A 72,089-nucleotide genomic window follows, 5' to 3' on the forward strand; every position below is an offset into this window, starting at 1 on the left:
TCGAATATACTCCATTCAATAAATATCTTTCAAATATAATTCTTTTAAATAAATCTCTTTAAAATATAATTCCTTTCAATAAATATCTTCAAATATAATTCTTTCAAATAAATCTCTTTCAAATATAATTCCTTCAAATAAATATCTTTCGAATAAAAGTCACCCTGTGAGGCTGTGACACAGCATTTCAAAATCATAAACTACGGGTCTCAGCCCACTTTCATATTTCCATGGCACCTCATGCTAATTTCTCTATCACAACCGCACGGACAACTCACGTGCCAATATCATCATCATTTACTCACGGCACCTCGCGCCCACATTTCATATCACAACTGCACGGACAATTCACGTGTCAATATCATCATTATTTACTCACGGTACCTCGTGCCCACATTTTATTTCATAATCCGCCTGGCAATAGCCACAGACTCCCAATTTCAACATAAATCAGACTATTATCAATTTACCAACAACAAGACAAATTGCACAAGATATAAAAATAAACACAAGGAAAATCACAACACCACATGAAAATTATCAATACAATAACTCGACACCATCACATATCATCCCTGACAATAGCCATCATTATCTCTCCTATAGCCACCCTTATCACTCCTATAATAGCCTCCATTATCCATCCGCCCTTACAATATCAATAGCCACCATTATCGCTCATATAGCCACCCTTATCACTCCTATAATAGCCTCATTTATCCCTCCACCCTGACAATATCAATAGCCACCCTTATCGTTCCTATAGCCACTATTATCTCTCCTATAGCCACCCTTATCTCTCCTATAGACACATTTATCGCTCCGCCCAGACAATATCCCAACACACATAACAACAGTGAAATGCCACCCTTATACCCACATAATATCAACAGTGAAATGCCACCCTTATATCTTCAAAATAATAACTCAAATAACATAATAATTTAAACAGAATATTATCACAGCAACATAACAAAATCAATTCATATCACAATTTGCCCAATGGCCACAACCAATTACAAAATATAACAAAATTAATTAAATCACAACGAATAACCCAAGACTCCACACAATGTGTATAAAACCTCAAAACAATAACAGAGATGGAAAATACTCAGTATAGGGCAATACCTTCATTAATAAAAATTTTTGATAATTATATTAACGCCTCAGATTAAACTTATTTCATTAATTATTTGCAGATGGAAAATCCATAATATAATTATTTCCAGGAAATATCAAATCACCAAACTCACGGAATTCATATAAATATACAAGTAATAATCACATCAAATTGTCATATAAAAATAAATTCAACAAACGCAAATTGAGGCATGGCAAATAGATGATTTAATAAATGCCAATAATTATCCAATTGTAACGACTCGGTCAGTCATTTTGAGTATTATAACCTTGTTCCCCATTTACTGCTTAATTTATGCTTTACAATTATTTTATGGCTTACCGGGTTAGTTGGTTCGGGGCCGGAAAGAATTCGGAGTGAAACGAGACAATTAGTCTCATAAGTGAAAATTTAAGTTAGAATAGTTGTCCGAATATGGGCTTATGTGTAAACGACCTCGGATTCGAATTCTGATAATTCCAATAGCTCCATATGGTGATTTTGGACTTAGGAGCATGTCCGGAAATTTTTTGGAGGTCCGTAGTGGAATTAAGCTTGAAATTGCGAAAGTTGAATTTTTGGGAAGTTTGACCGGGGGGTTGACTTTTTGATATCGGGTTCAAAATCCGATTCTGAAAATTTTAATAGGTCCGTTATGTCATTTGTAACTTTTGTCGGGTAAGTAACAGTTATAAATCTGGTCCTAAGGGTATGAAACCCCGAATTTTTGTGCCATGTGATTATTTTGGAGGTGACGGGCGTGTAGGCGTGCACTGAGGGGATTGTGACTTGGTCCATCCCGTGAAACTGTAAAGTTAAAAACTTGTCGTTAGCTATATGCTCTATATGTGTTGAAGAAATTTGACTATAAATCATGTTAGAAATCATGCTTAGGCTATGTGATAGTATTGTTGGGACCCACAGAGGTCGCGTACTTTTTGAATTATTTGCTAATTATTGTCTTGTACCCAGTCATGATTTTACTTGCGTATCATACCTCAGCCTTTCTTGATATTTGTTGATACACTATGTTATCTTTGTTTGGGCTGATCTTTGTAATTTCTAAGCACCCGAGAGACTAGAGAGGTTGAGGACTGAGTAAGGCCGAGGGCCTGTCGGTGAGGTAAAGATATTATAGCACGTGAGTTATCCGTGCAAGATATTATAGCACGTGAGTTATCCGTGCGGATTATGGTGCTTGGGCTGTAGGTGCCCCTCCGGAGTTTGTACACCCCCAGTGAGTGCGGGTACCCATTGAGGGTGAGTACTGAGGGCTAAGAGCCGAGTGGTTGAGTTGTTGTGACGAGTGGAGTGATTGTTGCCCTGAGAGGCTATACTTGCTTTTCATTTGTTGTTGCACTTAGTTTCTATTTGTCGTTGTTGTGAAATTCTCGGGAGATCCTAAGAAAATAGAGGCAGTTCAGAGTTGGCCCAGGCCATCTTCAGTCACTAAGATTCGGAGTTTTCTCGGCTTGGCCGGTTATTATTATCGCTTCGTGGAGAGTTTTTCGTCTATTGCATCGCCTATGACTAAATTGACCCAGAAAGGTGTTCCGTTCAGGTGGTCGGATGAGTGTGAAGAGAGCTTTCAAAAGCTCAAAACAACTTTGACTACAGCTCCAGTATTAGTGGTTCTTACAGATTCAGAGTCTTATACTGTGTATTGTGACGCGTCGCGTATTGGTCTCGGCGCAGTGCTTATGCAAGACGGTAGGGTGATAGCCTATGCGTCCAGATAGTTAAAGGTACATGAGAAACATTATCCAGTCCACGATCTTGAGTTAGCAGCTATTGTTCATGCCTTGAAATTTTGGTGGCATTACTTGTACGGTGTCTAATGTGAGGTATATACTGACCATCGATGTCTACAACATTTGTTTAAGCAGAAGGATCTTAATTTGCGGCAGCGTAGGTGGTTAGAGTTGCTTAAAGATTATGATATCGCCATTCTCTATCATCTCGGAAAGGCCAATATGGTGGCCGATGCCTTGAGTCGTAAGGCGGAGAATTTGGGCAGCTTAGCATACTTACCGGTAGCAGAGAGGCCTATAGCCTTGGATGTTCAGGCCTTGGCTAACCAGTTTGTTAGATTGGATATTTTCGAGCCGAATCGAGTTTTGGCTTGTGTGGTTTCTCGGTCTTCTTTATATGATCGCATCCGAGAGCGCCAGTATGATGATCCATATCTGCTTGTCCTTAAGGACACGGTTCAGCACGGTGATGCCAAGAAAATCACTATTGGAGATGACGGTGTATTACGGATGCAGGGCAGGCTATGTGTGCCTAATGTAAATGGTTTGAGCGAGTTGATTCTCCAGGAAGCTCACAGTTCGAGGTACTCCATTCATCCAGGTGTCGCGAAGATGTATCAGGATTTGAGGCAGCACTATTGGTGGAGGCGAATAAAGAAAGATATAGTTGAGCTTGTAGCTCGGTGTCTAAATTGTCAACAGGTAAAGTACGAGCATCAGAGACTGGGCGGATTACTATAGAGACTTGAATATCCGGAATGGAAATGGGAGCGTATTACCATGGATTTCGTAGTTGGGCTCCCGCGGACTTTGAGAAAGTTTGGTGTTGTTTGGGTGATTGTAGATCGGTTGACTAAGTCCACGCATTTTATGTCAATTGGTACTAATTATTCTTCGGAGCGGTTGTCTGAGATTTATATCCGCGAGATTGTTCGCCTACACGGTGTGATAGTGTCAATCATATCAGATCGGGGCACGCAGTTTACATCACATTTTTGGAGAGCAGTGCAGCAAGAATTGGGCACACAGGTTCAGTTGAGTACAACATTTCACCCTCAGATGGACGGATAGTCTGAACGCACTATTCAGATATTAGAGGATATGATACGCGCTTGTGTCATTGATTTTGGGGGTTCTTGGGATCAATTTTTGCCACTCACGGAGTTTGCTTACAATAACAGCTAGTAGACGAGTATTCAGATGGCTCCATATGAGGATTTGTAAGGGAGACGGTGGGTTGGTTTGAGCCGGATGAGGCTAGGATATTGGGTATTGACTTAGTTCAGGATGCTTTAAAGAAGGTCAAAGTGATTCAGGAACGGCTTCGCACAGCACAATCCATATATAAGAGTTATACCAACAGGAAGGTTCGTGATGTTGTTCACATGGTTGGGGAGAAAGTTCTACTCAAGATTTCACCCATGAGGTTTGGGAAGAAGGGCAAATTAAGCCCTCGGTATATTGGTCCTTTTGAGATACTTAAGAAGATTGGAGAAGTGGCTTATGAACTTGCTTTACCACCTAGTCTATCAGGTGTTCATTCAGTGTTCCATGTGTCCATGCTCCGAAAGTATGTCGGAGATCCGTCTCATATTTTGGATTTCAGCACAGTACAATTGGACGGTAGTTTGACTTATGATGTGGAGACGGTGGCTATTTTAGACCGAAAGGTTCGAAAGCTGAGGTCAAAGAACATAGCATCAGTGAAGGTACAGTGGAGAGGCCAGCCAGTAGGAGAAGCTACTTGGGAGATTGAGCAGGAGATGCGGAGCAAGTATCCACACTTATTTGAGAATCCAGGTATTATTCTAAACTCGTTCGAGGACAAACGTTTGTTTAAGAGAGGAAGAATGTAACGACCCGACCGGTCGTTTTGAGTATTATTATCTCATTCCCCCATTTACTGATCCATTTATGCTTTACAGTTGTTTTATGACTTACCGGGTTAGTTGGTTCGGGGCTGGAAAGAATTCGGAGTGAAACGAGATACTTAGTCTCATAATTGAAAATTTAAGTTAGAAAAGTTGTCCAGATATGGGCTTATGTGTAAACGACCTCGAATTCGAATTCTGATAATTCCAATAGCTCTGTATGGTGATTTTGGACTTAGAAGTGTGTCCGAAAAATTTTTTGGAGGTCCATAGTGGAATTAAGCTTGAAATGGCGAAAGTTGAATTTTGGGAAAGTTTGACGGGGGTTGATTTTTTTATATCTGGGTCGAAATCCGATTCTAAAAATTTTAATTGGTCCGTTATGTCATTTATAACTTTTGTCGGGTTCCAAGACGTGGGCCCCACGGGCGATTTTCGAGCTAAATTTTGGATTTTTATGGAAAACTTGCATTTTCTTATGGAATTAATTCCAATAAATTTTATTGACTGAATCGAATTATTTATGGCTAGATTCAAGGAGTTTGGAGGCCAATTCACGAGGAAAAGACATTGCAGAATAAGAATTTCATGGCTTGAGGTAAGTAACAGTTATAAATCTAGTCCTGAGGGTATGAAACCCTGGAATTTTATGCCATGTGATTACTTTGGAGGTGACGCACATGCTAGGTGACGGGCGTGTGGGCGTGCACCGAGGGGATTGTTACTTGGTCCGTCCCGTGAAACTGTAAAGTTAAATAACTTGTCGTTAGCTATATGCTCTCTATGTATTGAAGAAATTTGACTATAAATCATGTTAGAAATCATGCTTAGGCTATGTGATAGTACTGTTGGGACCCACAGAGGTCGCGTACTTGTTGAATTATTTGCTAATTATTGTCTTGTACTTAGTCATGATTTTACTTGCGTATCATACTCCAATTATTCTTGATATTTGTTGATACACTATGTTATCTTTGTTTGGGTTAATCTTTGTGATTTCCGAGAGCCCAATAGACTAGAGAGGTTGAGGACTGAGTACGACCGAGGGCTTGTCTGTAAGGTAAGGATATTATGGCACGTGAGTTATCCGTGCAGGATATTATAGCATGTGAGTTATCCGTACAGCACGTGAGTTGTCCGTGCGGATTATGGCGCTTGGGTTGTAGGAGCCCCTCCGGAGTCTGTACACCCCCAGTGATCGCGAATACCCATTGAGTGTGAGTGCTGAGGGCTGAGAGCCGAGTGGTTGAGTTATTGTGACAAGTGGAGTGATTGTTGCCCTGAGAGGTTGTACTTGCTTTTCATTTATTGTTGCACTTAGTTGCTATTTGTCATTGCTGTAAAATTCTCTGAAAGATTTTTATATCCGGATTACATGAACTTGAACTGTATAAATTGATTTTGACTTAAACTAGTGGATTTGAAAGCATGTCTATTCTCTGTTGTAATTACTGAAAATGAATTATAACTGTGTAGCTCGTCACTATCTTCAATTCCTTATTTATTATTGTTACTTGCTTAGTTGGTTGTACTCATACTACACCTTGCACTTCGTGTGCAGATCTAGGTATTTTCGGACAGAGCGGGTGTTGATTCTCTCTCACAGTCGATTTTTCGGAGATTCAGAGGTAGTTGCCGTGTTTCGCAGACCCTATCTCTCCTTCCCTATCTCTTTGTTTACTGTATTTGGTCTTAGACTATTATAGACCGTATTTTTCCAGACTTGAATTCATATTAGATGCTCATGTACTCACTGACACTAGGTTTTGGGAGTATTTATATTTGTACTTGTGAGATTTCTTCTGTTGAATTTAATCATTATATTTTCAAATTTAAAAGATATGTGACTTATTGAAATTGTCGACTGGCCTAGTAGTGAGATAGGCGTCATCACGACGGGTGAGATTTTGGGTCGTGACACCAATTTACTACACAGTATGCCTAAGACTTTAACCCAATAAATTTTGCACATATAAGCCCGAGTACGTACTCATCACCTCGCGCACGGCTTTTCACATTTCACAAATTGCACATAAGACTCATTGCCTAAGGGGTAATTTTCTCACTCAAGGTTAGGCAAGATACTTACCTCGACGAAACTAAGCCGATACTTTAAATGATCTTCGCGAGTGAAACCACCTCCGGACGGCTCAAATATAAAATTCGCCCTTTCATAATACTACGATGGTCCACCACACTAAACAAATTTCAATCTACAATAATGCAACACAATTGCGCCAATATTAGCAAGATTTCTATACTTTAAGTCATTTAAACATTTTATCAAACATCTAATGTGCATATTTTTCTACAACCTCTTTCAATGGAATTTCTTCACCTAACAAACACTTTTCACACAAATGATTGATCTCACAATCGTCTCTTGGTCATCCTTAGTACATGCATGTCCAACAATTCACTCCCAACCCACAAATCTTATCAATTAATTTATTTTACAATCTCTACAATACCAACACATCTAGGTTGGGCACTTGTTACTTCCAATCACCATCCCATAAGTCCTAACACATATTTCGTACATAATTAATCACCATGAATTAGTTAGAGGTTTTAGACAAACCTATTGTAGACCAAATCTTGAAAGACAACTTTTGGGGTGTTCTTGAGATTTTAAAAAAATCCGATCAAAAACTTGTTGTAACTAGTGATTGAGAAGTGAAATCATCATAAAAACACACTTAAAAACTCACCTTAGGTATGTATTGGAAGCCTTGGCCGGATGGGTGATGGAGAGAAAGCCCTAGTCTTGAAGAAATGACTTAGCCCCTCTCTACCCGTCCTTGGGGTTATTTAATGGACTCCTACGTGCGCGGCTGTGCACCTGGGCAAGTGGTCGTGCACCTGAGGCAGAAACTCTCAAATATGCGTGGTCGCATATCTGGGCGCGCATACGACACAGGTCCAGTAAAATGTCCATCACTTTCTGTATACATATCCAAATGATGAACGGTTTGATGCGTTGGAAACTAGACTTAAAGGGAGTTAATTTGATAGGTAGATCACCTCCTAAGTCTTTATAGTTTGTTAGCAGAATGTGTTTTAAGTAGGATATTGTGCGAATTGGGACATCCTTTCCACTTAATGTTTGTTCCACACAAGTTCTTGCAATTCACAAAATATAAATGATCAAATTGATAAATTTCCTGCATGAAAGTTTACATGTGCTTTGTCATATAATGGGCTTAGCTCGAGGCGTATTCAAGATTTCAAGAATACGGGTTATGAGAATTGAGTTCATTATTTATATTTAACATGTTCAACCTTTAAATTCTTGCCATGAATTCATCATACTTTTAAAATTTTAGATTCTATACTCTGTATCGAAAATATTGGGATCAATTGGACTCATTGATTATATATTGCATCTTTCATCGCTCTAAATTTTAATATAGATATTCAATTTAATTATACAAAAGTAAAGTGTGATAGCTGGAGGGGAACAATAACTTCAACATAGCAAAACTTGGGAATTTTGTAAGAATAAACCAAATAAAGAAAGAAAGAAAGAAAGAAAAATAAAAAGTACTTAATTAGAACGCAAGTATGTGATATGATACATGTTTGTCTCCTATAGTCGGGAGAAATTTAAAAATAGTCAGATTTATAAGTGATAATTGAAAAATAGCCACAATTTCAAGAGTAATTGAAATTTAGCCACTTTTCATGTATAGATAAATTTGAACGAAAATACTGTTCAAAATTCGGAAAATATTCCAGCATAATATACTGGAGTTCCAGTATAATATACCGGTCCAGCATAATATGCAGGAAGTTCATACACATATGCCCTAATCTCCAGTATATTATGCTGGAACTTTCCGCTTGTTGGAGTTCTAGCATAATATGCTGGAAGTTCATATACAGGTACACCAATCTCCAGTATAATATGCTGGACCGGTTCGTGTTGCAGCAAAATAGTGGCTATTTTTCAATGACTTTGTAAACGCTGGCTATTTTTAAATTACCAGTCCGAAAACTGGTTAGCCCATGTTATTTTTACCCTATAGTCCTATATATGGGCATGATTCTTGAAAAGAAAAAAAAAAACAAGATAGACGTGAGATTTAAACCTCTCAACTCAATTCTAGAAAAAAGAAAGGAAAAAATAATACGATATATGTGAAATTGAAACCTGACTTCACTTTTAAAGGTCCACCAAATAATCATTGCATCATAAGTCTCTTTAAGTTTTAGTGCACATATATATATTCAAGTAATCATAAAGAGATATAGCATTGTTATACATGGTACGGGGAAAGGAGCATGAGTTCATATGAACCCATATCATTAACCTTAGATATGCCCCTAGGCTTAGCCCCTACAATTATAAACACACTAATAAATTATCTGCGATTCGCACGATTTTTACAAAAAGGAAAAAAAGAGAGCTGATATCTTTCATTTAGTATATACTTCTTTAGGCATTTCTACTACTAATAATAACAAAAATCAACACGACCCATGAACTACTGTCATAGACAAAAGTAAAATTAGAAACTTATAAATAGAAATGTAGAAGAAAAATCAACTAATAAGTTCCATTACCATCTAATTTAAGAATACACCATAAATTCGTAGCAAAATTTGCATAGAATAGCATGGCTCGATCGAAAAATACGTACCTACACCAGTTATTAAAGGAGTAAGATTTTAACTTGGTTATAATTTATGAAATCACTTGGTAAGCAGTACTTCTCATGTAACTATATATCATATATTAACTTGTCTCATTTTGCGTCTTAAGAAAAGATGAATAATGCAAATAAATAACTCCTGCAAAAGAAAAGTTAAATAAAAAACTCAAAACTAAAATTTAGAAATTATACTCTTCACTGCACGAAGGTAATTAGACATATTTTTTATAGTAAATATATGATAATAACGATAATCATTCTCATTGTCATAAATGGTCGCAATATATTTTTTTGAAATTGAGTTGAAAAGACAGTTTATGCATGAAAATCTTTGTGGCAATATCTTTTCCAATTGACCCATCCCTAAGTCTTGGGTAATCACAGACCAAGTTAAGTCAATTATGCTAACTAATATTACGAAATTTAATTTCTTCGAATTTGTATTCTGCCAAAACTATTTGTTTTGTCATGAAGATGCTTTTACAAATCACAACACTATGAAATCGATCAACTAACATAAGTCAAATAGAAGATGGTCAAAGTTTATTTATAGTTTCATTTCACATATTATTATAGACTAATATTTTCGCTCTTTCCCCTTTCAATCTTTTTGTTCTTTAATCTAGGACGTCTGATTTGTTTAAATGTAGATTTTAACCTACCCTGATTTGGTCATTCTCATTTCATTACAAAAGATATTTTAAAAAAAATAGAAAAATGCATTTTTCTTTTAATATTTGTACCATTTAGAAATCTTAAGTTTTGACAAATAATACACATATTGAGTAACTTCTATTTTTATTTAGTTAGTGTAAGAAAGATATTTAGTTAAGTTTTCTTATTTTATAGCTAGTAGGTATTTTATTTCTATTTAGATAAAAAGATTTAAGAAAGGAGAAAAATGGAAAAAACTAGTCATAGCGTCATCCTTTTGATTTAATTTTTTGCAACTTTTTCCGTTGTTTCCTTTTGTCTCTAAGCCGTTACTGTTTCTTCTTCTGCAAAAAAATGCCTGCGTTCTTCGCTCATACTCCCATATCCCATCCAAAATCGCCAAATCCCCCTATTTTTATTTTTTCTTGAAATAGTTTCTCCAAATTTTTCAAACATCATCACACTCCATCATAAATTATCACATAGAACAGACAAAGAAAAGCTAAAGGTCGAGATGGTCATAGATTTATAGAGCAGTAAAGGTATCTAGCAACAATAAAGAATCCAAACTACTACTACTTTATCCATAGAAAGAAAAACAAAATAGTATACATTAGACGCAGAAATAATATAAAAAAGGCAATAATTGGATTATTACATCTGATTAATAAATGAACAATAAAATAAATAATGTAAATTGGAGATAAATAAATAAACCTTTGAATTCGTTGTTGCTTCATGCTACAAAATTAAAGGAGAAAGTCAGAGCGGGAAAAGAAATTAAGAGAAGAATAAATATGACATGTGCATGGTAAAAGAAAACATACTTTGTCGTAGCCATCTTCCACTACCCTTCCTCCAGCCATGTTCTCTTTACCCTACTCAACCCCAAACACTCTTAAATCATTGAGTTTTTATTTCATCTCTGCGCTATTCTTATATCTACCCGACAACACAAAACTGATGAGTCTCTTGGTGTTTCTTATTAATAGGAAACGTACGGTTGTGACTTTTGGTAACGCATGGGAACCATTTAATTAGGTTGTGACTTTTGGATTTCTAAAGATAAATTGAAATCGTATATAAAGAATGAGGGGAAAATGGCAAAAAAATGAGATAAAAGATAAATATATTTCTTGATTTATGAGATGTGCCAAGTCATCTTCTCTATCCCCTCAATTATATATATGTTGATATCTCCTGCATCAACTTATTTTCTTGCGTCGTCTATATTATGTTTATAGCTTCTTGGTATGTCCTTATGCAATGCTTCAAGGAGCTCTTTATAGTTTAGCCGACATATGAATGTTTTATGGTAAGCTTTTCGTTTAGTTTTTATCCTTGCTGATTTTGAAGTTGAAATGTCTTATTTAATCATGAACAGCCTATCTAGTAATAACTAACTCTAATACTTTTTCTATTGTCTTTGTTACCATAGATATGTTTTTTATGAAGAATATTGTTATATGTGAATACTGTTGAGCAATCATTATTGTCGATTAAAACATTTTCATGTTGGTATCGATCATGTCATTCATTTATTGTCCTTCAATATATATGAAATATTCTATACTAGATCGCATTTGGTAGCTTGTGCATAATCTTATATTTGAATTTACTAGTAGGTGTTCACATGGCAGTGCCTACTAAATAAACTTTAATTGACATCATAAATTGTGATTTTGTTACAAATGATACAAAATAATTTATGTTACTAACAAGGGCATAATCAGATACCGAATAATATATATTATTATTAAAGTGAAACACCCAAACTAAAAATTTAAAACCTAAAGAAATTAAGTATAATGTAAGCTTATACTATATGGCATTTGGTAGCTTGTGCATGATCTTATATTTGAATTTACTGGTAGATGATCACATGCTAGTGCCTACTAAATAAACTTTGATTGGCATCATAAATTGTGATTTTGTTACAAATGATACAAAATAATATATTGTCACGACCCAAACCCAAAGAGGCGTGGCCGGCACCCGGTGCCATACTCGACCCGAGCATACCACTCTGTAACTGTGAACTCTGGAGGGGTAGTCCTCAACTTAGGTCGATGAGGCCATATTCTGAATCATCTGGAAATAACGTCTCTCTCATCTGAGGGGTAAACATTGTTAGACTACACACAACTGAGATGAGACCCAAATGGACTCTACAACCTAAAACATAACAGATATCTTTAGCCGTGTATATGAGTTCATGTATAACTAGAATACTGTGAGGAGTTATCTGTAGACAGTGTTGTGAGTGATTTATGGTAACACTGAAACCTAGAGTTACAATTGGAATAGTCTACGTAGCTAAACCTATGCTTGAAGGAGTCCTTCATGAAGTTGTATAAATATCCCATGTATGATGTACGTTCTAATCAAGCCAAGAGGTAACAACACGAGCCTATTCTTTTTATGTACTTCTTCATGGTATCAGAAGCTTAGGCTCTATTAAAATTAATATCCTAAAACTCATTCCTTTACCTAGTCATGTCTGCAAATCAAACCACCTCGCTTGCACTCTCACCTTCCTCCGTTCATCAACTCATTGTCATTTGTCCCATAAAACTTAAGCCATCAAATTATCTTGTTTGGAGGACACAAATCCTCCAACTTATGCAGATCTTGAAAGTAACAAATATTATCAAAGAAGAGGCTCCAAATGAGTTCCTAGAAAATGAGAAAGGAGAGACCAGCGCTAACCCCAAATTCACTGAGTGGAAAGAGAATGATGTTCTAGTTAGAAGTTGGCTCTCTAGAACAATGACATAAGAGTCAATGTTCATCATTATAGGATGTTCCACGGCAAAATAAATGTGGTTGTGTCTTGAGGATACTTACCTACAAGCAACGAAGGACAAGGAGTTTCAATTGAAGCAACAACTTCAAACAATAAAACTAGGATCAAAATTCATAGATGAATACATAAAAGAGTTCAAAGGAATTTGTGATAGTCTTATGGTGATACACAAACCATTGGACGAAGATAGCAAAATAATCAATTTCGCTAGAGGTCTTGGGAGCAAGTACAAGACCCTTAGTATTGTAATATTGGGGAAACCACCCTACCCCACATTTAATCAATTTGTTAATGCCCTTAGAGGATTTGAAATGAGAGAACACACTGATGACGTTATGGAACAAACACCTCCTAATTCTAGTATGGCTTTTATAGCACAAAAATCTCAAGGAAGAGGTCGTGACAATTTTTATAGAGGAAGAGGCCAACAAAGAGGAAGGGGAGGAAGACAATGTAGTCAAAGGAATTTTGGAGCACCAAATAATGGATCAAATCAGCCAAAGGAGAATCCAAAGTCAAGCCCCTTTCAGATTTATGGAAGGAACAATCATACATCACTTTCATGTTTCTATAGATGGTACTACTCTTACCAAGCACAACAAGAGGTACCACAAGCACTAGCAACAATGTCATTTAATGATCAATCTGATGACAATCTTTACATAGACTCTGGAGCTACCAACCATATGGTACAATCTGCAAGTACTCTAATAAATCCATCTCTTTTTAAGGAAAATGACTCTATAATGGTAGGAAATAGTGATAAACTTTCTATCACACATATAGGTAATAAGAATATTGGGAGGAACCTGCACCTAAAAGATGTTTTTGTTGTGCCTAAATTCAAGAAAAACCTCATTTTTGTTAGTAAATTTGTCAAAGATAATGTCAGTTCTTTGAAATTTACTGACGAAGATTTTATTATTAAGGACAAGAAAACGGGAATTACTCTGGCAAAGGAAAATAAAAGGAATGATCTATCCACGTTGGAGGGAAACTTACATGAAGCACTGACAATTACAAAGATTGAAAAAAATTCAGACACGATCTGGCATCAAAGACTAGGACAACCACACTCAAGAATACTTAAGTTTTTGCATAGAAATAAGATGATTGATGTCAAAAGTTGGAATAAAAGCTTTTCTATTTGTACTAATTGTCAGATGGGTAAAAGTTATAAGTTATCTTCCCCAGTATCAAATAAAAGGGAGATTGAGTCATTAGCGAAAATCATTGTGATTTATGGGGACCAGACCCTATGGCTTCTTCTCAAGGGATAAAATATTATGCTATATTTGTTGATGATTGTACCAGATTTACATGGTTTTACCTTCTCAAAAAGAAATTTAATTTTCTATCTACCTTTATAGTCTTTCATAAATTTTTAGAAAATCAATTTTCTAAGAATCTCAAAGCCTTTCAATGTGATAGGGGAGGAGAGTTTAGTAGCTTGGAATTTCTTCATTATTTGGCTCGACATGGCATCCAAAGACAAGTTTCTTGCCCTCATACACCTAAGCAAAATGGCGTAGCAGAAAGAAACAGACATATTGTGGAAACGGACTTGACACTGATTTTTAATGCCAACCTACCCCTGTTTCTTTGGGTTGAAGCTTTTATGACGACCATTTTCTTAATTAATAGAATGCCTACTTCTACATTAAGCATGAAATCCCTTTTCTTTAAGTTGTATGGATTATAGCCTAAATATAATACCTTAAAAGTTTTTGAATGCATGTATTTTCCTTACCTCAAAGGACAAAATAAGAATAAATTCCAACCAAAAACTTTTCATTGTGTATTTATATGCTATAGTCTTCTTCACAAAGGTTACATATGTTATCACCCTCAATCAAGAAAGGTTTTTATCTCACGGCATGTTATATTTGATGAACTTCACTTATCATATGTATCTTCTACTACTGATTTGAGTGCATACTCTGGTTCATCGCATTTTACCACTTTCCAAGGGTTCTTTAACTTAGTTGCTGCTCCATCCTCTTTTGAGGAGAATGTGAACGATGAACAACCTCAACTGGGTGTATCTACTTTGCCATCATTATTCAAAACTTTGCCTGCATGTACAACTGAGCACTTGGACGTTCCAACTCATTCAAATCAACAAGAACAAAGTCCATTGGCTTTAGTTCTAATTTCTCCACAAAGTACATGTTCATTTTCGTCCACTTCAACTAGCCATTCCACTGCATCATCATCCAATTCATCACACCTTGGCATCTCAAATACACCAGGTATAGAACTTTTTGTTGACTTACCTCCCATGCATTGTACCACAAATCCACAAGTTAATTCTTGTCCCGAACCTATGCCACCATCTCGACCCCAAAGCCCATCAAATACCCATCATATTCTCACACGAGCAAAAACTAGTTTAATACAGAATCCTACCTTTGAAGTTCTTACAACGACCACGATGCTACACAAAAGAACCAAAGACCATCAAAGCTGCATTGTCTCGACCTCACTGGGTATCAGCTATGCATGAGGAGCTTCAAGCCTTGCGCAAAAATGAAACATGGGTTCTAGTTCCTCGTCAGCCGCACATGAACGTTATTGGGTCCTAATGGGTGTTCAAGACCAAACTCAAAGCAGATGGGTCTGTGGAACGTTTCAAAGCGCGACTTGTTGCTAAAGGTTATAATCAAATCGAATGAGTCAATTTTGAAGATACGTTCAGTCCGGTGATAAAGGCAACGACTGTCCGCATTGTTTTGTCTATTGCAACTACTCTCAATTGGCCCATTCGACAACTCGATGTGAAAATTTCCTTTTTTCATGGAGACTTGAAGGAAATTGTGTTCATGGAGCAGCCCCAGGGGTTAAAAGATCTAATTTTTTCACACCATGTTTGTCGGCTAAAGAAAGCTCTTTATAGACTCAAACAAACGCCCCAAGGCATGGTTTCACAAGTTTAGTTGTTTCCTTTTACATCTTGGCGTCTCTTGTAGCAAGGCAAACCCTTCATTGTTTGTGTTGCACTCTTCAAAGGGCACCTTTTTGCTTCTTTTGTACGTCGATGATATCATCCTCACATGAAGTCATTCCTCACTGGTTAATATCCTCATACACAAGCTCGGTTCCAAGTTTGCAATGAAGGATATGGGAGATTTACATTACTTTCTTGGAATGGAGGCTACACAAACAAACGATGGGCTTTTTCTTAGTCAACATAAGTATGCCTTGGATATCCTTCAAAGGACCAATATGTCCGCTGCTAGACCTTTGAATACTCCTCTATCTTAGAAGCATAATTTACATGACTCTACTGGTGCTTTAGTTGATGCGTCTAAATATATGAGCATTGTTGGAGATATCCAATACCTCACCCTTACCAGGCCTGGAATTTCTCATTCAGTAAATCTTCCTTGTCAGTTTATGCAAAGTCCAACTGAAGTTCATTTGTCTGGAGTTAAACGAGTCCTTCGTTACATTGCATGAACTTCTCATCTTGGATTACGTATCTCTGCTCAATCTTCTCTAAATCTAGTTGGGTTTTCGGATGCGGATTGGACTGGCTGCCCACTTTATCGCAGGTTCATATCAAGTCTATGTATTTTTCTAGGTTCGAATTGTATATCTTGGTCCTCTAGAAAGCAAAACACAGTTGCAAAATCTAGTGCCGAAGCTGAATACGAGTCATTAGCCTCTCTTGCTGCTGAAGTTATGTGGGTTACCTATATCTTGAAGGACATTGGAATCTCTCTATCTCAACCTCCATTATTGTTTACTAACAACATCAGTGCATTACATCTCACGGCTAATCCAGTCTTACATGCCCGCACCAAACATGTTGAACTTGATTATCACTTTGTCCAGGAAAAAATTATCCAAGGAGCTATGGTGACAAAGTTCATTCCTTCCATGTCTTAGGTTGCTGATATATTGACAAAACCCCTATCTAAATTTCAGTTTCAGTCGCTCTGAACCAAGCTTAGAGTCGTGCAAATTCCCCATTCCAGCTTAAGGGGGATGTTAGACTACACACAACTGAGATGGGACCCAAATGGACTCTACAACCTAAAACATAACAGATATCTTTAGCCGTATATATGAGTTCATGTATAACTAGAATACTGTGAGGAGTTATCTGTAGATAGTGTTGTGAGTGAATTATGGTAACACTGAAACCTAGAGTTACAGTTGGAATAGTCTACGTAGCTAAACCTATGCTTGAAGGATTCCTTTATGAAGTTGTATAAATATCCCATGTATGATGTACGTTCTAATCAAGCCAAGAGCTAACAACACGAGCCTATTCTTTTTATGTACTTCTTCAAACATACCCAAAAGCTAATATATATAACTGTGCAGGCCGATGAAGCCACCATGAACATATATTGATATACAAAATATACAGGACTCGTCTACAAGCCTCTAGAGATGACTGTATCATGGTCGGGACATGGCTCAACCTACCCATCAAACCTGTATAAAAAAATGGACTCCAAAGGTCTAGACCTGGTAACTCCGAGGAAGTGGAGCTTACCAACCAAGCTGATGTTTGACTCTGTCTGCTAGGAAGGTCTATCTAGTTGTCTATCAGGATTTGCAGGCATGAAATGTAGCGTTCCCGGCGAAAGTAACGTCAGTACTATAATACTGCCTAATAGAGGCCTACCCACCGATTATAGCTCGATGGTGGTGAAAATACCGTAACACTATATATATATATATATATATATATATATATATATATATATATATATATATATATATATATATATATATATATATATATATATATATATATACCTCTGCTCTCTTAACTGGAAGAGGTCAATACTTAACTGAATATAAAGTCCCGATAAGGGAGAATATGATAACTTATGAGACTAGGATAATGTACATAAATTTAGGAATATGAACTTCTCTTTATGTCTCATTATCAAACACATGTAGTTACGGGATCATGCCAAAATGAAGGCAAGGTTTAGCCTTAATGTACCTTAACCCCGTTGAGTCCTTAATACCTTCCAGGCAACTCTTCAAATAACTCAACTCAATCTACCACAGCATAAGGAGATTCAAAATCAGTGCTGAGCAAAGGCTAAGTCCGTTACTTAAGCTATTAGCTAATTGATGTAAATTCGGCAGCAATTCCTGTAACAAGGGCCTCCTCCAATACCATAATACCAACAACAACAATAAGAGAAATCTAGCAACATGTAAATATCAATAACAAGACACCATATAACAACAACAAGTCACCACTACTTCACGACGAGATTGGAATCTGATAACCCATATCACCCCTTATAGACTTCTTACTTTAGCTTAACAGTATCATGAATATGATAATAAAGTCATTCATCAATGATTCCGGCCTCATACAATATATTTATAACAAAGGAAACAATCCACATCTCCAACTATCCTCAATTATCAACTTTATTCACTAGTTCATGTCTTGTCCATTCATTTAACTTAATCAACATCAAGATAACCTTAAGCACATGTAAGAACATAATAGACATACCTCCTACAGTAGCTTCAAGTCAAAATCAAAGTTATATTTAGCATACAACAGCCCTCAATGGCAATACCACACCATAGAAGTGACTTAAGTTATTCTTCACTTCCAATCTAAAGTTTCTTATGTTTCTTTCACCAATTCATTTGATAAACATATAGACATGCATAACAACAGAAAACATATCATAGTCAAGTTATTTTCCCTATTTTCTAGCCATAACAACGTGTATATATATATATATATATATATATATATATATATAGCCTTAAAATAACCCAACAAAAGATAACAACATCCTAAAGGGGGGAAGACGTGTCTAGTAGAGCCTTGTTTATAGATGTGTTGTGCACCACATTATATAAACATGAAGCTACAAGTCATTTAGAAGTCTGTTACCCTTCTTTCAAATCCAAATCGTGTTATAGAGCTGAGTCATAAGAGTTCGAGCCAAGACTTATGTTTGCTAATGATATAGAGATGCTTTCAATTAGAAAAATTACAGTTAGCCAGAGGGCTAATACAACAACAGATAAGGGCATTAGTAGAGAGAGACTTTTTGACTACGTGGCCCTGTTTCAGGCCCTATTAGATCGTGCATACCAAATGGTGCACTCTAGAATAGTACAGTCAGATATGAATATTAGAACGTTCAGAAATATCATAAGACATGTAGTGGAATCCTATAAGGGATAAATATTTATATTAGTATGACTCCCGCCCCTAGTAAAAAGAGAATATTAGGTGACCCGAAGAGCCAGTGAGATGGAGCAAGGGGAGATAAAAGTGAAAGAATATTTTGTTGAAATTTTTGAGAATAAGGTAATAGAAAAAGATATTAGCAGGAAAATAAGAAGAGAGTAATGAAGTATTACGAGTAAGATGTGATAAAAAGGTGATAACGGTAAATCATAATATGACAGGATTATAGAGTCTATAGTCAAGTAAAGGAAAAGACAAGAGGTGACAGACCTTGAGACTATAAAAGAGTATATGCCATAAAGTCATATCCTTATTTAGAGAAATAAGTTGGTGACTCCAACATGATTACTAGAAGGTTAAGTTGGACTCCCGGAGTAATAAAAATTAGTATGGGCTAGTAAACAAGGGGAAAAAATCGAACATGATTTAGGGACCGAAGGATTTGATAACAGTCGGAATCGTGAGAATTTCGGAGATTGCGTTTTGGAAATGATAGAATGAACAACAGAAGAATAACCTTTAAAGGTCATTAAGGAAGACGCTTCCCTAAAGCAAGCACTATGAGCAGAGTTAAACTTAAGGGACTAAGTGCGCTAGTTACACTAGGTGTCACTCTCGTGCGTAAGAAATTTTGTTATCCTTGGTACAGAAGGGTTACGGCAAGACAAGTTAGAGTCCATGAAGATGTGAAAAGACGCCAAAGATGAAAAGGTAAAACATTTATAGGTAAATCTTCATAGCATTAAATGCTAGTACTACCCTAAAGGGGGAAGACGGTGTGATATGGTATTAAGTCGGAGTTATGCAGTTCAAGTAACTATGAAATAGTAAGGAAAAAACGTGGTAAAAAAGCGAAAGGAATGAGATTGCATTTATTCAGATCCTACAGATATGTTACGACTCCAGAACATTATGCAAGCACGATGCCGGAGAGAGGCAGTAAAGGTTCCCAGCCAGGATGTTATTGATAAATAATTGTGAATGGACACTTGATACATTAGGAGCCAGTGCTAAAGGCAAGTTAAGACATAAGACATAACCCAAGAGAGGTTACGCAGAATATAGATATGAGCATGGACTGACGAGTAGTTAGTAGGTTATTCAGGAAGAGCCTAGTTATGACTAGACAAGAGGTCTCAGATAAATCAGCAGATCATGCAAGATAAACGTAGTGAAACCCAACACCGGAAATTCAGTCTCACAGATATAACATCGTAATCCTTGAGAAATATTCAGATAGGAGTTGGGATAGTTAAAGGTACCGTATAAGTATTACGAAAATAAAAGAGAATGCCACTAGGGAGATAGTCAAAATTTCAGTTCAGAAGTAACCCTACGAGCACAAAGGCGCAGAGATAAGTAACTAAGAATAATTATAGGCGAGTAAGAACATTAAAAATTTCTTTAGGTATGCGATGTAAAAAGCTCCCAGCTTTACAAGAGTCAGAGGGTCTTCCCTAAGTGCTACAACGAAATACTAGCTGATGAACTAAGGAATAAGGCTTCAAAGTAAGCATAGTGACCTAAAGAAGAAATAATATTGTAACAACAACCTCACTACAACATTGTAGGCACTCCATAACAAAGTGGCACCTGTCGTGACTAAGGAACGGGAAGTAAAATCAAAAGTAATATTTGAGATCATATGAGTTTCACAAAATTCCAATAGGTGTGGGCACTAAGATAAGCCAAGTATTCATGCAACAAGTGGCAGAACGACCAGGAAAAGAAATTGTTTACTTTTAAAGAAAGCTGGGAAGGCACGAAAGGAATTATTCGATTGATGACCCAAAGTTAGTTACATTATGAACGCACTTAAGATTTCTGAGTATTATCCATGCAATATATATGTTGACATTCCTCAGCAATAAGAGACTCCGATATGAGTTAAAAGAAAGAATTGATCCCGCTTCACGGACAAAGGCTTGATTTAGAAGATTATATTATAGATGTTCCATAGCGTCCACGAAAGGCGAAAGTATAACCAATACCCTGAGCCGCAGATCGGAAGATAGCTTAAGCATACTTAAAGGCTGAGAGAGAAAAGGAAACTAAAGAGTTACATAAGCTAAGTGAAACATGAGTCTTATTATTAGACCTAGATAATTATAGAAATCGTGGTTCAAAACACTATAGAATCACTCTTAATATCAGAGGTACAATAAAGAGAGTACAACAGCCATATTCTATAATGACTCTACGATAAAGCCAGTTACAAAAGATAACAACATCCATACTCAGTCCGAGCGTACCACTCTGTAACTGTGAACTCTGGAGGGGTAGCCCTCAACTTAGGCCGATGGGGCCATATTCTGAATCATCTGAAAATAATATCTTTCTCATCTAAGGGGTAAACATATCCAAAAGTGATATATATAACTGTGCAGGCCGACGAAGCCGCCGTGAACATATATTGATATACAAAATATACAGGACTCGTCTACAAGTCTCTAGAGATGACTGTATCATGGTCTGGACAGGGCCTCAACCTACCCATCAAACCTGTATAAAAAATGGACTCTAAAGGTCTAGACCTGGTAACTCCGAGGGAGTGGAGCTTACCAAACAAGCTGATGTTTGACTCTGTCTGCTGGGAAGGTCTATCCAACTGTCTATGAGGACCCGCAGGCATGAAATGGAGCGTCCCCGACAAAAGGAACGTCAATACAAAATACTGTACCGAGTATGTAAGATAATAGAATAACTAAAAGCTGGACTGAACTGATAATATAATAACTGAAAGTAACTAGGAGTCAAAGACAATATGAAGATATGCTTACCTGTTGATACTGACTCAACTCTCTCAATATAGTAAGTAAAATAGTTGTCTGGCTCTATAAGGCTCGGTACGTATAATTTATGTGCCATAGTAGGTTCGCTCATAGGCACTCGGCCATACTAGGCTCTGTATCTCGGCCATTCTAGGCTCGCTCATAGGCGCTCGGCCATATGAGGCTCGATATATAACTTACCATATGATCAGAGGTTGCCCAATAGGGGCATGCCCACCGATTATAGCTCGATGGTGGTGAAAATACTGTAATACTGCCCAATAGAGGCCTGCCCACCAATTATAACTCGATGGTGGTGAAAATACTGTAATATTATATATATATATATATATATACTCTCTACTCTCTTGATTGGAATAGGTCAATACTTAACTGACTATAAAGTCCCGATAAGGGAGAATATGATAACTTATGAGACTAGGATAATGTACATAAATTTAGGAATATGAACTTCTTTTTATGTCTCATTATCAAACACATATAGTTACGGGATCATGCAAAAATGAAGGAAAGGTTTATCCTTAACATACCTTAACCCCGTTGAGTCTTTAATACCTTCCAGGCAAATCTTCAAACAATTCAACTCAATCTACTATAGATAAGGAGATTCAAAACCAGTGCTGAGTAAAGGCTAAGTCCGTTACTTAAGCTATTAGCTCGTTGACGTAAATTCGGCAGCATCTCCCATGTAATAAGGGCCTCCTCCAATACCATATACCAACAATAACAACGAGAGAAATCCAGCAGGATGTACAAATCAATAACAAGACACCATATAACAACAACAAGTCACCACTATTTAACGATAATATTGGAATCCGATAACCCATATCACCCCTTATAGACTTCTTAATTTAGCTTACCAGTATCATGAACATGATAATGAAGTCATTCATCAATGATTCCAGCCTCATACCATACATTTATAACAAAGGAAACAATCCACCACTCCAACTATCCTCAATTAAAAATTTTATTCACTAGTTCATGTCTTGTCCAGCTACATTTGACCTAATTTTCAGCACATTTTTGAATGTAACTTGTGATGACCTTTGCAAACTTTTGTTCCACAATTCGCTCGATTTCAAAACATAACACATGACTATGATACGACTAAAATAACTCATAGCATAACCTACTTATCATGTTAATCACCCTAGTCTTACCCCAAAAGTACATGTTATAACATTCCCAACTTGTCGACTTTTGACTAAACTTATTTTCTTCAATTCGTTTAGCTTCTAAGATTTCCAACCCTCTTGGTACTTGGTATTCATGATCTTAAGTATTTGTAACCTCCAAGTTAACATGATTAACTTACTTTATGTACTTTCAAAGATGATCTCATTTCTTAACTTACATCAATTGACTTGCGGCGTACTTTTACATACGAAAATATGGGGTGTAATATATTTATTACTAACAAGGGCATAAATAGATACCGAATACTTTATATTATTATTAAAATGAAACTACCAAACTAAAAATTTAAAACCTAAATAAATTAAGTATGATGTAAGCTTATGTATTAAAACCGTAATTAAAAAAACAAGTATTACTACAAAATTAAAATATCCAGAAAGATCTCCAAAACGGAATCGGTAACATTAATCAGATATGTATATAACTCCCAAACGGGTAGAAATGGCGTGGGATAGCCACTTTTTAATATGGTATTTAGTTTTTATTCACTATTTTTAATGCTGAGCAAAAATAGCCACTGCTCTATTAAAATTAATATAAAAAGATATTTTTACCCTTTATTCGTGAGTGCTGTGTAAATATAAAGGACATGGTGTCTTTAACATTTACACTGCACACATGAAGTTAAGGACGTCATGTCCTTAATATTTACACTGCACATATGAAGTTAAGGACATGATGTCCTAAAGTTTAATAACGGAAAATGCAAATATAGGACACGTTGTCCTTAATATTTACACAACATTCATGAAGTTAAGGACACCATGTCCTTAATATTTACACAACACTCATAAAGTTAATTTACAGTGCACATATGAAGTTAAAGACATGAGATCCTAAAGTTTAACAACAGAAGGTGCAAATACAAGTTAAGGACATTATGTCTTTAACACTTACACTGTACACATAAAGTTAAGGACGTCATGTTTTTAACATTTACCCTACACATATGAAGTTAAGGACATATGTCCCAAAGTTTAACAATAGAAAGTCCAAATATATGACACTTTGTCCTTAATATTTACACAATGTTCATGAAGTTAACGATACTGTGTCCTTAATGTTTACACAGCACCCATGTCTAGCATATGAGTATTTTTGTCCGGGCGGGATAAAAAATTATTAAATTAAGCAAGAGCAAAACCGTTTTAAGTTTTAAATAGCGGCTAAAGACTAAACACATCTCTACGCGACACTTCCCGACACCGGAATCCCTAACATTAGACGGATTTGGACTTCAAAAATTACAAGCCCTTCTAGCTTCGGGTATAGCCGGTGGACAACAGTCTGAGTTTTGCTTTTGATTGTACTGCTTCTCTCCATCTCTTTATGTTGAGTTTGAGATTTTGACGTAGGTTCTGAAATAGTGGGTTTAAAAATTGAGTTGACACTTGTTATTGGTTTCTTCTCTTGTCAAGCTTTTTGATTTTTTGACCTAGGGTTTGAACAACCTTGTGGATCCTCTGTTGTGTTGTGTTGTGTTGCGATCGATTAGTATATTTTTCAAGGGCCCAGGTCCTTGATTTGTAGGCCTCACTTTACTGGTACTTTTCCTGGCTTTTGCGTGATTAGTGATAATCAATTACTATTGTTCATTGAATGGTTTTTATTGCATTCTTATTGAAATTTGTACACAACGACAAAAAACATGCTTATTCTTTGGAGTAGTATTTTAACCTGATAAAGTTGTTTCGATTTACCTTGTGAATTGATATCTGGTATGAATTATGATGGTTATTTCTTTCGAGGAAACATCATGATATGGGTGAAGTTATCAGTGCAATATGAATGATGTAATTTTATAGTTTGTCAGTCTCAATTTATTTCTGTTTCAATTGTTGGAAGTATTTGATTTACTCGATTTCGGTGAGTGAGAAGAATCAACTGATGATTTTATTCGATAGAGAAAAGTATATTATATGTTTTGTGTAAAACATAATCAACTGCCTTACAATGTAACTAATCCATGTGCTAGATTTGTGTGATTGAGGGGCAGGAACTCTAGCAATTTTGACACCCAAATGCATTTTAAATCTAACTTTCATTGTTTACGTATTTTGCTGTTTAATGCAGTTAAAGATGGGGTCTGACTTGAGGAGGTGGGTTTCAGACAAATTGATGTCTCTTTTGGGGTACTCACAGCCCACAGTTGTTACTTATGTTCTTACTCTTTGTACGTCCTCTTCTTATATTTTAATAAACATTGATTAGAGTACCTACATTCTGATGTTAAATTGTTGTGGCAACATTGTTCATAATATCACTTCAATGCAGCTAAGAAAGCTTCATCACCTTCTGATCTAACTAATCAGCTCGTAGATATGGGAATGTCATCCTCTGGTGAAACAAGGGTGTTTGCTCAAGAAATTTTTTCTAGAGTTGAGCGCAAGACGACAGGGCCAAATGTTAGTATTTCTTACAGTTTCAGTTATTTCACAGGGTTTCACTAGTGAGGATTCTTTTGGTGAAACATTGCGCTTTATCTCTTAACATTTGGTATTTCTTGTTGCACCAGCTGTATTTACAACAAGAAAGGGAGGCTGCAAAGTTGGTGAGGAAGCAAAAAACCTACACGCTTCTGGAGGCTGATGATGATGATGACAATAATGTTGGTGGTGAAAGTAATTCTGTGTCCTCTCAGACTAGGAAAGAAGATACCCATCAGAAGAAGTTCAGGAGGAGGGTTGAGACCCATGAAGACGAAGACGAAGACGACGAGGCATAGTGCTTATACTCTTCTTCTTCTTGATAGAATTCGGTTTTGTTTCTGATGGTAAGCTGCCCCAATAGTGCTTGTTGTATTAACAGGTTTCCTTCTATTGACTAAATATGATGGTGCAGGTAGTTAGGAATGTGGGCGATGAAAGACGGGTTAGGAGACGAACTTCCCTAGATGAAGATGACAGTGACAACTCTGAGGTACAGCTTATGGTGTATTCTTTCAACTTTTTTGCCTGTTCACCTTCTCCATACTCAGAACTCCTGAACCATTTGATATTACTTGCATGCTTTGCTGTTGCAGTCAGAAGAGGAAATACTTCGGGACCAAAAGGAGAGGGAGGAGTTGGAACGACATCTCAGAGAGCGAGATGCTGCAGGAACTAGAAAGGTGAGCAATTTTAACATCTTTTGAACCTCCGTGTGCTTAGATAGCATGCAGTGCTTTTATGATTTGAATTCGCTGTCAGGGGTTTGGGTGGAAAGGTATGTTTGAGTAATTGGTAAATCAATCTATTAATTCTTCTGTTTTCAGAGTTGTAAAATTGAAGCATGGATGCACTTTAGGCAATGAAAGATTGGTCCCATACAAATACGAATCTAGTGGGGTAGTCTTGTGGATTTGACTATCTTCTAATGCATTTGAAACCAACAATTTTAGATGAAGCTTTCATTTAAGTTTTTGTTGGTTTAGTTGCTGTTAATTTGAAAGTTTAAGACTGAGGCACATATGCACTTGGATCGTCTATGTTCTATTTGCTATCATATACACCTTCTATTAGGTTCCCGGTCTGAGCATCACATTCTTTGATTGTGTTTGTGCATTGATATAACCTATATATTTGAATATCTCTCTTGATTCTCTCTGCCTTTCCAGGGTAGGGGTAAGGCTGCATACATCCTACCCTCCCCAGACCCCACTTGTGGGATTACACTGTGTTGTTGTTGTTGTTCTTGTCTCTCTTGATTAGTTGCTCTTTTCTTCATAAAAAAATGTTGCTCTCTAAAAAATGCGGCGTGCATGCGCGAGGGTTTTCTGTGTTATTTTGCTAGCTTTTACATCATTCTGTGAGAGGTTTTGATTGATATCTCTTGTTGAAATTATTGGATATGTGGGTTGCTCTAGTGGTGAGCACCCTCCACTTCCAACCAAGAGGTTGTGAGTTCGAGTCACCTAAGAGCAAGGTGGGGAGTTCTTGGAGGGAGGAAGCCGAGGGTCTATCGGAAACAACCTCTCTACCCCAGGGTAGGGGTAAGGTCTGCGTACACACTACCCTCCCCAGACCCCACTAGTAGAATTATACTGGGTTGTTGTTGTTGATTTCATCCTGTGTCTACTAATGGAGGTCAGACTTATTTCTTGATGGTATTCAGCATATTTCTTTGTTCTAATACTACTGTGGTATTTTTGTTTTCGTTAACAGTTGGCAGAGCCAAAATTAACAAGGAAGGAGGAAGGTACTTGCTATAGATACAGTTCCTGCTGTACATGTATTTGTTTATTTTTCTTATTCTTCAGTAGAAAAAATGAGAATTTATGCAAGTGAGCTCATACATGGATATCTGACAGAAGAGGCAATCAGGAGGTCTGATGCGTTGGAGCGAGATGACATTGGAGCTTTAAGGTTAGTCACCATACAATCTAGTTCAGTATTATATTATTATCTTGCATCTCACAAAATCTTCTAGTAACCACGTCAATCCATCATGAACTTGCAATACCTCTTCTATTTGAAGTTCATTTACTTATCTATTTTGTCCAAAGGAGCTAATTGAAGTTGGTGTGTCTCTTTTACCTGTGGTATTATGTTAATAGTTTTGAGGAGGTACTTGAACTTTATCCCCCCCCCCCCCCCCCCTCCCCCAAAAAAAAGAAAAAAAAGGGAAGCAGATGAAATAGGCATGTTGGACTTAGGAAAACATTATCTTGCTTGTTAGTAGATAAAATGGCAAGGGACATGAATTGGAGCTTGGATGTCATTTTTTCCCGCCTATTGAGTATTCCACTCTTAAAGAAGAAGAAAAAACTAGATAGCTCTGCTTAAAAAAGGGCAGCCCGGTGCACTAAACTCCCGCTATGCGCGGGTCCGGGGAAAGGCCGGACCATAAGGGTCTATTGTATGCAGCCTTACCTTGTATTTTTGCAAGAGGCTGTTTCCACGGCTCGAACCCCTGACCTCCTGGTCACATGGCAGCAACTTTACCAGTTACGCCAAGGCTCCCCTTCTAAGTTAAATTTTGGTCCAGGCTAATCTGCTTTAAGATAAAAGACGACGCGATAAGTATGTACAGATTGGGGACATGGTTTGACCGAAGTCATTTGTCAAATCAGCATCTAGTTTGCATGAAAAGTAGAAGTGGAGCATCAAGCTCTTTTAATGCGGAATACATCTGTCTGGATATTCTCATACTTCCTTCATTCTAAACAAGTTAAAGACATGACGGTGTTCTTCAAGCAGCTTTTCTTTCTATTCAATCTTCTGTAGTCTCCAACTCGTGGTTGTTTCATCTACTGTCCTTTTTAATACCCCTAAAATGTTGAACATCAAGACACGAGAGTCCATATTTGAATTTGCAATGCAACTGTGGTTTGTGCATTCACTGTGACCTGTGCCAGAGAACACCAGCTCATGATAATCTATCTCCTCTTCCTTAAACTTCTTGCACTTCAGAGTTGAGAGGAGATAGTACTAGTGACAGAAAAAGGCACACTGTAGCGTTTGGAGTAGAGAACTATGTTTCTATTCATCCTTTCTTGGATTGATTGGGTATGTAATTGAGAAGCACTTATTCGTCATCCTTATCATTTCTGTTTCAAAAAAATAAAATAAAATTGAGAAGCACTTGGGTGTTAATGTCCAACAAGGTTTTCGTGAAATAGACTGATCTTTTGTTGATTGAATGGCTTCGTGCACATTACATTTTCTAGTGCATTGCATTCGATACTTAGTTTTCCTTTACTATACTTATGTATTTGTTATTCTTTGTCTTTTTCTTGTGGGATTTGGGAGAAGGGTGAAAGAGGGGGGGGGGGGGCTTCTGTTATCTACAATTTAAAATAGACGGTTCAATTTTGGGATGAGGTACTGTATCTTTGCATCTGGGCCTCCATGAAGGACATTGTTGAATTACATGCCTCAGTAGTCGGATTTGCTATAACTATGTGAAGGATTTAGGGCAGAAATTGGAAACAAATTTACTTGTGTGAACAATTTGTTCGGGCAATCTCAGAATATCTCCCTAAGCTTTAAAGAATATCACATGCCAATACCTATTATTTTGCACATTAAGTATTTGTCTCTTTAGCTGGCCGCCAATCCTTGTTATTTTGCACATTGAGTATTGGGCTGTTAAGCTGGCATTCACAGATTATTTGCACTCACGTCTCAATTTCACTCTGATCCAGGAAGGTTTCGAGGCGAGAATATTTAAAGAAGAGGGAGCAGAAGAAGCTAGAGGAACTAAGGTATTTAGATGAATGTGTATTGTAGTTTACAGTCTCTTATTGTATGGAAGTAAATTACGTTTTCCTATGTTATATAATCTTAAATTATTTCATTCTGGTAATTAGTCAATGTATAACCATGTTTGTGGTATTCCAGAGACGATATAGAGGATGAGCAATACCTGTTTGAGGGAGTGAAGCTGACAGAAGCGGAGCAACGTGAATTAAGGCAAGGAAATACACTTCCCCTGCTTTGTTTTGATGCTTGTTCTGTAATAATTCTTGATATAAGATTGCTTTTCCTAATTCATCTGATTTCTTCATTGCAATTGATTCCATACTGAACTCACTCAGTGGTACTTGTTAATTTGAAGACTTATTCTTGCTATTAAGAGATTGCATGATGAGGAGTGCATCTACTATTTTCCAGCTTAGCAAGATTTTGAATCCCATAGTGGTTTGTGTTTATCATTCTCTTTTAGTAGCTTATATAGAAATGGTTTTTACATGCCTTGTCTTTCCTGCTTTGGTGGGAGTCCTACTTCTAGTTGACGTGAAGTCATCCCGTGTTTCTCATCTGTTGTCTCTTTGGGTTTGAACTTGATTTTATCTGACTACTTGTTCAATGGTTGTGATAATATGCGGATTCCAGCTCACTCAATGTGATATAATTTCATCATTCCCTTATCATACGAAGATACTGATGAGTACTAAATGGATTCTTGTGAACGTGGAATTAGTGCCTTTCTGCATTTGCCTTTTTTAGTTTTTGGTCTAACATTCTCTTAAGTAGACTTTGATTGAATCCGGGTTTGCTTTATATGCGCATATGCTATTGTGTACTCAGGACCTTTGCAATTTTGCAGCTATAAGAAACAGATATATGAACTAGTGAAGAAGCGATCAGAAGACACCGATGACCTAGGCGAGGTAATCGATATTCTGAATATTTATCGCTTCCAAGAACATTTTTTAATGTGATACATTATTTTTTATTGTCTGTAGCATTTACTACTTTGATTTCTTGCTTGTCATAGTTCCTGGCATCTCCTTCTCTTTCCCTCCCCCACAACATATGGATAAAAGGTAGACAGGAAAAATGATGTCTGGATCATCACTGCCAGTGATCCTTCCTTGTCCTAACCTTCCTTTTGTGAAAGACTCGTTTTTGTTCTATTGCCAGTATTATTTCTTCAATCTTCTCTTAAGGCTTGAGTGCAATTTAAGGAGCTTCGATAAAAATACTGAACATCTAGATTTGTTGTGTGAATTATATTTTCCGTCCATAGTTGAAATAGTGGATGATTGTACCTTTTTTTGAAGTTCTTTTTACAAAGTATCAATAACTGGAAGAAAAAACCTCAAATGTTGTTCTCGCTCTTACCTTTTTGAACAAACTAGTGGATGTTGGATGGGGGTGCGCGGTAATGTGAATTTTAGCAATTACTGGAAGCCCTGTGTTATTGTTTTCTACTTGGTTTATTTTCTTATCCCATGTTTAATGTTCCAAATTATTCGTCAGATAGGTCTAAATCAAGGACAATGAGTTTGATGCAATTTTACTAGGGCCACTGATCTGAAGAAGATGTGAACCCATTGTAAAACTATTGGAAAAAAATTGTAAAAATATTGGAAATCGGGAATGGAAATTAAGTTGATTAAGTTTGAATTCTATTCCATGTTCCAGTTTATCTCAGTTTTCGTATGGAAATCCCTTATTTTTGTTTTTATTCTAAATACAGTATAGGATGCCTGATGCCTATGATCTTGAAGGTGGTGTAAATCAGGAAAAGAGATTTTCGGTGGCTTCGGAGCGTTACAGGTTAGTTATATTGAGAAAGATAGTCGTAATAGTTGCTCTAGCATAATGAGATGCGTAAAAGTGCTATTTGGTCTTGGAGAGTCACTTTTTTAATTAAATTTTTTATATGGTCTTGCATTCTGTTTTGACATTTCCAGGGATCCTGCTGCTGCTGAAAAGATGAACCCCTTTGCAGAACAAGAAGCATGGGAGGAACATCAGATTGGTAATCTCCAATTCACTGCTGCCATACTCAATGTTTTTGATGAACTTAGGAAGTTTTCTAGTCTCTAAGTTTGGAGTCATCGCAATGCAGGGAAGGCAACACTTAAATTCGGGTCAAAAAATAGAAAGCCCACATCTGAGGACTATCAGTAAGTTATAGCCCCCCCCCCCCCCCCCCAAAAAAAAAAACAAAAAACAAAAAAAACACATGTAAGTGTATGTGTACATACAGAAAGGATGGTATTGAAGAATTGGCTTCTGTGCTTTACAGTTAGTGGATTTTCCTGTATCAAGGATCTGAAGGTATTTGTTTTCCAGCTAAATCTTATTATTCAAACCCGAGAACTACTTTGGTGCAGATTTGTTTTTGAAGACCAAATTGAGTTCATAAAGGCAGCAGTGATGGATGGTATTAATGTATGTCTGCTTATTCAATCTTGTCAACGTGTTATGCTAAATCTCTTTTCGCTAATTTCTTGATCATTGGTTTAAGGCCGTCTTTGGTTTGTATGCAGGTTGACCAAGAGTCTCCCGCTGAGTCAATAGAGAAGTCTATGGCTAAATCAGCATTTGAAAAACTTCAGGTATCAATTTATCAGCATCATGTTGTGCAATAGAATTAGCACTTATGGGATGTTTGGTATGCGAACAAGTTATAGCAGGATTACAATGTAGGGATTATAATACGTGGATTAAATAACATGTTTTGTGGTAGATGTTTGGTTTGGATTAAAATTGGGATTTAGGGGTATAATATAAAACTCGTGTTTGGTTTTCCACTAGATAAACTTGGATAAACTTTTTGTTTTCAGTTTTAACCTTGGCCTTCTTAAAAAACTTTGGGAGAAGAGCTTTGGGGAAGGGCATCTTTGTCTTTTGATTATTTTATCTCGGGATTAGCTAACCTGTAATAGTTATCCCACATGGAATTTGGTATACGAATCAATGGATAGGAATTGATTATGAAGTCTGCATCTATAAAGTTGTCCTTTCTGTTAGAATTCTTCACTTTTGCTCTCTGGCTTTTGCACATTATTGTACTACTAGGTTTTTATTGAGACCATTTTTCTAGATTGACCATGGGTTGTACCTTCCAATTTTGTTGCGTTCGATTATTGAAACTCGTTTTTGCTGATCGTCTTTCCTGTATACATTCTTTAGGAGGATAGGAAGACCCTACCAATATATCCCTACAGGGATGATTTGCTCCAAGCTGTTAATGATCATCAGGTTAGGTTGGTTGCTTTGCATTTGTTCTTACTTTTCTTTTGTTGTGGTCGCAGGCTAGTTATAATGTCCTTTTTACTAAATTGTTGTGTAGACACTATTTACAAATTTGTTGCTTGTTGCAGGTTCTTGTTATTGTTGGAGAAACGGGTTCCGGGAAGACCACCCAGATACCGCAGTATCTACACGAAGCGGGGTATACCAAACGAGGGAAGGTATGGATGTCTCTTATATAGAGTATGTACCACACCCTCCAAAAATAAGGAGGACATTTTTTTAAAGAGGCAGAGACTGTTTTCTGGGATAGCATTAACTACCATGCCAAGGGAAGTGGCTGGAACTAAAAGAGAATGACGCCTAACTAATTGAGGGATATGCTATCTTACAACTCCGTTTTGATAAGTACTTTGGACTATTCAGATAAGCACCAGGAAAGTGCTGATGTTACAAAAGTCCAGAGGACTTCCCCTTTAGTTCAGGAGTCCGAGAAGTCCACCAATTAGTCGAAATCATTTACACTTTTTACGATTCCCCAGCAAAGCAGAAGTCAATTAGCATCGAAATTCGACATAGTGTATTACTTTTGTATTTCATTCAAAGCATCTATTGTTTCTCTCTCTAGACTCCCTGAGTACATAAAGGTTTTCTTCATAAAGCTCTTATATGCTTCCTACCTCTTTATCCCCGCCCGCTATTTATAGCATCCTTTAAGGTCCTTGCGATGCCGATGGTACTCCAAAATGATTAAGGAATATTCTCCAGATTTGACTGACAGGAGGATAATGTAGAAAGAAAAGGTTTATGGCCTCAGTTGATTGTTCACAAATGTAACATCTACTGCAAGGTATAAACCCTCCCCCCCCCGGGGGGGGGGCTGCAGATTAGTAGATACGTCCTTATAAGCATGTATTCTAGAGGAGTTTTACTCTTCCTGAAAGTTTTCCAATGCCAGAGAATATTCACACCATTTCCCAGCAAAAGCTTGCAGCAAGATTTTTTGGTAAACGATCCTTTCTCTTATCAGCTACCTCCTCCACATATGCTTTGTAAATCCTTATTAAAACGGATGGAAAGAATAGAACATATGTTCTCTTGTTTCCTTTTCAGCATTGCCGAACACTTAAGGAAAATAATAGAATTCTCCCCATGATGGATTTGAATCACCAAGTCCCTCCACCCGTGTTTCTTGGTCCAAGCATAGTGCAAGTTATGTTGTCATATACAGCTCCATTTCCTTGGAGGAGGAACATGGTTGGAGCCAGCAAAGAGTTGGCAATCTCAGTTCAAAACAAACTTTGCTACAATTGGCCCCCTTACCTCTATTTATAATGTTGAGAACTTCTCAGTTCAAACTCTGGCTGTTGCTGTTGGGCTCTCTGTTATTTTAGGTTTGGTTTGTGGGTCTTGTTTCTGCAATTCTTGAGAGTTCTCTCTCTCTCTCTCTCTCTCTCTTCCCTTTTTTTTTGTTGAGAAGACGTCAACAAAAGACTCTAGATCTTCCATGTATTCTTGCTTACACCAAAAATAGTAAAGGGATAAAAAATGCAGTTTCAGTTTCTGGATAGGGCTGTATTTATCTTCAAAGCATCTTTGGTTTCTCTCTTTCCATATTGTCCACCAAATGCAAGCTGGGACAATCTTCCATCTCTCTTTCTGGTTGGAGGAGCTACTATATCTTTTCCAGCATTCTAGTAACTTCTAGGGTATCATTTGGCATAACCCACATGATTCGTTTCAGATTAATGAAAATCCTCCATACCTGTTCTGTTATCCTGCAATGCAAAAAAAGATGGTTGATTGTCTCTGCCTCTATTCTACATAAATAACATCTGGAGCATAGGTTGAAGCCCCTCTTGATTAGGCTATCCCGAGTCAAAATCGCTTTTCTGGTCAAAAGCCATGTGAAGCAAGCAACTTTGTAAGGAATTGTTGAACTTCTCTCTTCCTTTGATCAAAGACCTTTGGAAATCTTTCCACATAGCTTTTATGAATTGTTGAAGCTTGCTTGTATCTTGTGTATTCATTCTGTAGCTGTCCACGAATGTGGTGATACCTTTGCGGTCACCTTATTTGCAGTTCAGTTAATTGGATTGTCTGTCACTATATTGCTACGGGAATAAACTTTTGGGGTAGGAGGAGCATTTTTCAAGGGTCCTGCAGTATGGTATGTTAACTTTGGTTGATTCTGTGAGGACTTCTCCACTGTCATTTTCTTACTCCACATCTCTGTGTTTCTACCTTTAGAGATCTTTTAGCTCATCTTGCTTTTGCAGATTCGTTGCGTGTTTATTCTGTGTCCCTTTCTTTTCACTGTTGTTTTACTTTTGAGCTCGGTCAAAATAATGCATGGAACCTACATATTCATGGGCTGTGTCTCTGCCCAACCAAAGGTGCGGTAGAATGAAAAAACTTCCTAGAGAGGTTTTCTCTGTTGCCCTTGCAGCAATCCCAAATAGGGAATAGGGAAGCCAGAATATTTGGCTATCCTAAATCATGTTTTTAGGAGATGAATCCTACATGACTTTCTGCCTGTAATCTTGTAATATAGGAAAGCAAGGCCCTCTGCCAATTCCTTATTTTTTTAGGCAACTCTAAGTTTTTGAACATGAACCATAAATTTTGTAGTGATTCTTTTTGGCAGTGATTTATTGTCAAGGCAATGTATTCTCCCTCATGGTTGAAGCCATTAAACGCCTATTCTTAGCGATGTAAAACTGGAACCAGAAATATGGTTTATGGTTGCTGAAACTAATATTTTGCTTCTCACAGATTGGATGTACTCAACCTCGTCGGGTTGCTGCAATGAGTGTTTCTGCACGTGTTTCTCAAGAAATGGGAGTGAAACTTGGGCACGAGGTATGCTTCAGATGATATGTTTTCTCTTACTTTTATTAGTTGTAGATGATGTGTTTGCTCTTCATTTAGCATATGTTAAAGTTGAAAAGAGGAAAGCTGGTTTTCATGTAGTTTGTAGCGAGAATCCTCTTGATCATGTTTGCACTGAGACGTTTTTGCTAATCGAGTTCTGGTTATAGGTTCTGGTACATCAGAGAACATCAAAGGCTTCTGCATTCTGATCTTTATTTATTATCTGCTCAGTTGTTTGCGTAATCTCTTGACATTGCCTTGTTCAAATGATAATTGTACCTTAGGACTTGGACATATATTTTGTCAATCTTTACATCAGCTTCCAACATGTAATGATTGAATCTGTCATGTCCAGGTTGGCTACTCTATTCGTTTTGAAGACTGCACTTCCGAAAAAACATTGCTGAAATATATGACTGATGGGATGTTGCTGAGAGAATTCCTTGGTGAGCCTGATCTAGCAAGCTATAGGTCTGTGCTGTAGTAAATGATTTTATTGGTATTCCTTACCCAACTCCCAAGCCTTTTGATTTGCCTAATCAAGTGTTTGGCTTTTCAGTGTCATCATGGTCGACGAGGCTCACGAAAGAACGCTATCCACTGACATCTTGTTTGGCTTGGTTAAGGCAAGTTCTCCCTATTTTAGCCTTTAAATCTTAATGTGATGCGCTCACTCTTGGTCATAATTGGAAGCCGCTCTTTGTTTGGGAACTGAACAATGGACATTATGAACTCTTTACTTGTTTGTTTTGTCAATGCAGCATGCATACATGAAATTAGACAAAAACTCTTGTTACTGGATATATCCTAATTTTCACTACAGTTCAGGAAGAGAAACCTGGAGAAAATTTATTGAAAAAAAAATCTCCTCATAGAAAGGCTTTTCCATTGGGCTCCCCCAAAATTCTCACTTTGATTCTCCAGGCAAGAAATGGACTTTTCCCAAGTTTCTTATACTTTCTTTCAAAGGAAACATGCAACAGAAAATGTTCTCTGTTGTTTTCCCTTCCCTAGTTTCCAAGCAAATGATTAATAATGTTACGGTAGCTGGTGGGCTTGTATGGATTGGTGAACTAGGATGGGGAGTAACAACTTTACATGGGTCTCATTTGACCTTCAATTGTGACATTCATGAGTGTGAAACTGCATCCCCATCACCTTCTTGTTGCTGATATAGCTACTTACTTTATCACAGGATATTGCTCGATTTCGGCCTGATCTAAAGTTGCTTATTTCAAGTGCGACTCTAGATGCAGAGAAGTTCAGTGATTATTTCGACTGTGCTCCAATTTTTAAAATTCCTGGAAGGCGGTTTCCAGTTGAGATACATTACACAAAAGCACCAGAGGCCGATTACTTGGATGCAGCAGTAGTCACCGCTCTTCAGATCCATGTAACTCAGCCACCTGGTGATGGTGATATCTTAATCTTTTTGACTGGGCAGGAGGAGATTGAAACAGCGGAGGAGATCATTAAGCACCGGATAAAGGGTCTGGGGACAAAAATTGCTGAGTTGATAATTTGCCCAATATATGCAAACCTGCCAACAGAACTGCAAGCCAAGATATTTGAGCCCACTCCTGAAGGGGCTCGTAAGGTTGTCCTGGCTACAAATATTGCTGAAACATCATTGACGATTGATGGGATTAAATATGTTATTGATCCAGGATTCTCTAAGATGAAGTCTTACAACCCTCGGACAGGAATGGAGTCACTACTGGTCACTCCTATATCGAAGGCGTCTGCGAACCAACGGGCTGGTCGATCTGGAAGAACTGGTCCTGGGAAGTGCTTTCGATTATACACTGCATATAACTACATGAATGATTTGGAAGACAACACAGTCCCGGAAATACAAAGGACCAACCTTGCAAATGTCGTGCTCTCTCTCAAGAGCCTTGGGATTCATGATTTGCTGAATTTTGACTTCATGGACCCCCCACCTGCAGAAGCTCTACTTAAAGCGCTGGAACTGCTCTTTGCCCTTAGTGCCCTTAATAAGCTTGGCGAGTTAACAAAAGTAGGTAGAAGAATGGCCGAGTTTCCTCTAGATCCGATGCTGTCCAAGATGATTGTTGCCTCTGATAAGTACAAGTGCTCTGATGAAATAATAAGTATTGCTGCAATGCTTTCTGTGGGGAATTCTATCTTCTATCGTCCAAAGGACAAACAAGTCCATGCGGACAATGCACGGATGAACTTTCATATGGGCAATGTGGGAGATCATATTGCTTTGCTAAAGGTTAGTTGCTGAATGATAATGGACCTGTTTTGGTACAATATATTCCTGGTCAATATAGGTTTTTGTGGCATGATGATGTGCTTTGCATATCTTCTTTCTTCATATTTGTATCTTCCCCTTGGTCAATCCTGCCTCTGAAGTACACCCCAATAGGTAGAGAGACAAAGTAGAAACAAGTTTCCATATGGTGGATTTGCCTCCAAGAGGTAGTTTTCTGGGGTGGGAGGTAGGCATGACAAATTTTATGACTGTTGAACAGTAAACCAGAATAAAGAAATGTCTTGTATGATCAGGTGAAATTAAGTGCTACCATGCGGGTATATATTTCTTTTGGTGTCAGGGGGGAGGGTACATCTGTAGGATGTTAAAGAAAATGCAATGTCTTTATCACACTTCAAAATAATTGTCATGTCATGATAACGCACTATCATTATTTATTTACTTGAAATTTAGCTGGCTACCTTCAAATAAACAAAAAAGAAAATCTGGTTTGCAGCTTGGATGCATGCTAAAAATGGCTTTCTTCTTTGTCTACTGTTGTTTTTCAGGTTTATAATTCCTGGAAGGAAACAAACTTCTCAACGCAGTGGTGCTATGAGAACTACATCCAGGTTAGTATCAAATTCCTGTTTTATGCTGTGATAGTCTCCTCTTTTTCATGAAAGACATTTAATAGCTAAATAAAATGCATCCAGGTTAGTTTCAAATTCTTGTTCTACGCTGAGTTAGCTCTCTTCTTTTCCTTGTTGAAGGAAGCCATCAAGCCCAATAAAATTTGTATTTAGCTATGAATCATGATTCTGCTGCTACAAATATTTTAGTGCTATCATGTTTTGTTTAAATTTCACCAGTGTCATTAGAAGATCATTTTATCCACGGCGCTTTAACTAAAAAAGGCACTTATTATTAACAATAAAGAAAAGGCCCTTAATATTCCATTCTCTAGATTTTTATAATAAGATGGGCTTAAATGGAGCGACATGGAGGAGGATTCATATGACCAAACTCATTTTGATTGTGATTGAGGCTTGTTGTATCGTTGTATCACAGACATGGCTACGGGAGGGAATTGACCCTGTCATGACTGCAACTGTTATAGAAGGGGTTTGGGGGAGTGATTGTAACTTTAATTGATGGGTGATGTTGATTCATCATTGTTACTTGTAATGTTTAATGAAACGTTCTTTTAACTTTCTAGGTCAGAAGCATGAAGAGAGCCAGGGATATCCGAGATCAATTGGAGGGCCTGCTGGAAAGGGTGGAAATTGAGTTGACTTCAAATATTAATGACTTGGAAGGTATAAAGAAGTCTATTACATCAGGATTTTTCCCCCACTCAGCCAAACTACAAAAGAATGGGTCTTATCGTACTGTTAAACATGCCCAGACAGTTCACATTCACCCCAGCTCAGGTTTAGCACAGGTAAAGGATTTTGTTTACTTAGAGAAGGAAAAATAAGTAGAAAAAGATGTTGCATGTTACAAGAGGCTCTAAATTGCTTGGCAAAGACAATGAACTCAAGATGCAAAAAGATAAATTGCAATTGTTGTTTTTACTAGAATAGCGGACATTTGTAGTGCATCAGTATCTTCCTTAGGATTATTTTTTTGGCCTCACCGCTTCATACGACCCAAAATATGGTATTCGTGTTGGCAACTTAACAGTTGAGATGTTAATGCAGTTTAAAAGTTCGTGATTATAGACTGACCACCTATTGAGCTTATCTGGTAGCAGATTCACGACTTTCCTAGGATTTACTAGTTTTCTGATGATCATCCCCGTCCCCGAGAACTGGTACTTATGACCATCTCAACCGGCTATCGAAATCTTATCTCCCCCACCGCTCCCATCTCAATCCTTCACTTCTTTTTTGATGAGGTAAATTGTTTTATTAATAATGGAAAAGCTCATGTATACAAAAAGTAGAAAATCTACAAAATAATATGATTCTCTTTGAATGACACCTGATCTTCTATATAAGCTGGGATCTCATGGGTACACCAAGAACTGGGATGGAATGTACATCGTCATACTCTGTTCTGTCAAAAGCTCTTTTATTTCGTTCCTTCTACGGGACAGACATGGTGCTAGTGGGGCAACATTCCAGGTTATTCAACTTGTCTTCCTGAATTTCAGCTGGAGAATGTCTCCTTCATTGTACGCCGCATAGTGCATTGCAGTTTGACCCATCTCAAAATCTCACACTACAAACAAATTGTAAAAGGTAGTCTACATCTTCACATGATATTTGCATATGAAGCACCAGTTGACGTACATAATCTTTCGTTTTCTTAATTTTTCATATGTCAATAGCCCCCTTTGATGTTCTTGGTCCTTTGGAATCTGCGGAAAACTTGATTCCTCCCTCACCAAGAGCTTAATTATTGAAAACAATCCACCTCTTACCTCCTCCCACCACCTTCATTTATAACATGTGATATGCTTTGCTTGTTTAGCAAGCCGTGGAATTTAGCTGCTTTCCATTCCTGAAGGTTCCGCTTGATCCGTACATCTCGATGAACTCCTCCCTCCCATAAACCATCAAACTTGTTGTACTGTCATCTCTTTCTGGCTTAAGATAATGTGAGGGGTCGTTTGGTATGATGTACTAGGTAATCAATAATGGTATAAGAATTTGTATTGAGTTTATACATTGTTTGCTTGTGATGTTAAATCTAGGATAACTAATCCATGTATTATTTTATACACCAATTGGTCTATTATCTTATCCAACCACCAACATGGAATAACTAATCCATCTACAAGCTATACATGGATAAAGCACCAAAAGGACAAAAGTACCTTGTCTTTTTTCTAAAAGCCTATGAAGACCAAATATCCAAGGGTACAATTATAAAGTCATTATTTTTTAGCTTAAAAAGTAAACAAATAATTTAGATGATACTTTGTATACCCAGTTTTAGTGCAATGAACCAAACACTCAACAAGAAATAATCCATGTACTATTAATTTTCGTATTATTAATCCCTGCATTACTACTTCCTACACTATGATAAATGTATAACTTGTGTTCGAACCAAACGACCCTCGAGTGTTTGGGAATGTGAGTCTCAATGTCTCTTTTTTCACACCACCTATGACTCCTAGAGTTCATTTTACTTTCACCCTCTAGCATAAAATGTTATGTTGCTGATGAAGTCTTCCCACTCATTCATAATATTCCCCCACATTCCGTACCCAAAAGGGCATTTGGTATTTTTGGTCCTCCATCCCCCTTTTTGCGTGCTTTTATGAATCACCTCTCTCCATATATTGTGTTTCTTAATCACGAATATTCATGACCATTTTCCTAATAAGGTCTTTCTGAAAACTTAGAGATCTTTCATTCCAACTGTCTAAGTGGAACTATCTAGTCCCATTTGCTGAGTCCCATAGGAAGTTCCTTTGAAGCATTTCCAATTTACCTATGATACTGGCCGGTGCGTGAAGTAATGATAATGCACGTAGAGATGGTACTGGAATCTATTGAACTCACTTTATTGGAAGTACCCAAGGGTAAGCTTAGATAAGTAATTGGAACTTGGAAGAGTTCCAACCACAACACTTGTGCTAAATGTTCAATATTGTTCATGTCATCCATCATAATGCTATCACACTTCTTGAGGTTGATCTTGAGGGCTGACACTGTTTGGAAACATTTAGGAACCTGTCTAAGGTTATCTCCTTGGTTAATGTCTGTGTCACAGAAAACTTAAGTGTTGTCTACAACAACAACAACAACAACCACCCAGTATAATCCCACTAGTGAGGTCTGGGGAGGGTAGTGTGTACGCAGACCTTACCTCTACTCTGGGATAGAGAGGCTGTTTTCGATAGACCCTCGGCTCCCTCCCTCCAAGAACTCCCCACCTTGCTCTTGGGGTGGCTCGAACTCACAACCTCTTGGTTGGAAGTGGAGGATGCTTACCACTAGAGCAACCCACTCTTGTCAAAACTTAAGTGTTGTCTGCGAACAAGAAATGTGAACCTTCATTGTATATTATACTGGATTGCGGTAGAGAAGTCCCTCAAGGCGATAGCTATCCATTATTTTACCCAACACTTAGAGTTTCAAGATGAATAGCATGTGGGATGATCGGTCATCCTCTCTCACGCCCTCGAGCTCCAAAGAAATCACACGTGCTTCCATTCACTAGGATTGAGAATTTGACCACTGATATGCATAACTTGATCCCTTTCTTTTCTCCACCTATCCGAGTCATATCTTCACATTTTATATCCAGGAACTCCCAATTCACATGATTATAGGCCCTTTCAAGGTTTAGTTAGAACAAGATTCTCGACTTTCCCACTTCCTTCTGGGATCGACCACTTCGTTTGCCACCAAGAAGCTTCTAGGATCTGTCTTCTATCCATGAACACATTCTGAGAGGTGGAGTCTTATCTTGTCCAACACCTTCTTTGATCTAGTTGAAAACACTTTAGAGATTATCTTATTGATGCTCCTGCTGGACTTATAGGCGGCATGTAATGATTGGTGTTCATTGCTCCTTTTTTTGGTAGGATGACGTTAAAGGATGTGTTGAGGCTTCTTCAAAATTTGGAGTCTCGTAAAATCAGTATTGGCAAAGGCTCATTTAAGGCGCGCTTAAGCCTGAAAGCTCAAAAAAGCCTAGGGGTATGCGCTTCGCCACTTAGACTGCGCTTCAATGTAGGCAAAGTAGCAAGGCGCGCACCTCATTGCCCATAAGTTCGATGTTGATAGAGCGGTAACAAAAATATAATTGGCAAAAAGATATATTGATTGCTAAGGAAATCATTATAACTAAACATATTACTTTTTTTGCATTATATATATATATATATATATATATATATATATATATATATATTTTGTTGCTTCGTTGTGCCTTTTTAAACCAAAACCCACGCTTTAATTGCGCTTTGCACTTAAAGCTTTGATAGACCCGGAGTGCTTTTTAACGCTTTTCTCCCTTGACAACACTGCCTAAAATGCAACAATGGTTTTCATAACCTTTGCTTTGGCAGTCGAATGCTTTTGGAAGAACGCTAGATGAATCCATCTTGTCCGGATCCATAATACTTGCACGATTCTCTGCTGCCTCCCTCATCTCGTCTTCCTCAATCTCCTTGTCCAACTACTCCCTCATATCATGTCCTATTTTTTTTTTGATAACCGTATTGTCCGAGCCAACTTGCGCACACCTCGACTAATTCCACGAGGTACTTGCCACCTCCCACCAGCAACATGTACTAGGTAACTCTATCCAAGCCTGGGAAGAAATCACCTAGTATTTTTTGCCTCCTGGTATTTGAACCTAAGACCTCATGGTTCTCACCCACTTCATTGACCACTAGGCCACACCCTTGGATGCTCATGTCATGTCCTATTTGATTGAACAATAGCCTTTTAAACTTAGCTTTCCAACTCACCTCATCTTTATACTAGCATGCGCTATCACTCCTCTTATCTCTCCTCATATTGATATAGCCCTCTATCCTCTTCCAAAGACTTGAAGTTTAGCCTCCTATTCACCACTGCTGCCTATGAAGAATCTTGTATCAGTCTCCTCCAACCACAAAGCACTCGATCCCCTTTCCCCCTCTCAACTTCCACCAGCTCATAAACTCTCGCATCTTCACCTCTACCCTTCCAAGATTCTCCCTATTCCACACCTGTATCTGTCCTTTCGGCATTTTTCCAACTTCTTTTGGATTTTGAATGATGATGTGCCTGTGACTGCAATCCAATTCCACCAGTACTGCTACTCTATTTACGAGATCTTGTCGGAAGATAAATACACGTTTATACTGTTTTCTTGAAATTGTTAGAACGGCAACACCAGAGTCAAGCTCCGTTACAAACTTTACCAATTGAATATTCTTGTTCCTCTGTTTCATGGTGTCTGTAAAAGACTGATCGTAGACCGATCTCTAGTTGCGTCCTTTTTTTAATTGGTGTCCCCGAAGGGGCCTGGTTGGTTCCTTTCAGATTTGCTGATTCCTTCACCTTGATCTTCTATTAAGGTACGTGTCTTTGCTGGTGCCTTCTAATTTTTTTCAGAAGGATATGCAGTAGAGGAGAATGCATCACATGCTTTCAGTAGGAATAAACAATCATCCTATCTAGCATCATAGCATCCTCCAAGATGAAGAGTTAGGATCACTGTCTCTTATGATATACCTGATGACTTTCATGAAGAGAGGAACTGATCTTGAGGACTATCACGGTCGGTCAAGCTAGTAAAAATTTGGACCATCTGAATATGTATAGTCAAAAAATGAAAGAACAGGCATTCTTTCAAGGTCAATGGTTAGTCTCTGCCTCATGTTCTCGAATCTGAAAGGGGCGTGCGTGCTTCTTCCTCCGCTACCATCTAGCATGATGGGTTAATGGTCCTCGATCTACACCTTGACTGGGGAATCTGTGGTATGTTCAGTACCATTTCCTTCCAAGAGGTTGATACCAAGAATCTTCAACTCTTGTTTATGATGTCGAGCCTTCAGCCGTGGCCCATATGTAACTAGCTTCTGTCAAAGGATCATAGTATGGTTTACTTAGTATTTTTAGGTTGAGAAGACAGGCAGTCTGACCTTTTCCTTCTTGTGGATTTATTAGTCTTGTGATGCTCTTCCCTGAGAACTGGTATTTCTGTGTGTTGTTTAGCTAATTATGACTGAGCCAACCAATGAGGTCTTATCTCCCCCACCCCTCTCATTTCAATCCTTCCACGCTTTCAAATTGCATGCACACAGTTTGTTGTGCTTTGTTTTTTTAAGTTGTCAAGACAGATAATGTAACCTTAATTATGATAGTAACTACATGAGAATCATTTGCTCTTGCATATTGTAGGTGCTCCCTAGATGGGTTGTCTACCATGAGCTGGTCCTGACAACTAAGGAGTACATGCGGCAGGTTAGTCCACCTCTCCTTTATCTCTCTTCTTTTTGTTTCGTAGCAGGGTTGTTATTGCATGTGCTTAATCATTACAGAGATTGTAATTGAGGGTTTTCCTGGCAGGCAACTGAACTGAAACCCGAATGGCTTGTAGAAATAGCTCCTCACTACTATCAGTTGAAAGATGTTGAAGACGGTAAGCGTTCTTACTCTCTTTTGTGTTATTTTCATTTTTTGGTTTCTGTTTGTCTGGCTGCTTTATTGGTGCCTCACAGCTAGACTACATCCCATCTCCTGGTTGAGGGACTTGCAATCCAACATGAACATTTGGTTTTAGGCAAGGGACTAGTTGCATTCAGCTTTGTTTTCAATAAAATATTGATATTTCCATTCGGAGGAGGGTAGGATTGCACTTGTTGTTTCATAATTAAAAAAAAACCTTTTACAAGAGGGGTCATATAACTTTTTTAATCATTGCCTTCTGTAGTCCCAACTTCAAGTGGCGTGTGACTGCAGAAAAGTAAAATGAAACCCCTTACTTTTGCCAGCCATATGCTACTGCTGGAAGGATATCTTATAAGCTGCGTCTAGTTTCATTTATTAGAGAATTAGATCCAACGAGCCTTGCTGAAATGGAGTCATCTAAGGGTGGAGACATTGCTATTTAGTTTAAAATGCTTTTCTGCTTGATGCATATTAGGGGCCAAAATATCCAAAGTATAATCCTCATCCGCTTGATGCCTATTAGGACCAAACTGTTTAATGTTGAGGCCATTAGTTATCATATTTTTTTGGAGTTTGGCAATTGGATTTCATTCCACAAAATATGACGTCGTTCCAGTTGCTTTATTTAAATAACGTAATATTGTTGTGTTTATATGCCTTCTGCAGCTAGCTCAAAGAAAATGCCTCGCGGAAGTGGCCTTGTATCTTAGGATCAACTCCTATTTTTGCAAAAGAAAAGAGCATTGTCAAGAGAGTGGTTTATGCTATGAAAATCTGCTCGTTATACTGCTAGGTAGGACTCTGCTAACTGAAGAAGTCCATGGACATTAACTGAGATGATTAGATAACTGTATATATGATTTTTGTAAATTCACGGCTGTAATTTTTTGTGCGTGCGTCTTTTTGATGCATTTGTTGTATGAGGGTGCTCAACTGTCTGATTAATGAGCTGCGCCTCCTTTTAGTGATTGATACTGTGTATTAGTTATGTAGTATATAAATTGTGGTTAATCCATTTGTTTTATACGATGGGCTTGCTATGACGAGTTAACAAAAGAAAATAGTGGTGATTACAGAAGAAAACTATTCTTGTTATGCGCTAGTACTTTAAATTCAACAAAGCTCTCTAATTCCTATACTGCTTTTGTTTATATTAAGATGTTTGAGGGGACACGAAGGGTAAAGCAATTTGATACTATGTATAAGTCTGGTCATAAATTAGCTCACTGCCCTTATTACGCTAGTTGATAACTTCATTTCACCCTTTTTTTTCCCGACTGTAACTTCATTTTCGTGTTGTCCCATGTTATTTTTATCATATTTTTAAACAACATTTCCTTCTCGCCAGTGCTCTAGATCTTGTAATTTATGCTAAAATTTCGTTGAAGATTGATATTTCTTCTTAGAATGTCATTAAGAGAAGATAATATTATGTATTTGGAAGTGTCATTTGGTTAGGGGATGTTATAACGATCTAAATTAGAAAGATATGGAGTTGTTATTATTGACTTTTTGCTAATATTATTGCATTCCGGAATAGGGATAAAATTTGCGTACATACTACCTACCCCAGATCCCACTTGAGTAATTTCAGTGGGTTGTTGTATTCTTCATGTTGATAATGAGCTCGACAATAGTCGTGCTCGCTCTATGAACGAAAAGGTCCAACTATCACAAATGTCTTAAAACTATTATTCAACGTTGAGCAAGATGGCTCCACCACTGAAGAGATAGAGCTTTTCTTCTGTCTTATATTTAATGAATCGTATAAAATATGAAAATGAATTACATGGCACCAATATTTTTTTAATATAGGAAAAGCTTATTGATATAAATAAATATAGTTATTGGTGTACACCGTGAAATTGACAATTTTATGCTTGACATAAACCAAACTTATCTTTTTTGGTGGGTTAATAAAATAAAATAAAAGGGAAAAAGGGGAAGATTTTGGAGGAGCGACGTCGTCCTGACTCCTGAGATACAAGTGAAAAACCCCTATCAAAACCCCTTAGGTGGCCCAGTTCTCTTGCTCTTCCGATTCGATTGCAGTGCAGAGCAAAGCAGAGAGAGACGCAAAAATTTACATATATGATTCGTCAGACTTTCTGTTCAAACTCAGCATCAAACTCTCGTCGCTGGATTTCTTCGACAACACAACTTCATGGCTCCTCTTGGATGGACAAGATTAAAGGTGCATTCGCCGGCTGTCAAAAGACCTCCTCTGAACCTGAATTACCCACCTCTCAGTCATTCACTCTCCTTCGTAAGTATTTGTAATACACTGACAGCATATATAGTAATATCCTTTATTGTGTTGTCTGAGTTTACTCTTCCTATTTGATGGGATGTTTTAGGATTTGCGGACGAATTGAGCAAAGCGAGGAAATTGGGGACTCTGAAGCAGTACATTGTAGGGCGAAGTAGCGAAGCTACATTTGCTGATGCTTTTGAGAAGCAAGAATCGATTATCAGATATCTTGGTGCTTTGGATCCCACTGGAGAGGTTTTCCCCTCATTTTCCTTTTCTCTATAGCGCTTTTCTGTTTAACTTGTGATTTAGGGGGGTTTAACAACCTGAAGATTGAAACAATTTATGTTACAACCGTAGTGTTTACAAAGTCTGAACTTTTGATGGATTTCATAGATTCCCTGCAGTGGGAAAAGGAATTCAAAGTCCTTTTTATGTAAAATATTGTGCACCTCTTACTGCAGTTAAATGAAAATTTCACATAACTTAACCCAAAAGAAATAAAATTATAAAATTCTTTTCGGGACGAATAAAATATATTTGTAAACTAATGCGAAAGACAATCTTAGAAAGTTAGTATTCATGTGTCGGAGAGATGGAAGAAACTGTTATCGTGAAAAGACTTGGATAACCTTTTGAAGCCCTTTCTGTCGTTAATTCTTTATTTTTTAAAATAGAATCTTCAAACAATTCAAAAGCAAGAGGCAGCAAAACATTGCAAGTGCACAATAGCTGATGTTGAGAATACATTGGCAAAGTTTACTTGGGCAAAAGAAGCACAAACGAAACTTGAGAAGATGAAGGAAGAAGGGAAGCCAATGCCAAAGAACATGGCTGAGGTACTGTATATTGCATTTAAGATTGCTGCTCTATGGCATATTTTCACTCTTTGTTTTACTCCCTCCATTCTATTTTATGTGACACTTTCTTTTTTAGGATGTTCCAAAAAGATTGGTGAATTATCTATACCTGGAAACTATTAAATGTTAAAATATCATTCTACCTTTAATAAAATGATTTGTTTGGAGTCCACTTGATATAAAATCTGATGTTTTTATCAGGAGAGAGAAAGATGAAAGGACGCATGGAACTCTTATCTCTAATTTAATTGTCTGTAGTAAGGACAATTTTGGTACTTTGCGTAATAATTAGCTTATGTGACAAAAGTTTTCTTTTATTTCTTAAAATCCATGTCCCGTCAAATTTCTTTACATAAAATGGGAATGAGGGTATTATAGTTTTTTTAATTTCTTAAATCTTCTATATACCGTATTAGGTTTTCTGGTTGTTTGATTCTTTCACTTTCTGGTGAGATTTTTGGTTGCATTGTGGAGAGATGCATATTCTTTGTGCATTCTAAGAAAAGAAATTTTCTGTTATAGATGCCAGTAACGTGGGTGCATGTGTATCATTATGAAGTGTGTACGGGTTTGTTTCTCTGGTCCATTCATGATTCAATAGTTATGGGTTGTGGTGGAAATTCAATAGCACTTAAGGTCCTCATCCAAATAATTGGTTCTGCACGGAGTCTTCAGAATATGAGAAAAGAACGCATACAATATGTTCCAGTATTGGTGCTTCCTTTTTCTGTGGTTATATGAAGTTGACTTATATTGGGTTCTTCTAATATTAGGTTCAAAAGTTGATGGGTTCATCCCCGATGGATGTTGCACGATCGAACTTGGCTAAGAGTGGGCATATTAGTAGGAATGCATTCTGTCCTTGTGGTTCCAAGAAGAGATACAAAAGGTACTTCTGCTTTTCTTATTGTTAAACATGAATGGCTATTTCTCAATGTTTGAATTCCTTAGAGCAGGAAGAGAAATGAGACATGTGTTTATTAGATTGCGCTATTGGTTGCCAATGTTCGTGTCTTCTCGCCGTGTACTGTAAAGACTACCAAACTTTTTTCTTCCTTCTCCTTTTGCCATCTCTATTGACCAGTCCGTATTCCACAGGCGGTGTTAGGTGATTATCAAATGAAATGTCATATGTGATGCAAGAAACATTGACATTTCTGTTTCCATGATCTATAGAATCCATACATAGAGTGGGAGTAGATTATTAATCATGTTTGATAGGAGTTTGCAGATTCAACGTTTGCTTGGTTTCTGTCAGAGGTGATTTATGGTTTACTAACATTCCAATGTCATGATGTCACATCATTGACGCTGATCATCTAAGTCGTGGGTTGTTTCATCCTCAGAAACCTTGACCTATTTTTTTTTTCCCTGGGGCTTTTTGAGGGTGGGGGATGAGTTTCTGAGGCTCTTTAAACTGTTCATCTACATAAATGGCTGCAAACCATCCATGAATATGTTTGCTGGTATCTACTATGATAAATTGTTAAATTTGTCCCCCGTTATACTATTGGACCATAAAACTCCCTGCCGTCTTACTATTCGAACACATATACCCCTTCTTTGACGGAGGGGACACGTGACACGTATCCAAGTCTCTTGGTATATCTGGTCTAAAATTAAACTTGACCCGCTCCATTACCCAAGACCTATAACCTAACCCTCTTCTTCTTCCACCTTATCCCCCTCCATTCCTTTCTTCTTCCACGACCACCTCCCCCTACACTCGCCGTCACTGCCAAATAAGATTGGAAGTATAGTGGAGATCTGAGACACCCCATATGGTGCTACTCAGTTGGATCTTGAAATGCCGAAGAAGAGGTTGCTGCAATTCTGAGGCAATTTTATTGTCATTTTTACAAATAGGAAGTCCAAAATTTAAGGAACAAGCTTACATCTTATGGGAATTTCTGAATTAAGTTGAATCTTTCATTAGGACCTAGACTGAGTTTAGAAAAAAAACGTTGCTAATTTTGAAGATCAATGACCAAATGTCACTGCTGTGTTAATTTTTTTTGCTTGTGGTAACCAGAAATTGGCAACATTTAACATTATCTTCAAATGGTGATGAAAATGATTTTTGGTGATATATGTAAGAGTGAGTTGCAAAGGGGTTTATTAATAATGGTAAAATAGAGAGGAAAGAATTGTGTTCAAGGTAATTTCCAAATGGAGGTGCTGTAATTACCTAGGAACAGAACCAATTGGCTAATGTTGCTACACTTCCAGCTAGATTTTTGACCTCTTGTGTATATTTCTCCAGATCTGTGTATAAATATGTGTGTAGGTATAGAGAAAGGGGAAGAGAAAGTGCGAGGTGACAAATATAAAGATTCTCCATCGTTTCCGGCGAGTTCACTGGTAGAAATTCCGGCCATGGTTATAATAGTGAGAAGGAAAAGAGGAGAGAGAGATTAGAGAAGCAATGTGGGCGGACTTTGGGTCGGGCAATGTTTTTTTTGAAGTGAACCGGGTTAAAAGAAATGAGATGGGTCGATTTAATATGTGCCCAGATGTAAAAAGGACACGGATTGGTGCCACGTGTCCCCTTCGTCAAAGAAGGGGTATATGTGTTCGAATAGTAAGACGGCAGGGAGTTTTATGGTCCAATAGTATAAGGGGGGACAAATTTAAACAATTTATCATAGTAGAGGGACAGATCAGACCCTTTTCCGTTTTCTGTATGCTTGTATATTGGATATTCGAAATATTTTGTGCTCTGGAGCGATGAATATTGTTTATAGATTATGTATACAATTAGTGTTTAACCCTATATTATAATGTTATCTCCCCTCTCTCTGTCTCTCTCCAAAAGGAGCTCTGCTGTGGCTGTCTTTTTCCTCTTTTGCGTTAGCCCGCCCTCCCCCTTTTTTTCACGTGATACGAAGGACGTGCACGTCTGAGTTAACTCATTAGCCCATCAGCCACTGAATTTAAAAATTGTTAGAGCATAACCGACTGGCGTAGATGAGCTGCTTCCCGGAGATATCACCGCGGGATATTTGCCCAATCTCTGCTCCCAAGATCTAGGAGAAAAAAGGGGGGGGGGGGGGGATAAAGGAACTGCATCAATAGTGGCTTCTCTAGCCTACTCCCCACCCCACCTTCCCCTTTTTTTTGTGCTTATTGTCGTGCTGTTGTGGTTTGTGTAGGTGTTGCGGGAAGGATTCAACAATTTAAAGAAACAGGAGAGAATAAGTCAACAAATCTAGCTAAAGATGAGGGGCAAACATGTCCAAAAGAAGAAATTCTTCAATGGTCGGAATGACATTTCCTTTTTGTACTCTTGATATTCTTTTTCCCCTTTTCTCCTGGCGTACGTGAAAAAGAGTGACAAACTCATTTTTATTCGGTCATGGTTTGGTCAATAGAACTAGAGTCGGCTTCCTTAATTAAGTCCGTTGTTCCTCAGTAGCTCGGTAATATTTAGTGTGGCAGATTGTTGATTACTAGCAATAACTCGTGATTCCAAACGATGTGCAGACGGCTTGTCAGTTGATTGCTGTGGGTGCCAATGTTATGTCGTTTAATAATTAGAAATGAACCTGTATGTTCGCTAATGCACATCAAAATTCACCTTCTGCTTTAGTCCTATCTAGTTTCAAGGATAATTGGTGATAAATTAAGAGAAAAAACTGGTTTTAAATTATTTTATGATTAATTATTGATAAATTCTGTTATTAGGATCAGTTTAAGTCAGTTAATAAACTTATCAGTATCAGTTTGATTTGAAAAATTGTTATTAAACCATGACAAACAATACAATCAATTCAAACATAGTTTTTTAGAAAACAATACAGTACATAAGTACAATACACAATAATGAGAAATAATAGTTTCGAACGGAGTGCAAGAAAATTTGCTGAAAACAAATCCAAGAATAGCAATCTTTCCAGAGATTGCGTTGAACATTGAGGAGAGTAGGAGACAACTCTGCTAACAAAACGATTCTTTTGATAGTCATTCATTTGCTTCCACATGAAAGTTAGATCTTTAACTCTCTTGGCTGAGAAGGAAACATTCTTTTCTTTGTTATTCGTTTATTATTAATTTTTGAACCTTTTTGTCATTTCCAGTTCCTTTTTTCGTTTCCCATAAAAGTCTTATGGATTTAAGTCCAAAACTCATTAATGCAGTTGCTCTGAACGTACCTCCGACATGTTCGTCATTTGGTTAAATTGTTAAATTATGGTTAATAAACCATATCATTTTCAACGAGACTTGCCAGTTCCCAGCACTGGTAGAGACCCAAGATATTCTTTCTATGACATTAGCTCTTCGTTTTCTTTGCAAAAATCGTGTAGTGACGTTTGCTATTACTGGCACTGCCACTTTTAAGTTCTAGAAGTCACTAGCTTTGCTTTTGCTCATCTTTCTATATATTAAAAAAAGGAGTGTTTTTCCCTCCATTGTTCAAAAAACGGAGATTCTGAGTTATAAAATATATATATCAAGAAGAAAATGCCCGAACTAATCAAAACAAGGCAAATTAGTTATTGTAGTACAAGGGATTAACATCATGATCCAGGAAGCTGATGTTTAAACTGAAAGAAAAGAAAAAGAGAGACGTATTTTGAACCATAGTAATTTAAAAAATGAAAGAATTGGATCTTCCTCTCATTCCTAGTGCTTAAACCAGGGGAAGGCAACCTGAGGTTTCTTATGCCACAGCTGGCATATCCTTGAGCCATGCATCCAAAGGTTTCCCAATGGAGTAGACAATGAACCCGATTTCTCTGAGCTTCTCCGCGTCAACAACATTCCTCCCATCAAACACGAATGCAGGTTTTTGCATGTTATCATAAATCTTCTTGAAATCAAGCGTTTTGAACTCATCCCACTCAGTGAGAATGCAGAGACCGTGGGCGTCTTTTGTTGCCTCATAAGCATCCCACACGACGTTAACCTGCTTCACTGCACAAGGGCTCATTGGCTGCAGGTGAGTTGGATGATCCCAATCAAACTTTTTCATTGACAGATCCTTTGTTATTTGATCCTCAGTAACTTGTGGATCATATATACTCAAGTGAGCATTGTCTCCCAACAAGCCTTTACACACATCAATTGCAGGAGTTTCCCTAGTATCACCTGTGTCTTTCTTGAAGGCAAATCCAAGAATGGCAACCTTCTTTCCAGAAACTGTGTTAAACATTGAGGAGACCATTCGGTTAACAAACCGATTCTTCTGGTAATCGTTCACCTTGATCACTTGCTTCCAGTAATTGGCAACTTCTTTTAGGCCATTACATTCACATATGTAAACCAAGTTGAGGATATCCTTCTGGAAACAAGAACCACCAAAACCAACACTGGCATTGAGGAATTTTGGTCCAATTCGGGTGTCCTTACCAACAGCGTTGGAAACTTGTGTAACATCAGCCCCAGTAGCTTCACAAAGTGCTGACATTGCATTAACAGATGAAATCCTCTGAGCCAAGAAGGCGTTGGCAGCGAGCTTTGAGAGCTCGGCTGACCAAAGATTGGTGCAGATGATTCTGTCTTCAGGCACCCAATGCGCATAAACTTGTTTGAGGGTGCGGATCGCCTTTTGCCCTTCAGGGGTATCTCTTCCTCCAATTAGAACGCGGTCTGGATTAAAAAGATCCTGAATTGCAGTTCCCTCAGCAAGAAATTCTGGATTTGAAAGGATTTGATAGTTAATTCCCTTGCTATTATGAGTGAGTATTTTCTCAATTGCCTCAGCTGTTTTCACAGGAACAGTTGATTTCTCCACAACAATCTTATCGTTCTTGGATACGTCTGCTATCATTCGAGCAGCACTCTCCCAGTAGGTAAGGTCTGCAGCTTTTCCAGCTCCAAGTCCTCGAGTTTTCGTTGGGGTGTTAACAGAAACAAAGATGATGTCTGCTTCTGAGACATGTTTCTCTACTTCAGTACTAAAGAAAAGGTTCTTTCCTCGGCGTTGCTTCACCACATCATCAAGGCCAGGCTCATAGATAGGCAGCTGATCACTATTCCATGCTGCAATTCGAGCAACAGAGATATCAATAACAGCTACTTCAATTGAGGGGCATTTGAGGGCAATGACTGCCATCGTCGGTCCACCAACATATCCAGCTCCAATGCAACAAATCTTCACCATTTTTTCCCTGCAATATGAAACCTGAAAAACAGGCAAGTATTAGATTCAGGACCAAGCTTCAGATTCCACAATCTTATTACCAATGCACAAGAATACACAAAGAAACTGAAACAAAGAAAAAGCTAAGTAGAAGACAAAGAAAGGAGCAAACTGAGATAGTATTAAACAAAAATTGAACTAGGGAGTTACCTCAGGCAATTTGAAACAAGAACTATAGACTACTTCAATAAAAGTTACCTCAAGGAATTCCAAACAGCTTTTAGAAAAGGAAAATATCAAGAAGAAAAGGGAGTCGAAGAGCTTCAGTGATGGTTCAAAGACGTGGAAATACCGCTTTATATAATGGAAAAGAGACTAAGGGGTGTAAGCCAATGGACTCTCAAAAACTAAGTAAAGTGCCAAATGTAAGATTTAAAGTCTGATTCAGAATGTTCAACACGTTTTTAAGAGGGACCTTTCAGTAACTAACAAGATAATTCCACCATCTCTTTCTGCCTTTTCCCTTCAGCAAAGACAGAAACTTTACACTTGGACTGGTTTCTGACCACCCCCTCTCAATCAAGTTTCAATTTTGAAAGAATGGTTTAATACTCTTACAAACCTTTTCTGCTAGAGTTAAAGTTCATTGCACGGTTAATGTTACGGATGATGCATTTACACAATCAGGTTATTATTAAATAAATACAGTTTAAAGTTCACTATAGTGAAAAAAAAGGTAAGTGTATATAACTTAAATGCTTATGCACAAGTTCAGTGGCGGAGCTAGCACTTAATCATGCGTTCGGCTAAACTCAATAACTTTAATGCAAATCTTATATTTATCTTAAGAAATTCATTGAATAATTATAAATTATTAATTTAAAATTCAATAGCTTAAAAGTATTAAAATCTTGAATCCATAAACTTTAAGTCGTGGCTACACCTCCACAAAAGTACTACCGTGACCCATTAAAATGTGGAAAAAGGTAAAATAAATTGGAAAGGGGTTTTAAACAAGCAAAAAGAAGAAGAGTCTTGGTTTATGATCACAAGGAAAATCCATTTACCAAAAGAAAAAAGGACATATTTTTTACCAAGTAGATTGATCTTTAACTCCAACCTAAATTTTACAAGAATGGATTTTGAACAAAACAGTATCACAAGGTGTGGAAAAACCTTCTTTTTTTTTTATAATTATTATTTTGTTGCAAAGTGAACCAATTTAACTAGAGGTGCAATTTTCATGTGAAAATGAGGTTGTAACCCAACAAGAAAATTGTTTTTGACTGGTACAGTAACAGAAAGAGAAGAAGAAAAAGAAAGTTCAGAAAGAACGTGTTGCGTTTGTTCGAAGGGCATTGAGTGAGATTAAAGAAAGATTAATTACAGCTAAGAGCATGTATTAATAGTTTAATACATTATGGTTAGAGGAAAAAAACAAGAAGTACTTATTAGAAAGCTTGCTTTGAAGGCAACAGAGCTTGAGATCTAACGTGTTGGGTACCTGAAAAATGGCCTCTTCAGCAACAAAATGAAAAGGTGGTACACAAGCTTTAACTTCACTACTTATGGACGGTGAGAGACAAATTTATTTTGCTTAGTCTTTTTCTTTTGGAGTGTGGAAGGAAAGCCTGGATTATTTTATTTAGGAGTTTTTTATTAGCAGAAATGTTCGGGACCCCTCTGTACTGACAACTTTTGTTTAGTTCCTTCTTAAATTATACGTGATCTTTAATAATCTTGACTCTCCTAGATGTTGATGTGGCAAAGAGCGTGAATACACTCTCTTTTAGGTGGGATGGAAGAGAAATTAAAAAATTAGCTTTCAAATAGGATATTTTTAAAATATTAATTGTCACATAATCAAATATAATGATTTATTTGTTCCAATTCTAATTATATTTCCTGTTGTTTCTTCTTATGGTTTTGAAAATTTTGATTAAAAAAAAAAAAGAGTAGAAGTTTTGCTTAGATCGGTGATCAATTCAGTCTAAAGAGATACATGCACTTTTATAGAAAAACGAAGAGGAAATAGCCTTCCATTTCTTGATTTGTATTTAGTACTTAACAAATAGAAAATAATTTATTTTCCAGTAGGAGTAAACGTTGAAAATGCTTCATATATTCTTAAAATTGTAAAAACATACACCGATTAAAGTAGCAATTCATGGTGTCTAGACATATTACATAACACCTTCAAAGATATTTAACCGGTAACGTACTAAAGATATTAAATTTGTTACTCTAAATAACTTCTACTATTTTCTTATGTATATACAACGAATTTTGGGGAAGGCAATCAGTATAAATGCTTAAAAATTATTCTGGAAGCTTAATGATTACTTCGTCCGTTCACTTTTACTTGTTCACTATGAATTTTGCATACCTCTTGAAAAATAATAAATAATGTGCATAATTTAATATGGTACTCATATTAATTGATGCATGTTTTTTATGGATTTGTTTGAACTGAGTAATCAATACTGTGAGTATAACAGGAAAAAAAAAATTGTCTCCTCTTGATATGCTAAAGTGACAAGTAAAAGTAAAATTTATTTTTAGAATACTAGACAGGTAAAAATGAACGGAATGACCGTTCTAATACTCTATCCGAGAGTTATCAGTATTTATCAAATCTGTTCCTATCTAACGGAACGCTATTGGATCAAATGACAAAAATATTATTGAAAAAAAGATGGGTTTTCCCGGATGAAAAGAAAATTGAATTCACGTAATAGGAGAAAGGTTTTCCATTCCTTAGCCCGAAAGATATGTGGCCAGGTTACGTCACAGACCTCGATTGTGATGTAGTAATTAATTTTTTTGATAGTTTAGGGAATGAAATCGTTTAACCAGGAATCACTCTGTTGGCAAAATTGAGGATCTCATGACCTTAACTACATTTGTCACCTTGGGATCTGAAAATCTGATACTTATGAGATTTCTCCATATAAAATCAGGTTTTTTGTTTGCCATTGTACGTAATTATTAATGACAACTCATGAGAGATATTCCAAGAAATATTGAATTTTAAATAGGTAAAATCATATGGGCGTGTGTTAAATGATGATGATTGCATATATAAACTTGCAATTTATCCTTTCTCAAGCTTTACTCTTTTTTTTCCCTTTTTTTTAAAAACATTTCTATGGCGTGATGAATTATAAAAGCTCCACAGCCTTTCTTGGAATCAAGTTATTCGAACACTGGATGGAGTCTAGTTGACAAGTTGAGTGTGTGATAGACGTTTGTAAGAATGTATGTACCAATTATTTTTAGTAATAAAAATAAATGAAAAAAATATTATAATTTATAAATTGGTCAAATATATAAAAAGAAGCAAAACGAGAAGTACAAGAAACGGCTGCATCTGGCAAATGCTTTAGCTTTCAAGAACAAGCCATGGCGGTCATGTGCAAATGGTCAAAATTATGCCATCTTCTTGGTAAATTAGTTGAAACTTATTATATACTATTCTTATATTGGTTTAATACGTATTTGGCATTAGTTTCCGCGATTTTTAAAATCAAGTCAATCGTGAATCAAATGTAAAAGTAGTAAAATTGAATAAATGTCAACTAATTGGCTATTTTATTTAAAATTGTACTATTTATAATTCTACTTTATTTTGACTTTTTACAAATGTTAAGAGTGTTACGAAACAGATAACTCGATATTTGTTATGATCAGATGCAAAGTATTACATCGATTTTTACATTGTCTATTTTAAAATAGAGAACAAGTTTACGCAGAGGAGTAAAAAATGAGAAATGTGTACGTTCTGTTTTGTATCTTCACCTTTCGTTTTGTATATCTGAAGAAGTTTCTGTTATTGTGCAGAAATCAACCAATAATTGTGAAAGAAATAAAATGAGTAAGAACCCTAATTTGAGAGAGAGAGAGAGAGAAAGCAGCGTGTGAAAATATCTGAAAAGAGGAGAAATGAATTGTCATTTATTTTCAGAAGGTTCTAGTTATATATATATATTTACCATACAAATGAAAATACAATTGGGCCATCAATACAATTGGGCCGGGTATATCTACAAACCAAATACTATTTTGACTGAGGCCCAATACAGAATACTTCCCCCCCCCCCCCCCGAAGCTGGAGGGTGTAGACACTCCAAGCTTGCACAGGAAGTGAGGATGTAGAGGTCCAGGTAGATGCTTGGTCAGCATGTATGCAAGCTCAGCAAAATTGGGGCCAAACAACAAGGAAATCAAACCTGAATGTAGACTATCACATACAAAATGACAATCAACTTCAATATGCTTCGTGCGTTCATGAAATACAGGATTTTTGGCAATATGTAAAGTTGTTTGGTTGTCACAAAAGAGGAAAATAGGTCCAGAAATACGCAAGCCAAGATCACCAAACAAGCAGACCAGCAAAGAAATCTCAGTCACAGCCATTCTCAAAGCTCGATATTCAGCTTCAGCTGAAGAAAGTGCTACAATAGACTGCTTCTAACTCTTCCAGAAAATAGGACTGCCCCCAAGGTGATGTAACAACCCGTTATGAATCTTTTGGAGAAAAGCACAAGCAATCCAAGCAGCCCAATCTGAATCTGAATAGGCTAGAAGAGAGAAATCAGAGCTGGCAGATAAGAGAAGACCTTGGGTAGGGTCATTCATTAGATATCTCAGGACATGAAGATTTGCTAGCATATGAGCAACATGTGGAGTCTGTAAGAATTGATTGAGATGCTGGACTGAAAATGAGATGCCAAGCCTGTTATATTGAAGAAAATTGAGCTTGTCAACCAACCTCATTATAAGTGCTAGGATCAGAAATGGGGTCACCCATATCAGCAACCAATTTCACACTGGGATCCAAAGGGATAGAAACAAAAGTGAAATTTTCATAATGAAATTCAGCTAGGAGGTTAGAGGTGTACTTTTATTGGCTCATAAGATAACCCTGCTGATGAGGAATGACTTCTAAACCTAGGAAGTAATGAACAGTTCCAAGATCCTTTATCTTGAAAGTGTCATCCAGAAAAGTTTTCAGAGAATTCAATTCACTCACATCATCACCGGCCAACAAAATATCATCTATATAAACAACAATCATCACCAAGGAGGATCCAGAAGTCTTAGTGAAGAGAGAGTAGTCATTCTTACTAGATGCATAACCCTTGGAGACCAAAGACTCAAACAATTTAGCGAACCATTATCTGGATGCTTTCTTAAGTCCATAAAGTGATTTTTTGAGTTTGCAAACCAAGGGAGAGGAAGAGGAAGATTCAGATACCACAAGATCAGGAGGAATCTTCATATAAACCTCTTCATGGAGGTCACCATGTAAGAAAGCATTATTGACGCCCAGCTGGAAAACAATCCACCCTCTCTTACCAATCAAGGTAAGTAAAAATATGATTGTGGTGAGTCTGGCAACTAGTGAAAATATTTCAGTATAGTCTATCCTTTCTTTCTGGGTATCCCCTCTAATCACTAATCTTACTTTATATATTTCAATAGTGCCATCCGACTTCAGTTTATCTTATATATATATACCCATTTACAAGGTATTGGCTTCTTATGAGGAGGAAGGGGAACAATATCCCAAGTCTGATTTACATCAAGGGCCTGAAATATTTAGATCATAGCCTCTTGCCAAGCAGGATTAGAAATAACTTGTTGATAAAATTGAGGTTCATGCATATGCAAATCAACATTAGACACCTTAGTGGATAAAGAAGCAGGAAGAGGAAAAGGGATGATAGAGGTGCAAACATAATCTTTAAGACATACTTGAGGATTAACAGTTCTGCCAGATTTCTAACTTCAGGGGCTGGAAGACAAGGATGGGAAGGATGCATTATTAGACCTGAAACACTGAGCAATAGACTAGAATTGCACTTTGACCATTTGGAGGAAAGCTTTAAGTATTGAAAGAGCATTACTCTTACAAGATAAAAGATGAGTCCAAGTCACTCTAGTAAACTCATCAACTAAGTCAGAAAATATCAAAAACTACTGTAAGTTAAAGTATTGTAAGGACCCCAAATATCAATGTGAACAAGTTAGAAGGGAACATAGGAATGTATAGTACTATCATAAAAATGCAGTCTATGTTGTCTAGCCATAGGACAAACAATGCACAAAAATGGTTGTTTAGATGAAATTTTATCAGACAAGAAAGAAATAGATTTCATTCTAGTAAATGGAATAGGACCCAACCTTTGATTCCAAAACAAATCACTTTTATTAGCAACAACATGTGGATTACAAGTGGAACTATGAGTTACAGAATGTTCAGGAGAATTGAAAACAACAGCAGAAATAATACTATGAATAGAATTAGAAACATAACAAGTAACAAGAGTAGGAAGTTGTGGATCAGCTGAATGCAATAAGTACAACCCATTTGCAGCCTTACCAATTTCCAGAGGCCTCCTCAGAGAAGAGCCCTGTAAAATGCAAATAGAAATGTTGAAGACTGCAAGACAATTAAACTAAAGAAGCAATTTGTGCACAGAAATCAAGTTAAAAAAGAAGGATGGAACTAAAAGAACATTATGTAATATCATATCTGCTCTAAGAACTAAATATCCAGTAGATATAACTTTAACTTTATATTCATTTGGTAAATTTATCAAAAAGAGGAAACTAATGGTTGAAGACTGTGGAGAAGATGTTTATATGGTGTCATGTGATTGTTGGCACCAGAATCTATGATCCAAGGATTTAAACCTAAAGTTGAAACTGCACATGCATGAAAAGAAGTAGAATGTACTTCAAGGTGGTTATACACACCTGCAAAATTTGTAAAACCAATATTGTCAACAGCATTATGCTCATGGTGGAAGACATGAGAGGTGTGAACCTGTTGGAACAAATTCATAAGATGTTGATATTGTTCTTTACTGAACCTATGACCAGAAACTTCAGAAGAACTATGGTTGGAAGAAACAGATTCTGGAATATGACTTTCAGGCTGAACACATGCACCAGACCTCTTATTCTTGATAAATTTGAAGTCTGGAGGAAAACCATGGATCTTGTAGAACTTATCAATAGTGTACCCAAGTTTCTTACATTGCTTACAAGAAAGACTTGACGTGGAAGTAGAACCCCTTTTGAGTCAAATTGTACCCTCTGATGGAAAACTCTATGATTATTCATATGTCCAGTTGAAGCATAAAATGAAGCAGAATCATTAGAGAAGCTAAGAAGAGGAGCAGAGGTCTCCTTTTTCTTCTCATCATGTTGAAGCATTGAATAAGCTTTGCTCAAAGAGTGGAGAAATGGCATTATCGGGATATTGATTTTGCATGTAGAGTAGGACTCATCTAACCCACTAAGGATTTGGTAAATTTTTTGTTCTTCAATGAATTTAGGCAAAGCTCCACAAGAGCAAACGGGTCCTACATATGCAATACTAAGTTCATCCCAAGGACCCCTTAGTTTAGTGAAATAAGTGGCAATGTCCAAAGACCCCTAGGAAGTAGTACTAACTTCCCTCTAAATACATTTGAGGTACCAAATCTTTCATTAATATCAACCCACATATCATTAGCAGTATCAAAACACATCATGCTATTGGTTATATCCCTAGATAGTGAGTTTGTTATCCATGTAATGACCATGTCATTGTGTCACGACCCAAACCGTAGGGTCGCGACGGGTACCCTATGCCTAACTCAACCGAGTACCAATGTAACGTATCATTCTTATCATACTATCATGGGTAAATGAACCGGAAAGATTGTCATAAGATAACTAGAATAAAACATAAGGGAATACTAGACATAGGACGACCCAACATGATATAGAAACTTATACATGTGACATACGAGACTATAAGGCCGATAAGGCCATACAAGTATCCATATACATGTCATCTGTCTACAAGCCTCTAAGAGTACATAAATGTCATAAAGGTCTGGACAGGGCCCCGTCATACCAATCAATACATATTCAAATCATACTGACCAAATATGCAACTCCGGAGCAAGTGGAGTGCACAAACACTTTCTGCTGAGTTGATAGCCTACTATGAGAACTCTCAACCTGTCTATCGGGACCTGCGGGCATGAAACGCAGCGTCCCCATGTAAAAGGGACGGCGGTACAAATAAAGTACTGAGTATGTAAGGCATGAAAGAAACATGGAGTGAGGAACTCAACCTGTAAGTCTGAATAGCTCTGTGAATTATGAAAATATTTATAATGTCATGCATGTGCGTATAAATGCCATACCATGCATAAGTATATGCGTACATAATATCATCAAGCCTCTGAGGGAATCCCATCATATCATCTCATTCATTGTGGGCAAAATCATCAACGTATATCAGCTGATCAGGTGGTGGTGCGTATATAACGCCGTAACCTTTTTTCATATCCCATATCCCATATACATATAATATACACGTATATAACGCCATCTGGTCATGGGTCAATGTACATGTATAAATGAATGAAATGCATAAGAAGTACGCTCGTAAGATCTTTCGGTATGTCATAAAATTAATATGCCTTCGATTAATATCATGAAATAAACTTTATCAACTTATGTATTTTCTGAGACCCGTGAACAGATGATAGAATAATAGGACACATGGGGAATCAAGAACATAGGCACTTCTAGTACTTCTATGAATAGAGTCATTTATGAAAGTTGTGCATTTGTTCGTTTCGTTTGTATCGTATGGATCATGCCAAAAGGAAAGAATGGATAGCCTTAACATACCTTATCACAATATTTCCAATCACCAAGTTGAACTCGCCTCTTCGTACCTTAATCTACAACAACAATAATAATACTATCATTAAGTTACGAAAGGTACAAGTATCGTACAACGAACGACAAGCTTATTTTGTATTAAAACGGGCAGCATCTCCCCTATAATCCTTACTTCCTTCAAATTCAATATAATACCAAACACAATAATATCAACATGTATACATTATTTTCCAACCTTATATATACCACAAAATACTACAAAATATCCCAACACACCCCAATCTCTTCATACACAAAACAACCACCGTAATAGTGTCAAACGGCCCGAAAATGTTACGACGAACGACCATCCCACCACCCTGCATTTATGTAGTGTTTCTCCACAACCTTACTCCTACAAAACTTCACAAAATAGTAGTAAAACATGCAGCCCAATAACAATACAAAATAATCCACAAAATAGTCTGCTACAAGTGAATAACTCGAACTCACGGCTTCCGATCACCGTTCCGTGATTTTTAACTATTAGAAAATGAATTTATCAACCTTCCTTGATATTTAAACACTTAAATACAGAAAGTACATGTTTTATTAACTATGAAGTACCTTCCAAAACTCAAACTACAAAGAAAAAGAGAGGCGATATAGCAATACTTACGTCGTAGGGATCGTTTTAATGTTATCACTTCTTGATTCCGTGCCCGGGATGATAATCTTGTTTGAAGCTCTTGCAGAGAGCTTAATAGTAAATTTAGGGGTCTTATTTGGTTGTGTGTTCTAAAAAAAATTGAAGAAAGAAACGAGATAAAGATATAAATATCCATTTTGTTTGAAAAGTCAAAAGGTGCTACTTGGCACTCTAGCATTGGTCCTTCTTCCAATACTTATAACTTTTTATCCGAGTGTTGTATGAATAAACGGTTAAGAGAATTGGAAACTAAATTCCAAGACCTTAAATTTGGTATATAATATGTCCCAAAAATACCTCATATAGCACACGAAATTTATTTCTCAAAAAGCTCGGTTACAAGGCAAATCCTTAGTCGGTTTTTCTGCAACTTTAATCCGATTTTTTCCAAACTTCATATTTTCTATCCAAACATCATATATAGCCAAATTATGACTTTAAAATCATTTAAATAATGATTAACAAGTTTCATATTCATTACGTCACCTTGAGACGCACATGGTGTAACACATTGCATCGTTCCCAGAATTGATAGTATGGGGAATGGAATTGAGGTTTTGGGACTCTACCAGTTATAAGTCCTAACTTGTTTTTAGAAGAAAGTGCAGTCATTATGTTTTTACGCCAAATAACAAAATTACTACCATCAAAAGGTGGGGATACTAGATGAGTACCTGGACTATCCGGGGGATGGGCATAAAATGGATGGTAAGGGGGAACAGTAAAGTCATCAAATCCATCAGCAGTAGAGGATGAACTAATTTCAGGACTATCCATGAGAAAACCCTAATTAGGTATGTTTCACAAAATGCAGATGACTGACAGAATTTTGTCAATACTGAACGTGAAGAGAATTAATAGAAGGTATTACCGTCCTTCCTTGCAACCTAAAGAAGTAAGGCCTTGAAAATTAACCCAAAATCACGGCAACAATTGTCCAATTATTAGACCGCGAACCACCAGAAATCACCACACAAAGTTCTGGAGAAATTCCCCGCTAAAACATCGTAAAACAACCAGAAGTTGTATTGAAGCTAAATCGCACAAAATTCCACTGAAAAAAATCAAACATAGAGAAAATTTATTGCGGAGATTACCACAAAACTTCGTAAATCTACTATCGATCGATAGAGCGGAGCTAGAATCAACCGATTCTAGGCTCTGATACCATGTTAATGTGCAGAAATCAGCCCATAATTGTGAAATAAATGAAATGAGTAAGAACCCTAATTTGAGAGAGAAAGAGAGAGTAGCATGTGAAAATATCTGAAAAAGGAAAAAATGAATTGTCATTTATTTTCAGAAGGTTCTAGTTACATATATCTTTACCATACAAATGAAAATACAATAGGGCCATTAATATAATTGGGTCGGATATGTCTACAAAACAAATATTATTTTGACTGAGGCCCAATGTTGTCAACAAGGGCATCAATCTCGCACAGTTAAAAATAATAAAAACAAATCAGCCAACTCCAAATAAAAGAAATGGAACTTTGTATCACTCGAGACGTAAGATAAAACTTGGATTGAAGATAAAAACTGAGGAAACAATCTCCTATTTTGTTATAGAAGAGCTTCAAGAATTACAGCGTGAAGAGCAACGAAATGTTGTCTTTGAGAAGCACGTTCAAACTTGCTACTCACAGGCAGAAATGATTCTTTTTCGGAAAAATAGCTTAAAAAAATCATAAACTTGGCACAAATTATTAGTTACAACCCTAAACTATTCGTGGTCTTAATTACCCCCCTCAACTTGGCCTTTTGAGAGCCATTACCCCCTTAACATTGCTATGGCAAAGAGTGTGGGTGCACTCTTTTTTAAACGTGTGGGAGTGAAGAAAAATTGAAAAATCACCTTTCAAATAGGTTATTTTTTAACTTTTAATTGTCATATAGTCATATATAATGATTTATTTGTTACAACTATGTATTTCTTCTTGCTTCATCTTAACATACAATGTGGACTTTACTCTAACTTCTATTATTTTTAATTTCTTCTAAGATATAATGTCTATTTGTTCCAACTGCATATTTCTTTTTTTGTTTTTGGTTGAATTTGTAAAACGTGTGGTAGGAACTCTATCATTTTAGCCAAATAAAAAACTTTTAGCAAAAATAATGGAGTACCAGTTGTGTATATTTCCTTTTTTTTATATATATAATATAATGTCTATTTATTTTAATTGTGTATTTTTATTTTCGAGTCAAACCAATAAAAACAAATTGGCCATATCTCCATTATTTTTTACCAAATGCAATGACTATTTATTTCAACTGTGTATTTTTACTTTTTCTGGTAAAATCTGTAAAAAAAAAAAAAAAAAAAAAAAATTTAGAGCACCATAATTTAGAGCTATATAAAATATTATAGCCAAAATAATAAATTTCAAACTATGTATTTTTTATAACTTTTTAGATACCTTGACTATTTATTTCAATTGTATAAATCTTTATTGTCGGGTCAAATTCAAAAAAAGAATAACTAAAACTTTATTATTTTTAGCCAAATAAAAAAAATTAACCTAAATAATGTAGTTATCCAAGTTTTGTTATAAATTTTATTCGAAAAAAATTATTAAAAATATATTTCATTTTTCAAAAAAATGCCACAAACAGAAAAATTCACGTGGCAGGTGAGTGCATGCCACTTTCCTGGGATGAGATCGTCCAAGGGGATAACAGCTATCGGATAACTAAATATAGGGGGTAATAAAGACCGTAGATAGTTCAAGTATGTAACCAATAATGTGTGCCAAGTTTAGGGGAGTTTTAAGGTATTTTGCCTTCTTTTCCCTATGTATGACTCCTTCCTGTAAGATGTTCATCGAAACAACAGGCAATAGAAGAAAGCTGCTACACCACCATTTATCCTTAACCCACTACGGTGGTCCAAACAGCTAAAAGCTGCAAGCATCGGCCAACCCATAATCTTCAACTACTGGGTGGTTTGGATATTGTTACAGTCACTGTTTGTGGGGTACTATATAAACACACGCCCAAAGGGAGCACAAATTAGACCGTAGGGCCACGAGGACACTGGTCCAACCATCATAAAATTTGCCTCTTCACTCGATGTTGACTAGCTTTGTATACATTTCTAATTTCCATATATTTTACATGTGAGATGGAAGAACCTGTACAAAAAGGTAGAGGACTTTATACAAAACTTCCTATCAACTGCTGCAACCTAATAAATCAATGTGTGTCTAAGAGAGTCTAAGGGCCATTTCTTGAAGAAGTGCCCGCTTCTGTGACGCATCAATCACTTGATTGGATTCCGCATTCTCAAGCACATCAGCAATTATTGCTGCTGCATGACCTAGAGGTTCTTCTGCTGCTCTCTTCAGCATGAAGGCCTGTAACAGCAGCAAGAACAAATTATAGATTCTGCATTAGTTCAATAAATTTAACGTGAAAACCCATTCTCCCTCCCCCTCTCCACACCCTTGGAAAAAAACAAAGGATACGCAAGTGTAATTGACCTGTCCATGATGTGTTATTGTCAATGTACATGGTTGCTGATACCAGGGTTCTCCATCTATTTGAACAGGAAATCCAGCAAAAAGTTGAATTTTGATCAATTGCCCCTGTGCAAGCCTCCGAGCTTTCGAAAGCCCCACCTGTTTGCAAGAGTAGTAACCTTATCACAAAAGAGTGAAATCCAAAAGTAGCTGAAAGATCAAATAGACACATCATGCCAATAACCATCAAAAAGTGCTCTTCCAGTTATACAACTGCAGCAACTCTTGTCAGAGGATCACCAGATGTGATTACTGAACGTCTCTCCAGTAATGATATGAACACACAACATAGACAACTGCCTGAGGGCTGAGATGAAGCTACTTTAAGACTCGAGAAATTTTTCCTCAACAAAAAAGAAACAGCCTCCAGGACCATGAAAATTACTTTTGCTACATTAACGTCTCAGAAATCGTTTCCTATATACCTGAAGCTTCCCAAGATGCCAGGTCCCAGAAATGCTGACAACCTCCAGCATCTTGTCATGCATGGATTGAGGATCAAGATTGTCATAAGTTTCATCTTCATTCTGCCACAAGTCTACTCCACCCATGTAGCTTCCAATATTAGCTACAAGAACACCTTCTGCATCCTGCAGATCAAGTCACAAAGTAATAACTTATCATTACAGATCAATAATCTTTTAGTTGCTGAAGGTGGTTTCAAGACCGTGATGACTCGATAAAACATCTTTAAGAAGAATATACAGAATTATCCACCAAATTTTTCTTATAAACTTTTGCATCTTTTATCGACTATCGTGATAGAATATTTCCTAGTATCTCTAGAGAGTTGATAGTATTATTGCAACTTCTATAAGAATGATGAGAGTTACTAAAAGATAGACTGCAGTAAGAATCACACATCAAATGACTAAAAGTAGATAATTCGAAGCAAAAATGTTTTTTCCACAAGAATAGTTAAGCCTTTTGTCACCACCTCAGGAACCTCAATCTCAACACCATCAAATGACTAGAATATTTCCTAGTATCTCTAGAGAGTTGATAGTATTATTGCAACTTCTATAAGAATGATGAGAGTTACTAAAAGATAGACTGCAGTAAGAATCACACATCAAATGACTAAAAGTAGATAATTCGAAGCAAAAATGTTTTTTCCACAAGAATAGTTAAGCCTTTTGTCACCACCTCAGGAACCTCAATCTCAACACCATCAACCTCCACCCTAACTTGCCATGGAAAATCTGCAAATGTCCGATCCATGATACTCTTAGCACCTTCTCTGGCATAAAGAACTTTGTTCATAAACTGCAGCATTTTTGCAACCAAAAAAAAAAATCAGTCACAAATGCATATAAAATAGAAAGGAGACATACATGGAAGATAACTCTCAGTTACGCCAAAAAAAATACCATACGATCCTACAAACAAGAGATGAATGAATACACGGATGATGCATTTCATTAGGTAAGTCAAAAGCAAACTTTAAACTCTACAGACCTATTTCTTTATCAAACCAAATTCACAAACCCAATTATCATGCTCCACATGATCATAGAAGATGATCTGCATACCTGATTGTAGAACTTCTCGGGGTTTTCCTCCCTCATATTATGGATTTCTAATGCAACCTTTGCATCACAACCAACCCCTGGAACATCAATAACGAACACTCATCAAAATTTGCAACCAAAAAAAAATTAAAATTGAAAAAAACAGTGGGAAAGTGAGATGATGATCATAACATTCTCCAGTACAGCAAACTTAATATATCATCTGCCGTCCACAGAAGAACAGTTACCATACCAAGGTAGTTGTTCAAGAACTTCGGGGCTTGAAGCAGCTTGCCCTGTTGGTCTAAGATAGAAACTTTCCATCGATCAAGGATAGTTACTGCAGCTTGTTCTATATCATGCAAAAGTGTGCAAAGACCACCTTGTCTCTCTACAGAACCCAAGCCACCTCCCCAGGAAAGAACTCGAGCCAAATCATTTCCTGTCCCAGCAGGGAGTATTGCCACTGGTGGAGGAGAAACATAGTTTTGTTTATCTACGGCATTCAAAACCCAGCCTACAGTACCATCACCTCCACATACAAGAACCCGGAAGTGAGGCACCCTTCTAAAAAGATGCAGACCAACTTCGGGCCCTTCGGTTGAACTCAACTCAAAGACCTATTAGCATATCCATGGAAAATCAGATCAACACATTGGCTTGCTGGCAAAAACATTCATGAATCTACTGAAAAAGCTGGACCACAAAAAAAGCCTTTAAACAGAAAAGACTAGACATCTTTAATGATGTTCATAAGGCATATAATCAAGTAGCATAAAAAGGATAGCACTCCGCCGCACCGAAAACCTGTAAAGGGATAATGTATTTATCTATCACCATATTTGTTCCTCCACCTGATAGATATCTGCCTAAGTCAATCGTTGATAATGAAACATTATTAGGCGGTACATTTACAATTATCCAAGGGAATGTGTTACAACACTTTCAAAAGCATGGGAAAAAAAGCATGTTGGCAGATAAAATAAGGCTCATAGAATCTTTTTAGCAGCTACAAGCGCAAGCCCTCGGAGCCATTTAAAGGACAGGTGAATTAACTATGGTAACATTCCTCAAAATGTAATTGTAGCACTGATTCACTACTGATAGATAAATAGAGAGAGCAAGAATTATTCACAAGATGGATGCTAAAAGAACAGTAAGTAGCTAAGGAGCTTCACCTCACCTGCACTGGGTTTAATAAAAGGCTTAACCGCTGCCTAAGTGAATCTCCTCGTTGAGCTCCACTTTTCTTGTTTATAAAAACTAGCAAAGGCCTGGCATCTGGAGGCAAATCAGTCAATTCATATTTCTGCCTTATCCCTATTAATTGAGATTCATCCTTCTGATTAATGGATGAACTCCTCTGGAAGCTGGGCATAGATATCATCTTTTTCACACCACTGTCTTGCTGCTGATCCACACCCTCTCTATTTACACAGCCATTGCAATTTTCCTCTATTCTACAATCACCATTTACTTGATGACTATCAGCAGTGCTTTCAGCAGTTGTGTCCCCAGTAGCATCACCATTGCTTGTCTCTGCAGGGGTCCCGTTCCCATGTTTCTCATTACTGTGTTTGTATTTCTTGCTTTGACTCATTATGGTAGCACGTACTGAAGATGCAATCTCATTGGCCCCTTGTGTGATAGAACTCAGCAGTCCACCCGAAGAAGTCCTGTTAAGCTCTTTCACATAAAGTGGCGATAGAATAAGCCTTCTGAAAGGGCCCAGGTCACAAATATCACCAGTTTCATTGAACATATTGGCATGACAATCAACATGAACTAGACGCTGACACCACAGGCAACACCATATAGGGGACCCACCAAGAAATGAACTACTGCATGGCTCTTCACAGTAGCTGCAGAAATAAGATTCATCAGGTTGATCAGCTACCTCTGTCCAGCGCACTGCCCACTGATGTGCCACATTAGGGTATCCAAACATAGATACACATTTGCAATCCTTGTGAGCACTAGATGAGCAACTCAGATGAGCTGCCGCGCCACATATGCTGCAACGATTAAAGAAACTTTCCGAAGCCACAATTGGGCCAAGAGTCTGAGATGGAGAAATGGACTTTAAACAGACACAACAATTTAAACTTTTCCCTCGAGAAACAGTTTCTAAAGCCCAAGTATGAGGAGCCACAGGGACCTTATTCCTTGTTTTCGGGTTTTTCTTTGATCTGGCTATGGCTTTCATCCAACTACCATTTGTGCTCCTTCTCCACTGGAAAGCTGTGTAAAGTATAGTTAAAATTCCAACTAAACCAGCAATGACACAGGAGACAATAAACAGAGGGGATTCCGCCATCTCAGAAGGATTTTTGCTGATCCAGCTAAGAAGTGGAAGCTCTGATTCTCTATAGTCTTCCATATTAAAATTCTATAATTCCATACTTAGTACACAAATACAGGTATGTCAGTATAAATAAGAACCTAGGCAAGCATTAGGCTACGAATAACAGCATCATTCACCTCCTCCACAAACACATCCACAATCTAAAGCCAAGCTGGTGTTAGTATCCTACGTTGGGTTTCGTTTTACCCCTAATATGCCATATATTGTAGCTTACTACTTCGAAACCTTTGTCTAAAGATGATGATACTTCAGTTCATCTCATCCTTGAAATCCTACTTATTCACTTTGATCCTGGAAGGGCCTTAAACCATCGAATCAACACAGTAAGAAACAAAAATAACCTGCAAATATGAGAATAAAATTTATATCAGACAAGTGCCCAGAAATATCCCACTAAACCGTGGCTGAATTCTTCTAATGTTAACCTAATTTTAGCTAAGGAAAGAATAAATTGAACATGTATACAGTATACATTTACCTAACATTAAACAGAAAGTAAAACTATTATACTGCATAAATGTTATACAAGTTAGAATATAGTATTCATATGCCACTTTTTGCACAGGGAAACAACTATCATTCCCATTGAGTCAAAGAACAATGTACTTGCTTCTCGAATTAAATCGTTTGATAAAACAACTTTCAAACGAAATCTCTAGGAAATGGAAGCAAAACAAAATAATTAGTTAAACTGATATTATAACCGACAATCACGAAATGGCTCAAAAGTCAAAACTCATTTTGAAAGGAAGGACGAAGAAAGCAACGTGATCATAGTTCGTGAATAACAAGTCAATCAAATCAACAAAACCATTACATAGTTAATAATCTTACCGTATTTAACAAAATTAAAAGAGAGATCGGGATTAGTCGCGTTCTCTGTTTATTTCTATAACAGAGGAGTAGCTGCAAAACCCTAGGCCAAGGAGAAAATGGAGAATCGAAGCAAAGTAGAGCGAAGAAAGCAAAAGCCGAAGCCCAAATCTGCTCTGCTCTTTTGCTTTAAGCAAATGGAGAATTTAATCCTTGTTTTATCTCCTCCTTTTTTTCCTCTGTTGAACGTTATTAAAGTGCGTTAGGCAACGGCTTAATTATGATTATGAATTTATAAGTTTCTACAGATCTTATGTCTTCCTCCTACATCTAGAGGAGGGGCGACGCTTCGGAGACAGTACACGTGGAGCGATTCTTTATTCTCATAGTGTATATTGAAGAAGGCCCATTCTGCTAGTGTATATTGGAGTGGGCCCTATACAATCGGATTTATACTGGAGCAAACGTCGGATACACGCTACTGATCCGTGATCATCCTAACGAAGGGGAAGTGCACGTATAGTCACCGATTAGAGATGTCTTTATATTTTAGTCACTATTTTAAATATATTTACTCTTTAATAAATACTTAATAAATTTTTACCCGTCAGATAAAAGTAC

The 72,089-nt window shown here is 37.1% G+C and overlaps 4 protein-coding genes and 1 long non-coding RNA gene across 10 annotated transcripts; 2 read left to right on the forward strand and 3 right to left on the reverse strand.

The window, feature by feature from the left end:
- Window positions 1–10,614: 10,614 nt before the first annotated feature.
- Window positions 10,615–10,948, reverse strand: LOC104107433 (uncharacterized). Its single transcript, XR_688801.2, has 2 exons — window positions 10,882–10,948; window positions 10,615–10,795 (listed from the first exon to the last, which is right to left on the reverse strand). It is a non-coding gene; the product is annotated as an uncharacterized lncRNA (long non-coding RNA).
- Window positions 10,949–24,185: 13,237 nt separating this feature from the next.
- Window positions 24,186–45,763, forward strand: LOC104120241 (pre-mRNA-splicing factor ATP-dependent RNA helicase DEAH1). Of its 5 annotated transcripts, none has more exons than XM_070197569.1 (28): window positions 24,186–24,314; window positions 25,122–25,221; window positions 25,323–25,453; window positions 25,564–25,767; window positions 25,890–25,967; window positions 26,071–26,157; window positions 27,191–27,224; window positions 27,337–27,391; window positions 29,173–29,232; window positions 29,369–29,440; window positions 30,078–30,141; window positions 30,954–31,033; window positions 31,171–31,238; window positions 31,329–31,386; window positions 31,597–31,654; window positions 31,753–31,821; window positions 32,399–32,472; window positions 32,590–32,679; window positions 34,541–34,628; window positions 35,234–35,320; window positions 35,688–35,803; window positions 35,892–35,958; window positions 36,528–37,574; window positions 38,123–38,185; window positions 38,773–38,997; window positions 44,411–44,473; window positions 44,579–44,651; window positions 45,347–45,763. In XM_070197569.1, exons 2-28 carry the CDS (start codon window positions 25,128–25,130, stop codon window positions 45,388–45,390), a joined length of 3,249 nt encoding a protein of 1,082 aa, XP_070053670.1. In that variant the 5' UTR covers window positions 24,186–24,314; window positions 25,122–25,127; the 3' UTR covers window positions 45,391–45,763. The 5 variants fall into 5 exon arrangements, with proteins under 5 accessions (XP_070053670.1, XP_070053669.1, XP_009630268.1 ...); XM_070197568.1 differs by having other exon boundaries at window positions 24,199–24,354; XM_070197571.1 differs by having other exon boundaries at window positions 24,245–24,314; window positions 25,564–25,821.
- An 877-nt stretch (window positions 45,764–46,640) lies between these two features.
- LOC104120242 (uncharacterized) lies at window positions 46,641–51,351 on the forward strand. Its single transcript, XM_009631977.4, has 5 exons — window positions 46,641–46,946; window positions 47,038–47,186; window positions 47,609–47,770; window positions 48,565–48,680; window positions 50,944–51,351. Exons 1-5 carry the CDS (start codon window positions 46,772–46,774, stop codon window positions 50,969–50,971), a joined length of 630 nt encoding a protein of 209 aa, XP_009630272.1. The 5' UTR covers window positions 46,641–46,771; the 3' UTR covers window positions 50,972–51,351.
- An 867-nt stretch (window positions 51,352–52,218) lies between these two features.
- On the reverse strand, window positions 52,219–54,225 carry LOC104120243 (UDP-glucose 6-dehydrogenase 5-like). 2 transcript variants are annotated; one of them, XM_009631979.4, is made up of 2 exons: window positions 54,132–54,225; window positions 52,219–53,915 (listed from the first exon to the last, which is right to left on the reverse strand). In XM_009631979.4, the coding sequence occupies exon 2, from the start codon at window positions 53,892–53,894 to the stop codon at window positions 52,452–52,454; it is 1,443 nt and encodes a 480-aa protein (XP_009630274.1). In that variant the 5' UTR covers window positions 53,895–53,915; window positions 54,132–54,225; the 3' UTR covers window positions 52,219–52,451. The 2 variants fall into 2 exon arrangements, with proteins under 2 accessions (XP_009630274.1, XP_009630273.1); XM_009631978.4 differs by having other exon boundaries at window positions 54,084–54,211.
- A 12,081-nt stretch (window positions 54,226–66,306) lies between these two features.
- On the reverse strand, window positions 66,307–71,816 carry LOC104120244 (diacylglycerol kinase 1-like). Its single transcript, XM_009631980.4, has 8 exons — window positions 71,490–71,816; window positions 69,474–70,996; window positions 68,544–68,910; window positions 68,312–68,388; window positions 67,926–68,045; window positions 67,205–67,369; window positions 66,741–66,878; window positions 66,307–66,614 (listed from the first exon to the last, which is right to left on the reverse strand). The coding sequence occupies exons 2-8, from the start codon at window positions 70,668–70,670 to the stop codon at window positions 66,465–66,467; spliced, it is 2,214 nt and encodes a 737-aa protein (XP_009630275.1). The 5' UTR covers window positions 70,671–70,996; window positions 71,490–71,816; the 3' UTR covers window positions 66,307–66,464.
- Between the last annotated feature and the right edge of the window lie 273 nt (window positions 71,817–72,089).

Source organism: Nicotiana tomentosiformis, chromosome 3, assembly GCF_000390325.3.
Source record: "Nicotiana tomentosiformis chromosome 3, ASM39032v3, whole genome shotgun sequence".
NCBI lineage: Eukaryota > Viridiplantae > Streptophyta > Magnoliopsida > Solanales > Solanaceae > Nicotiana > Nicotiana tomentosiformis.

Coding starts and splice junctions, on each gene's coding strand:
- LOC104120241 (XM_070197569.1), top strand. CDS start 25,128: ATGGGGTCTGACTTGAGGAGGTGGGTTTCAGACAAATTGATGTCTCTT. Junction 25,968..26,070: donor ATGACAGTGACAACTCTGAG/GTACAGCTTATG, acceptor TTGCTGTTGCAG/TCAGAAGAGGAAATACTTCG. Junction 35,959..36,527: donor TCTTGTTTGGCTTGGTTAAG/GCAAGTTCTCCC, acceptor ACTTTATCACAG/GATATTGCTCGATTTCGGCC.
- LOC104120244 (XM_009631980.4), bottom strand. CDS start 70,670: ATGGAAGACTATAGAGAATCAGAGCTTCCACTTCTTAGCTGGATCAGC. Junction 68,911..69,473: donor TTTTATTAAACCCAGTGCAG/GTGAGGTGAAGC, acceptor ATATGCTAATAG/GTCTTTGAGTTGAGTTCAAC. Junction 66,615..66,740: donor CAATAACACATCATGGACAG/GTCAATTACACT, acceptor CTGCTGTTACAG/GCCTTCATGCTGAAGAGAGC.
- LOC104120242 (XM_009631977.4), top strand. CDS start 46,772: ATGATTCGTCAGACTTTCTGTTCAAACTCAGCATCAAACTCTCGTCGC. Junction 46,947..47,037: donor TCAGTCATTCACTCTCCTTC/GTAAGTATTTGT, acceptor GGGATGTTTTAG/GATTTGCGGACGAATTGAGC. Junction 47,771..48,564: donor TGCCAAAGAACATGGCTGAG/GTACTGTATATT, acceptor TTCTAATATTAG/GTTCAAAAGTTGATGGGTTC.
- LOC104120243 (XM_009631979.4), bottom strand. CDS start 53,894: ATGGTGAAGATTTGTTGCATTGGAGCTGGATATGTTGGTGGACCGACG.